The sequence below is a fragment of the Chrysochloris asiatica genome, unplaced genomic scaffold (genome assembly GCF_000296735.1).
Source record: "Chrysochloris asiatica unplaced genomic scaffold, ChrAsi1.0 scaffold00374, whole genome shotgun sequence".
Taxonomy (NCBI): domain Eukaryota; kingdom Metazoa; phylum Chordata; class Mammalia; order Afrosoricida; family Chrysochloridae; genus Chrysochloris; species Chrysochloris asiatica.
In genome coordinates this window covers 1,154,203-1,212,199 of record NW_006408892.1, presented here as the reverse complement: position 1 = coordinate 1,212,199, position 57,997 = coordinate 1,154,203, and the positions used below count along the sequence as shown (strand labels likewise).

General features: G+C 50.0%; 2 protein-coding genes and 1 pseudogene across 2 annotated transcripts; all 3 read left to right on the top strand.

Moving 5' to 3' along the window:
- Positions 1-6,655: 6,655 nt before the first annotated feature.
- LOC102810710 lies at positions 6,656-7,142 on the top strand (annotated as a pseudogene).
- A 13,812-nt stretch (positions 7,143-20,954) lies between these two features.
- Positions 20,955-29,696, top strand: LSM4 (LSM4 homolog, U6 small nuclear RNA associated (S. cerevisiae)). The gene is made up of 5 exons (XM_006876300.1): positions 20,955-20,999; positions 26,127-26,168; positions 27,332-27,430; positions 28,765-28,948; positions 29,603-29,696. Exons 1-5 carry the CDS (start codon positions 20,997-20,999, stop codon positions 29,692-29,694), a joined length of 420 nt encoding a protein of 139 aa, XP_006876362.1. The 5' UTR covers positions 20,955-20,996; the 3' UTR covers positions 29,695-29,696.
- Positions 29,697-49,680: 19,984 nt separating this feature from the next.
- On the top strand, positions 49,681-50,727 carry JUND (jun D proto-oncogene). The gene has a single exon (XM_006876299.1). The coding sequence runs from the start codon at positions 49,681-49,683 to the stop codon at positions 50,725-50,727; it is 1,047 nt and encodes a 348-aa protein (XP_006876361.1).
- The last annotated feature ends 7,270 nt before the right edge of the window (positions 50,728-57,997 follow it).

The following is a 57,997-nucleotide window of genomic DNA, read 5'->3' as shown; positions in this document are numbered from 1 at the left end:
GAGGGTGTAAATCTTTACGGGAGTAGAAAGCCTCATCTTTCTCCCGCGGAGCGGCTGGTAGTTTCGAACCGCTGACCTTAAGGTTCACAGCCCGATTTGTAACCACTATGCTACCAGAGCTCCTTACAGAAGCACTAGTAAGGAAATAAAATGGTGTATTGCATGAGGCAAATCTGCAGAAGACCTCCTTAAAGTGTTAAACACCAATGATGCAAGTTTGAGGACTAAGGTGCGCCTGACCCAAGCCATGGTATTTTCAATAACCTCATATGCATGCAAAAGTAAGGAAGACCATAGAAGAATTGATGTGTTTGAGTTATGGTGTTGGAGGAGAATATTAAAAATACAATGGACTGCCAAAAGAACAAACCAAACTATGTTAGAAGAAGTACAGCCAGGATGGCCAGACTCTGTCTCTCATACTTTGGACGTATTATCAGGAGAGACAAGTCCCTGGAGAAGGACGTCATGCTTGGCAAAGTGGAGAGTCACCCCCACCCCTCCGCCAAGGAGATGGATTGGCACAGTGGCAGCAGCAATGGATTCAAGCATAACAATTGTGAGGATGGCTCAGGTTTGGGCAGTGTTTCGTTTTGTTGTGCATATGGTCACTATGAGTCGGTATGACTCAATGGCACCTAACAACAACAACTTGTTCAAGGTCATAATTTGGCTCTTGTGGACTTGTTTCCATTTTCTTCAGCTTCAGCCTGAACTTGCATATGAGCAATTGATGGTCTGTTTCACAGCTTGCCCCTGGTCTTTTTTTGACTGATGATATGGTTAGAGCTTTTCCACCGTCTCTTTCCACAGATGTAGTCAATTTGATTTCTGTGTTCCTTCTGGTGAGGTCCATGTTTATAAGTCACCTTTTATGGTGTTTTAAAAAGGTATTTGCAATGAAGAAGTCATTGGTCTTGCAAAATTCTATCATGTGATCTCCTGCATCATTTCTGTCACCAAGGCCATATTTTCCAGTTACTGATCCTTCGTCTTGGTTCCCAGCCTTTGCATTGCAATAGTCAGTAATTATCAAAACATCTTGATTGCATGTTTGATCAATTTCAAACTGAAGAAATTGGTAGAATTCTTCAATTTTATCATTACTGGCTTTAGTGGTTAATACGCACATTTGAATAATAGTGGTGTTGACTGGTCTTCCTTATAGGCACATGGCACATGGATATCATCCTATCACAGCCTACTTTGTACTTCAGGACAGATCTTGAAATGTTCTTCATGATGATGAATGAGACGCCACTCCTCTTCAATTTGTCATTCCCGGCATAATAAACCATGTGATTGTCAGATTCAAAATGGCCAATATCAGTCCATTTCAGTTCACTAATGCCTAGAATATTGATGTTTATGAATTCCATTTATTTTTTGACAATTTCCAGTTTTCCTAGATTCATTCTTCATACATTCCTGGTACATTCGTACAGTCCTGGTGTGCCGCTGTGGGTTAATGCACCAGACCGCAAAGCCATTTGAACTGCAAGGTCCGTGGTTCAAGCTCACCAACTGCTCCTTGGAAACCCTATACAGGGTCACTATGGGTCGGAACCAACTCAACGGCACTTCACAACAACAAACATTCCTTGTTACAATTATTAATGGATGTCTACCTCTGTTTCTCTTCATTTTGAGTTGTACCCCATCAGCAAATGAAGGTCCTCCATTTGCATCATCACGGTAAACTCTATTTTGAGGAGGCAGCTCTTCCCTATTCATATTTTGAGTGCCTTCCAACCTGAGGGACTCATCTTCCGGCACTACATCTGACAATATTCTGGTGCTTTTCATCATATTTCAATATTCAGTATTCTGGTGCTGACAGTGTTCCACTGCTATTCATACGTTTTCAGTGACTAAGTATTCAGAAGTAGTCCAACTCTCCTTCTTCCTAGTCTGTCTTAGTCTGGAAGCTCATTTGAAACCTGTCCACCATGGGTGACCCTGCTGGTATTTAAAATACCGGTGGCATAGCTTCCAGAATCACAGCAACTCACAAGCTACCACAGTACAACAAAACCCCACAGACGAGGGGTGGGTTTTCCTTGCAGATGTATAAATATTATTCTGTCACGCATTATATCAAGATAGATCTTGAAATGTTCTTTTTGATGATGAAATGTGACACCATTTCTCTTCAATTTGTCATTCCCAGCATAGTAAACCACATGATTGTCAGATTCAAAAAGGCCAATACCAGTCCATTTCAGCTCATTCCAAGGAGAGGTGACTCAATGGAATGCAGAAATAGTCTGACAATATCATTAATGTCACATGCAATCAAAATTTTGCAGAAGATGATTCAAAACCTGCAACAATGCGTTGCCAGAGGTTCAAGCTGGATTCAGACAAGGACACGGAATGAGGGATATCACTGATGCCATCAAACAGGTCTTGGTTGAAAGAAGAGGATACCAGAAAGATGTTTACCTGTGCTTTATTGACTATGCTCTTTCGACTGTGCAGATCATGAAAAGCTATGGGCAACATTGCAGAGGATGGGTGATTCCAGAACTCTTAATTGTGCCCATGAGGAACCTGTACATAGACCAAGAGGCAATTGTTGGAAAAGAACAAGGGAACACCAAATCGTTTAAAATCAAGAAAGATGTGCCCCAGGGTTGTATTCTTTCACCATGTTTATTCAATTTGCATGTTGAGCAAATAATTCGAGTTGTCCTTAGGTGCCATCTGGTTGGTACCAACTCATAGCGACTCTATGCACAATGGAATGAAACACTCCCCCATCCTGGGCTAACCTCACAATTGTTGCCACGCTTGAGCCCATTGATGCTGCCACTTTGCCAATCCATCTTACTGGGGGTCTTCCTGTTTTTCTCTGACCCTCCACCTTACCAAACATGGTATCTCTCTCCAGTGACTGGTCCCTCCGGACAATACGTCTGAAGTAGGAGAGATGAAGTCTGGCCATCCTGGCCTCCAAGGAGCACTCTGGCTGCACTTCTTCCAACACAGATCTGTTGGTTCTTTTGGCAGCCCATGGTACTTTCAATATTCTTTTCCAACACCACAACTCAAATGCATCAATTCTTCTATGATCTTCTTTAAAAAGATAGGAAAGAAAAAAAAGACCAAAATGGGTTGCTATGGGCCGGAACTGACTCGATGGCACCTAACAACAACAACAAGAAATTTTCATAACTTTGCCCCTGTATTCTTCATCACATTCATAGATATATTTGCAGCAAAGATAAATACTCATAGACAAATATCCTCTGCCAAACCTATAATATACATTTGTGGGTACTCCTAATCTCCCTGCCACACCTGTTCAGCCTCCGTGTCTATTCAATTGTATGTTGCCTTCCCCTTCACCCAAGTAACATATGTATTAATTTCTTCCCAATTTCAAAACAGTCTGTTCTGTTTTGAAATCTACTTGGCTTGCTCTCTATCTAGAAGTTCTGTAACTACATTACTCCTTCTTTTTACTTTGTACTTGTCACTACAAATTAATATCTCTGGTTCCCTATTTTCAGTCTTGTAGGTTTGTTTTGGAGTCTTGGTATGGCACTTGACCATAAGGTCCGTTTGAATCATAAGATCAGAAGTTCAGACTCACAAGCCAGTGCTCAGAAACCCTATACAGGGTCGCTATGAGTTAGAATTGACTCGACGACACTTAACGGCAACAGCAACAAGGTTTGTTTTACTATGGATACTTCTATAGCTGGGTGGACTTCTGGGTGTTGACATGTATGGTAATCTCATGTTGTTGTCTACTGTTGTTAGTTCCCTGTCCGAAAAACTCCCTTTAGTATTTTTTTGTGAGGTTGTTCTAGTTTTTACAAATTCTTTTCATTTTTGTTTATTTGGAAATGTCCTAATCTCACAGTCATATTTAATGGACATTTTTGCTAGGTATATTATTTTTGGAGTCTTGCTGTAGTGCTGTAGGATAAACACTGGACTACTAACCAGAAGGTCAGCAGTTCAAACCCACCATTCCTTAGAAGCCCTACACAGGCTCACTATGAATCAGAACCTAACTCAATGACATTTAACAGCAGCAGCACATGATTCTTGGTTGGCAGTACTTTTCTTTCAGAGCAATATAATATAATATAATATAATATAATATAATATAATATAATATAATATATCATCCCATTGCCTTCTTGCTTGCATGATTTCTGCTGATAAATCAGAGCTTAGTCCTATTGGGTCTCTTTTTGGTGTTCCCAAGTTGCATTCAGTATTCTTTCCTTGCCTTTGGTTTTGGCAAGTTTGATTATAATATGTCTTGGTGATTTTCTTTTGGGTTTTGTCATGTTTGGGGTTTATTCGGCTACGTGGATGCATATCTTCTCATCTTGCATGATGTTAGGGAAGTTTTCTTCCAGCAACTCTGACAATTTTCTGTTTTCATTTGTCTCTTTCTATCCTGGAATTCTGATCACATGTAAGTTATTCCTCTTGATGGTGTCCCACATAATTCTTACACTTTCTTGCTCTTATTTCTGATTGTTCCTCTAGAAGGTTAGTATTGAGAGATTTGTCTTTAAGCTTACTAATTCGGCCTTCTATCGATTCAATGCAACTCTTTGGCCCTTTTAGAGTATTTCCTATTTCTGAGATCTTAGTAGTGTTAATCTGCTGGATTTCTTCTTTTGTCTGCATTTTCCTTGATTTTTGTCTTCAACTTTTTTTATTATTTCTCTTAATCCACTGAAGGTAACTACATAGCATTCTTTTGAATTTTGAATCAGGCAATTCCAATGTCATTTCTTCCTCAGAAAGATCTTCTGGATCTGTATTTTTGGTCACTCATTTGAGCCAAATACGTGTCTTGTGTAGTTACTCTGTCTTATTTCTTTGTGCGAACAGAATTTTTTTTTCTTGAGACATTGTGCTGGTGTTGTATTTCTATTTGTATTTAATTGATGATTGTATGTTGGCATGTTTTTAGGCACTCACTCCCAGCCTCCTGGTGGGTGTAATAAAGAATGTGAGTGTGTACACATTGCCTGCTATTCCTGTATCAAGTTGAGGTGGGTTTGGCTGGTGTTTGCTCCTGTCTATTGATGATTGGGTATTTAGGAGTGGGTAGTGGCCCTCACCAATAGTTAGGGCTACATGAGGTAGGGATGTGACTGGGCAATGTAGCCATGGATGCTATCTCCAGTCAGGTGAGATAAGGAAAAAAATTTTAAAGCAACAAAACATAAAATATTGATGAAAAATACTAGTGTGTGTAAGGGAAGCAGGCAAACAACAGCAAGAAAAACTAATTTAATAATTAAAAATAAAAAAGGAATGGAATGGAAAATAAAAAATAAGGGAAAAGAAAAGATTTTTAAAAGGAAGAAAACTTCAATAAGCAAAACTGGGGAGAGGAAAAATGAAAAAAGAAAGAGAATAATAAAGAAAAAAGAGAAAAGATATAAAAAAGAGGGGAAGAAGGAATGAGAAAACAGAAAAGGGAATAATAAAGAAAAAAACAAGAGAAAAGATATAAAAAAAGAGTGAGAAAGACGGGATGGGGAAAAGAAAAGAAGAAAAGCAGAGGAAAGGATGAAGGATTGTTGTTGTTGTTAGGTGCCATCGAGTTGACCTTATGCACAACAGAATGAAACACTGCCGGATCCTGGGCCAACCTCACTATTGTTGCCACGCTTGAGTCCATCGATGCTGCCACTTGGCCAATCCATCTCATTGGGGGTCTTCCTCTTTTTCTCTGACCCTCCACCTTACCAAACATGATATCCTTCTCCAGCAACTGGTCCCTCCTGACAATATGTCCGAAGTATGAGAGACGAAGTCTGGCCATCTTGGCCTCCAAGGAGCACTCTGGCTGCACTTCTTCCTAAATGGATCTATTGGTTCTTTTGGCAGCCCATTGCACTTTCAACATTCTCCTCCAACACCGTAACTCAAACGCGTCCATTCTTCTACGATCTTCCTTATTCACTGTCCAGCTTTCGCATCCATATGAGGTTACTGAAAATACCATGGCTTGGGTGGATAAAAAGAATAACAGAAAGGATAAAAAATCAAAGAAGGGGAAAAAAGACAGGAAAAAATGGAGCGGTGGCAGGATCCAGAGAGGAAAAACCCGGGGGAGGCAAGGTCAACCAAGGAGCTCACAAGGTGGGTGGGGAGTGGGACACCTGGTCCTGCAGGTGTAGATGTTGTAAGGGGCATGGCATTTGATTTGGAAGTAGTTCTGCAGGCTCAGAAGGTAGCTGAGGTCAGGGTGCTAGCTCCCGGGAGGAACTCCAGGTACAGAGGGCAGTTGGGGGCAGGGCAGCTGGTTATGGAAGAAGTTCTTGGTCTACCAGGAGTGGCTGCTGGCACTGCTGGTCTGATGAGGTGGAATTCACGTGTTTCTAGACTCAGGGGAAGTCCACTCAGGCAGGTCAGGGACTGTGCAGAACAAGGGCATCACCTGCCAATGGGTGGGTGAAGGCTGGGACTGGCCATGATTCTGTTCACCAGGAGAGTGTGGGAACCATCTTTCTCATCGCCAGCCACCGAAGTATGTTTGTGTTGTTAGGCTCTGTTGCAACCCAATGTTACTTGCAAAAGTTCAAGATGGCAGTTGGATCCCGGCAGCAGCTGCAGCGGCTCTCTTCTTCTCTGGCTCTCTTTGCCTTCTTTCACTTCCGGAAACCTGGCCTCTGGTGTGGCTGCCTCTGATGGTGTCATCAGGGTGTTCAATGACATGAAGGTGTGCAAATTCTCGATGCTAGAGGAGGTGAAGAAGCGCAAGAAGGCATTGCTTTTCTGCTTGAGCAAAGATAAGAAGAAAACCATCCTAGATGAGGGCAAGGAGATCCTGCTTGGTGATGTGGGCCAGACTGTCGATGACCCCTATGCCACCTTTGTCAAGATGCTGCCAGACAAGGACTGCCGCTATGCCCTCTATGATGCAACTTATGAGACCAAGGAGAGTAAGAAGGAGGATCTGGTTTTTCTCTTCTGGGTCCCCTGAGTCTGCACCCCTTAAGAGCAAAATGATAAATCCAAGAATGCCATCAAGAAGAAGCTGACAGGGATCAAGCATGAATTACAAGCAAGCTGCTGAGGAGGTCAAGGATTGCTGCACCCTGGCAGAGAAACTGGGGGGCAGCGCTGTTATCTCCATGGAGGGCAAACCCTTGTGAGCCCCTTCCAGCCCCCTTCCTGCTAGACCAGAGAGGTTGGGGGGATCCCAGCAGGGGAAGGGCAATCCCTTCACCCCAGTTGCCAAACAGCCCCCACTCCCTGGACGTTCCTCCTCCCTCCAGTCCTGACAGTTCTGGCCTTCCCAAACTGCTTTTGATCTTCTGATTCCTTTTGGGTTGAAACAGACCAAGTCTCCCTCAGGCACCTCAGTTTTGGAGGGGCCTGTATTTTTTTTAATGACACTTCCACTCCTCACCTGTTCCTCCCTTTCCAGACTGCCAACTTCTAACCACACAGTGACGCTGTGCTTACCTGGTTAGGTCTGTGTAGAAATGGAATGTTGTGAAGATGACCCTTCCCCATGTCGGCTGGTCCCCCTCCCCTTTTCCCTGGTCCAGCCACTTGTTTGGAGGTAGGGCCAGTAAGTAAGGAACCTTCGATTTAAAAAAAAAAGATAACAATAAAAAATTTTTAAAGTTCAAGATGTCTGTGCCACGTCAGGACAGCTGACAGTTTGCTGTGTCTCCCCCTCAATGCTTTTCTTCTATTTCTTCTCCTAGTCAGTATTCATATGGATGCGAAAGCTGGACAGTGAATAAAGAGGATTGTAGAAGAATTGATGCCTTTGAGTTGTGGTGTTGGAGGAGAATACTGAAAGTGCCATGGATTGCCAAAAAACTAATAGATCTGTTTTGGGAGAGGTGCAGCCAGAGTGCTCCTTGGAGGCCAGGATGGCTAAGCTTCGTCTCTCCTACTTTGGACATGTAGTCCGGAGGAAACAATCGTTGGAGAAGGATGTCATGCTGGGTAGGGTGGAGGGTCAGAGAAAAAGAGGAAGACCTCCAACGAGATGGATCGGCCAGGTGGCATCATTGATGGACTCGGGGGTGGCAGCGGTGGTGAGGTTGGCCCAGGATCGAACATTGTTTCGTTCTGCTGTGCATGGAGTCGCTATGAGTCGGTTCCGACTCGATGGCACCTGACAACAACAACAACAAGTCAGTATTCAAACCATTTCTCTGCCTTTTCCTCTAAAGCTTAGAGTTCCAGGATTATTGTTTGTATCTGTTTCATTTGGTTTCTCATGTCTTTGTTAGAAACCTTGTCGGGTTTTTTAATGAAATGAGCCTATGTACTTGAATATGGAAAGATGTCCATGATAACGTGACTAAGTCAATCAACAAATTAATTCTTGATTAATCTGTCCCTGCCACCCCAGGTCACCTCCTTCCCATACTCACGATGTGATCATGTAGAAGCTGTCTGTCTTTCCCCCTGGATTGTGAGTCCAGCAAGGGCAGAGGGACAGATCACCCCCCCACCCCCGACACTGTCAGAAGGGCAACACCAAAATGACTCTAGGGTCCATACCAGCAGCACTGGTGGGGCATGGTAATAGGTGGGCAAGTTGGCTATTCAGGAGGAGGGTCTGCCAAACGAGTAGTATTTCTAGGGTCGGTGTCACCCACCACCCAGTGCAATAATCTGTCACCATACCTCCATCCCATAACCCACAAGTACCAGCGGGCAGGCTATGGCACCTACCATGTCTTGGCCAAGGGGAGAGAGGAGGGATGCCAGCTATGATGCATTGGGGCTGGGTCAGGCGTCTCCACCCTCAGAGGGGAAGTCACTGACATTCAGTAGCATGTGTGTGGTGGGGAGGTATGGTGACACCATGAGTTAATGCACTGGGTAACATTGGTGATGGGACTATGTGTTGCCTATTTGATTCTGGTAGCTCTGGTAGAGTAGTGGTTACGACTCGGGCTGTGAACCTTAAGGTCAGCGGTTCGAAACTACCAGCTGCTCCGCAGGAGAAAGATGAGGCTTTCTACTCCCGTAAAGATTTACACCCTCGGAAACCTTGTTCAGGGTTGCTATGGGTTGGAACCGACTCGATAGCACTTAACAACAACAACAATTTGATTCTGGCTCGTAACGTCCCTGTATAGGGTTTTTGAAGCTGTAAATATTTCCTGGAGGAGAGCTGCACATCCAGCCCATGAGAGAAGTCACAAGTGCGGTGGGAAGGATGCGTGTCAGAATTGGTAAAAGTTGCAGGGTGGAGTTGTGTCTATCCTCTGCCTCACAGGAATCAGTCGTGGCTGATGCTGATGGTGATTCTCTCACCTGAAGTTAAATGAAATCTGATGATGCTTTTTCTTTACACCTTCCCTTTCACCTGCCAGTGATGCCACTGGTCTTGGTCAGTACATGACTCAATAAATGTAGTAAGTCAAGCAAAAGTCGCCACACCAAAGGCTAACTGGGGAAAGAAGCTGAGTATTTTCCTGACTTTCCTCTCTCCACAACACTGGGGTGTCTTCAGGGGCGCTGGCCTGGACTCAGACCCCTACCCTTGGGGTCTCAAAGTCTCCCTAGGTTTTTTCCAGTGGCTACTGGGCAAGGTGGGAGAGAATGTGTATTTTTTTTAAAAATAACAATGTCTCCACTTCTCTGCTGGGCCCAATAATGCACTGCAGTGGTCACACAGAACTCACAGACAATACTCACAATTATGAGGTTTATTAGGGAAGTTCCGGGTCATAATTCAGGATCAGGAACAGCCTACAACTTGGGATCAGGAAGCATGGAGGCAGTGGCCTTTCTGCAGTGCTGGACAGCTCCTCTCTGCCAGGCAGGGCTTCTCTCAACCCCCTAAGGACAAGCCCCTCTGTCCTTAGCCTGGCTCAGTCAAGTATTATAAAGCTTTTTTCTCTCTGCCCAGAGGCATCCTAATCATCCAGCAAGCCTCCTGTCCATCAGTTCTCAGCTCTCATGCTTTGGAGGTCAGCGCGTCCACATTCCCTGTACTGGGAAGTCTATCACCATCTCATGCTGGTCTCCTGGTTCTGTTGTTACTGTTTCTTTGCTGGACTTGCCCCTGCTTCTTGCCATCTTGTGCCTTCTTTGGTATTACAACTCACTATCTCTCAGGTCTAGGAGGTTCTCAGCACAGAGACCCTGGGTTCAGAGGATCTGTTCTACTCTTGGCGCTTCTTCTTGGTAGTGAGGTACTTTATCCCTATGTTGTTGGTGGTGTTAGATGCCATCCAGTTGGTACTGACTCATAGTGACCCTATGCACAATAGAACGAAACACTGCCTGGTCCTATGCCTTCCTCACAATTGTTGTTATCCTTGAGCCCATTGCTGCTGCCACTGTACCAATCCATGCTGTTGGGGTACTTCCTCGTTTTTGCTGACCCTTCACTTTACCAAACATGATATCCTTCTCCACGGTCTGGTCCTTCTTGATAACATATCTGAAGCATGAGAGACAACGTCTCACAATCCTCACTTCTAAGGAACATTGTGGCCATACTTCTTCCAACAAAAATTGTTTTGTTCTTCTGGCAGTCCACGCTACTTTTAATATTCTTATTCAACATCATAACTGCAATGCATCCATCATTCTTTAGTCTTCCTTATTCACTGTCCAGCTTTCACATGCATGTAAGTTGATCAAAAATACCATGGCTTGGGTCAGGAGCACCTTAGTCCTCAAACTGACATCTTTGCTCTTCAACACTTCAAAGAGGTCTTGTACAACAGATTTACCCAATGCAATGCATTGTTTGGTTTCTTGTCTGCTGCTTCCATGAGTGTTGATAGTAGATCTAAGCAAAGTGAAGTCTTTGGCAACTTCAATCTTTTCTCCATTGATCATAATGTTATTTATTGGTCTAGTTGTGAGGATTTTTGTTTTCTTTACATTTAGGTGCAAGGCATACTGAAGGCTCTGGTCTTTGATCTTCATCAAGTATTTAAAGTCCTCTTCACTGAAAGCAAGCAAGGTTGTATCATCTGCATATTTCAGGTTGTCAATGACTCGTTCTCCAATGGTAATGCTAAAGTCTTCTTTATGTAATCCAGCTTCTTGGATTATTTAAACAGAATACAAATTGAATATGTATGGTGAAAGAATACAACCCTGACACACATCTTTCCTGATTTAAAACCATTCAGTATTCTATTGTTCTGGGTCTGTGCACAGGTTCTTCCTGAGCACAATTAAGTGTTCTGGAATACCCATTCTTCACAATGTTATCCATATCTTATCATGATCCACACAGTCAAAAACCATTGCATAAACAATAAGGCACAAGTAAACAACGTTCTGGTATTCTCTGCTTTCAGCCAAGATCCATCTGACATGAGCAATAATATCCCTAGTTTCACATGCTCTTATGAATCCAGCTACAACCACTGGCAATTCCCTACCAATGTATTGTTGCAGCTGTTTTTCAATTATCTTCAGCAAAATTTTACTTCCATGTGATATTAATAATATTACTCAAATGAGTTTCACATTCAGTTGGATCACCTCTCTTTGTAGGGCACAAATATCGATTTCTTCCAATCTGTTGGCCAGGTAAATTTGTCTACCAAATTTCTTGGCTTAGATGAGTGAGTGCCTACAGTACTGCATCAGATTGTTGAAAGATTTCAGTTGGTATTCCATCAATTCCTGGAGCCTTGTTCTTTGCCAATGCCTTCAGTGCAGCTTAGACATCTTCCTTCAGGACCATTGGTTCTTGATCATATGCTACCTCCTGAAATGGTTGAACATTGACCATTTCATTTTGGTACAGTGACTCTGTGTATTCCTTCCCTCTTCTTTTGATCCTTTCTGCATCATTCAATATTTTGCCCATTGAATCCTTCAATATTGCAATACAAAGCTTGAATTGTTTCTTCACTTCTTTCAGCTTGAGAAATACTGAGCATGCTCTTCCCTTTAGGTTTTTTTAACTCCAGGTCTTTGCACATTGCACTAAAATACTTGATTTTGTCTTCTCGAGCTGCCCTGTGAAATTATCTGTTCAGTTCTTTTATTTTCTCATTTCTTCCATTCACTTTAGCATCTCTCTGATGGAGAGTAAGTTTCAGAGTCTCTTCTGACATCCAATTTGATCCCGATAAGGGAAAAACAGCAATGAAGCTGCAAGCTAAGCCCTACAATGTTCAATAGACTCCTGTGAACCCCGGGTGGAGACCTGGCTGGCCAGCAGTGTGGCAAGACCTGGGGACTCTTGGGCCTAGAGTCAGTAACATAGCCACAGAGAGTGAAGCGTCCAGCTGATAAGAAGAGAGGGCATATGCACAAGAACACCCACACTTGCACTTAACCTGGCTTCAATGACTGGATGATCAGAGCTCAACTAGAAGAAGAAAGAAGAGGGAAAAAGAGTAATCTGATACAATATGATGAACTTGACCTACACCTATGGATGTAGTAGCTTTAAAGAGGGAACAAACCTTTACAGCAAGGATCATTCCTACCCCTTCCATACACAGAGTAGACAGGGATGGGCACCTTGGACATTGGCTACCCAAAATGGGGGGGCTACAAAGACAAGAAGTGAGTGGCTTACAAGCTTTCAAGAGGGAACCTAGATCCAGAGGGAGTGGAAGAAGGTGGAATCTCCACTGAGTAGTATCCAATCTGTCTAGGTGGGGCTGATGAAAGGAAATGCGGATGGGTCTCTTGTGATACAATAGTGAATAATTGTTATCAGGACTGCTTGTGAGGGTTGGAAATGTAAAGGGAGATGTTTTGTAGCAAGGGGGGGGGAGTGATTAACTTTTCAGTTAGGAGCAGAGGTCCCTGGGACCATGAAGGGTGAAGAGCGGAGAGCGGGAACCTACCCAGAGAAGCAGTGATGCCTGAGATGGAGGCAGAGACGATGACGGAGAGATGGAGCTGTTGGGGACTTTAGACCCAGAGAGAGAGAGGGGCTGTGTGCGGACGACCGACGGGGGGCAGGGGGGTACAAGCTTTTAGTGTATACCCTTTGAGTGGTTGATGATGCATGCAGGGGATTGTAACCATGGCAATGAAACTATATACTAAAAAAATATTTTAAAAGAATGCCAAATAATGAGTACCTTATTTGTATTATTAAGGAGCTCTGGTAGTATAATGGTTACGAGTCGGGCTGCTAACCTCAAATTCAGCAGTTCAAAATGATCAGCTTTTCCACAGGAGAGAAATGAGGCTTTCTGTTCTGGGAAAGATTTACAGCCTCGGGAACCCTATGCAGGGTTGCTATGAGTTGGAACTAGCTCCATGGCACATCACCACCAAAACCATTTGTATTATTAGCTATCCAATCCCTTTGGCAACAAGCACCATATCTGCACAGTTCCATCCAGTCTTTCTGTGGGAATTACAAGACCATGCATGGATTGTTGTTGTTAGGAGCCTTCGAGTCAGCACCAACTGATAGTGACTCTTATGCACAACAGAACGAAACACTGCCTGGTTCTGCACCACATTAAGTAATTCACTTCACCACAGAAGGCCCCTTGGGCCCCATGACTCCCTACTGGGGTTCCCTTCCTTTGGACTCCATGGAGGTAAATGGAGGCCAAGAGGGAGCTGGCGAGGTCTCTGAAAATGCCCTGCAGATATGTGGCTTTTAAAGACTATTTATGGGTTGACTGTGTCTTCCAAAAATATGTGTTGTAATCCTACCCAGGAGTCCTGGCATGATGCTGTGGGTTAATACGCTGGACTGCAAAGTCGTTTGAGCCGCAAGGTCAGCGGTTCAAGCTCACCAGCTGCTCCTTGGAAACCCTATATGGGGTCGCTCTTGATGGCACTTAACAACAACAATCCTAACCACGCCACCTTTTGGGAACAGGGGTTTCTTTATTATATTAATGAGCCCATATCAGCATAGGGTGTGTTATAAGCCAATCCCTTTTAAGATATAAAAGGAGCAGACAGTGACCAGAACCAAGGAAACACAGTGGGCAGAGAGGGCTGTGCATGGAGATGGCCAAGATCGAGGGACAGAAACAGAAGAGACTTCAGCGCCAACGGAGAGAGGCTTCCTCTAAGTTGGGGGCCTGGATTGGGTTTTCTAGCCTTCTGAACTTTGAGAAAATAACTTTCTGTTCTTCAAAAAACCCCACTTGTGATATTTTTGTTACAACTGCATGATGGAGCATCTTTTATGTCTTTTGTCTCCAAATGAGTTACTGAGAGATCTCCACAAGCCTTTTGGGGAGCTCAGGCCAGAAGCCAAAGCAATTGGCTCTTGTGCCCACACCTTCCCTTCATCTACCCTGCCCTACTAGCCCTTCAGAGGGTCTTCGTACCACTGATCTCCCCCAGCTCCCATCCTGTCCCCACACCTTGCCTTAGGTCTGAGAACTTTGAGGCTGGGTCTTGCTTTTCTCCAGGTGCTCAGTTAATATGCAAGAGCTGAGCACAGGCTGGAGGCCCACTCTCCACTTAAAGAATTCCAGCACGCTGGATTCCTACGGAATCACTTTGTTTCTCCCAACTCTGGAATATGGAATCAGACAAGATCAGAACCCATGTCCCCTGTTGTGGGCTGAATTGTGTCCTCTAAGAGATAAACTGAAGTCCTAACCCTCAGTACCTTATAAATGTGACCGTGTTTGCTGTTGTTAGCTGTCCTGATTCATAGGGACCCCTTGCACAATGGAACAAACTGCTGCCCGACGCCATGCCATCCCCACGATTGGTTGTGGCTCAGACCATTGTGGATTCAGTGGTAGAATTTTTAACCTCTATGCAAAGACCCAGCGTCAACTCCTGGCCAATGGTCCTCATTTGAAACCACTACTCATCAGTGGAAACTTGCTCGTTGATCTGATACTGAACAGTTTTTGGCGGAGCTTCCAGACTAAGACAGACTAGGCAGAGGGAAAAGCAGTCCATGAGAACTCTATGGGTCACTGTGGGCTGTCCACAGCTGATCACGAAGCTGGTGCACAAACAGGTGGCACTTCATTCCATGAATGCGGAGTCGTCATGAGTTGGGGCTGTCTTGACAGCAGTAAACAACCACCACCCAATGTTTAAAGGACTGAAAAGGATGAGCGTTGACAAGTCAGGTACAACTGGAGCCAGGGTTAAACAGGGCATGACTAAAATGAACACATAGCCACGTCTGTACCCAATCACCTCATTCCAGCTCTGCCATCCCAGAAATGTCTCCCAGGAAAGCTTTGGTGAGTCTGCATCCCTCATCCATGCGGGGAAGGAAGCAGGATCTGGGCTGAACTGTCCCATGTGGTGGCCCCTACAAACCCTCCCATCTTGGTTCCTATGAGTCAGAGTTGAGAGGGTTTAGATATAAAAGGGCAATGTGGCACAAACCATGTGATGATTAAAATCAGCCCAAGGTACAGAAGTTCAAAGTATAAGAAAGGGAATGATCAGCTTCTTTGGGAGAGGGTCAGAGAGGAGTTCACCGAACAGGTATGTATTAGTACAGGTTCTTCCAGTCACTAGGAACAGAATCCAAACTCCAAGTGAATTGAACAATAAAGGAAAATTGCTTGGACTTCCATACGCAGAAAGTCAGGACTATGGCTTCAGGTATAGCTAGATCCAGGAGCTCAAACTATGGAACTGTCCTTTCCACTGAGCTGCTCTACTGTCCTGTGTGTGTTGGATCTGCTCTGCAGAAATCTTCTTCCAGAAGATAGATTCTGGTGGCACTGGACTTTTATGGAATTTTAACAATCCAGTAAAAATGGGCTCTTTCCCCTCCCAATTCCCAGGATTCTTCCCAGAGGAGATTCTAATTGGACTTGGCAAAATCATGTAACTCTCCTTGAACCAGTCACTATGGCAAAGGAGATTTAGAACTCTGATTAACCACTACTATGTTGAGGGTGTGGCATTGTAGGATAAGCAATGGACTTCTAACCACAAGTCAGCAGTTCAAACCCATCCACACCCAGCTGCTCCTTGGAAACTCTATACAGGGTTACTATGAGTTGGAATTTAACAATAATAATACTGATATTATCAATATTATAACAATAATAATATGTCAATAAAGATTGAAATTGTCAAGGACTTCATTCTTCTTGGATCAACTATCAACACTCATGGAAGCAGCAGTCAAGAAATCAAACGACATATTGCATTAGGCAAATCTGCTGCACAAGACCTTTTTAAAGTGTTGAAGAGCAAAGATGTCAGCTTGAGGACTAAGGTGCATCTGACCCAAGCCATGGTATTTTCAATAATCTAATATGCATGTGAAAGCTGGACAGTGAATAAGCAAGACCATAGAAGAATTGATGCTTTTGAGTTATGGAGTTGGAGGAGAATATTGAAAATGCCATGGGCTGCCAAAAGAACCAATCGATCCATTTTAAAGAAGTGCAGCCAGAGCGTTTCTTGGAGGGCAGGATGGCCAAACTTCGTCTCTCATACTTTGGACATATTGTCAGGAGGGACCAGTCCCTGGAGAAGGATATCGTGTTTGGTAAGGTAGAGGGTCAGAGGAAAAGAGGAAGACCCCCAATGAGATGGATTGGCCAAGTAGCAGCATCGATGGACTCAAGCGTGGCAACAGTAGTGAGGTTGGTCCAGGATCAGGCAGTGTTTCGTTCTGCTGTACATAAGGTCACTATGAGTCGGTACCGACTTGATGGCACCTAACAAGAACAGCAACAATATTGAGGGACCAGTACTCACAGAAGGACATTATGCTTAGTAAAGTTGAGAGTCCGTGAAAAAGAAGAAGACCCTTAATGAAATGGATTGATTCAATGACAACAATGGCGCCAACACACTAACAATTGTGAATATTGCTCAGGACCAGGTGGGGTCGATATGAGTCTAACCAACTTGAAGGCACCCAGCCACAAAGGGTGTGGCACTGTAGGATCAGCACTGGACTGCCAACCACAAGGTCAACAGGTGAAACCCACCAGCTGCTCCTTGGAAATCCTGTACAGGGTTGTCATGAGTCCAACGACGCCACAGCACTTCTCTACAAAGGGCAGACAAACTGCAGTTACCAGAGTACACCACACGGGGTCACCCAAGCAGAGTTTTTAAGGATGAATAGGAGTTTCCCAGTAGCATACAGAGAAAGATCCTGGACATAGAAAAATCAGGAAAAAAACTCAATTAAAAAATAGACAAAAGACTTGAATAGATATTAATCCAAAGAAGACATACAAACGACCAGTGTTATTTTATTGTCATTAAGTGCCATTTAAAGTATTGAAGAGCAAAGATGTCAGCTTGAGGACCAAGGTGCGCCTGACCCACGCCATGGTGTTTTCAATAGCCTCATATGGATGCGAAAGCTGGACAGTGAATAAGGAAGATCGTAGAAGAATTGATGCCTTTGAGTTGTGGTGCTGGAGGAGAATACTGAAAGTGCCATGGACTGCCAAAAGAACCAATAGATCTGTTTTGGAAGAAGTGCAGCCAGAGTGCTCCTTGGAGGCCAGGATGGCTAAGCTTCATCTCTCATACTTTGGACATATTGTCCAGAGGAAACAGTCGCTGGAGAAGGATGTCATGCTGGGTAAGGTGGAGGGTCAGCGAAAAAGAGGAAGACCCCTAACGAGATGGATTGGCCAGGTGGCATCATTGATGGACTCAAGTGTGGCAGCGGCAGTGAGGTTGGCCCAGGATCGGACATTGTTTCGTTCTGCTGTGCGTGGGGTCGCTATGAGTCGGTTCTGACTCGATGGCACCTGACAACAGCAAGTGCCATCTAGTCGGTTCTGATTCATAGAGACCCTGTATAAGGTTCCCGAGGTGTGGCTGGTGGGATTGAACTGCTAATCTTATGGTCAGCAGTCCAGTGCTTATCCTACAGGACCTCCAAATGACCAATAATCTCATGAAAAGATGTTCACTGTCATTATTCAATGTTATTGTTAGTTGGTCTGTCTCTTGGGGACCCCCCCGTACAACAGAACAAAACACTGTCCAGTCTTGCACCATCTTGACAATTGTTGGTACATGCAAGTTCACTGTTAAAGACCTTGTGCATTCTTAGTGCCTTCCAACCTGGAGAGCTCATCTTCCAACACCATAGAGGTGTTGTTAAGTCGAGTTGGTTCCAACTTATAGCAACCCTATATAGGGTTTCCAAGAAGCGGCTGGTAAGTTCGAACTGCAGACCTTGTGGTTCAAACTGACCTTGCGGTTGAGTGCTTATCCTACATCGCTACACCAGGACTCCAGCACCATATTAGACAAGATTATGTTGTGGCCCATTTGGTTTCGTTGTCTGATTTTTGGAAGTTGATCTCCAGGACTTTCTTCCTAGTCTCTCTTAGTCTGGAAGTTCTGCTAAAATCTGTCCACCGTGGGTGACGCTGTTGGTATCTGAAATACCAGTGGCAGTAGCGTGCCATCAAATCAGCCCTGACTCATAAAGACTGCAGTGTGCAACAGAACAAAACATTCTCCAGTCCTGTGGCATCCTCACAATTGTTGCTATGTTTGAGTCCATTGTTGAAGCATCATAGCAACACCTAAGTCATCATAGTAAGACAGACAGACAGACAACGGATGGTGGCATTAATCATTGTTGTTGCTACTGTATGCTGTTGAGTTGTTTCTGACTCATAGCAACCCTATGCTGTTGTTTATGATTGTCGTCGAGTCGTTTCCAACTCATAACAACCCTGTATAGGGTTTCCGTAGAACAGCTGGTGAGCTTGAACTTTCAGTTCAAAGGGTTTTGTAGTCTGGCGCACTTGCCCACAGTGCCACATCAGGACTCAGTAAAGATTACAGCCTATGGGGCAGTAAACCCTATGGGGCAGTTCTACTCTGTCATCGGGATTCACTATAAATTGGAATCAACTCAATGGCATACAACAACAACAACAACAACAACAACAGGGATCTTCTTATTGGGTGTCATCGGGTCAATTCTCCACTCATAATGACCTGATGAATAACAGAACCAAACCTTACCAGCTCCTGCACCATCCTTACAATTGGTGAAATGTTTCGTCCCATTATTGCAACAACTTCCTCAATCCAGCTCATTAAGGGTGTCCCTCTTTTGTGCTGACTAGTAAAAAGATGTCCAAGTCTTAACCACAAGCACCTGTGAATGAGACCATGCTCAAAAATAGGATCTTTGCAGATGTAATGAAATGATCTCCAAATGAGATTCATCCTGAATTTGGAACTCACTCTAAATTCAAAGATTAATACCTAGATAGAGACCTGCCATCTAGATGACTCTAATTCACTGATGGACATTACATACAACAGAATGAAATGTTACCTGGTCCCGTGACAGCCTCATGATCACTGGCATGGTTGAATCCATTGTTGTGACTACTGGGTTAATCCACTTCAATGAGGCTCTCCCTCACCCTTGCCGGCCCTCTCAATCAAACATGATGTCCCCTCCAGTGATTGATCCCTCCTGATGACATCTCCAAAGTAAAGGCATTGGTTAATGTTCTTTTGTGGTCTATAGAATTTTCATTGGCTGGATTTCTAAAGGAGATCACCAGGTGATTTTGAGTTGTGCCCTGAAAGCTTTACTCTAAAGGTAAAGGTCCTGAAAGCTTTACTCTATCCATGTCAGTAAGGTCACCTCTCCTTTGAGGAGGTAACTCTTTCCCAGTGGTATTTTGAGTGCCTTTCAACCTGAAGAGCTCATCTTTCAGCACTGTATCAGATAACACTGCACTACTTACTCTTCACAAGGTTCTCAGTGGCTAACCATTTAGAAGTAGCCCACCTTTCTTTCTGGAAAGCTCTACCAAAACCTATCTACTATGGGTTCTGGTATTGAAAATTCCTAACTTTCAGGATCACAGCAGCACACTGACTGATAGGTGGTGGAAATCCAATGGCAAGTGTGCTTATAAAAGAAGGGAGATGGAAAGCCTTCAGAAGGCCCCAGAACTGGGAGAGAATCAATTACTGGTGTCTTAAAGCTACTAAGTTTGTGGCATTTTGTTATGGCAGCCCCAGGAAAGTAAAATATGTGCCTGTTTATCATTGTATTGACTGGCTCCTAAGGCCACTGGAGAAAGATGAGGCTTTCTACTCCCGTAAAGATTTACACCCTCGGAAACCCTGTACAGGGTCGCTATGGGTCGGAACCGACTCGACGGCACTTAACAACAACAACAACAAGGCCACTGGAAAGCCGGGTGTTTTGCCTCCTTTGATTTGTGCTCAAGAAATATTTGCTGCATACACCTATATTAATTGCCAGATAGTAAGTGTATTTGCTACATACTCTTACTATTGTCAGATTTTGTTCTAAGTGCTTTTTCATGGCTTAACTCGTTTCATCCGCACTGCCACTTCGCGCTGTAGGATCAGCACTGGACTGCGAACCACAAAGACAGCAGTTCAAACCCTATACAGGTCACTATGAGTGTAAACCAACTCCACGGCACTTAGGCACTTAATAACAGTCACCTTCTAGAGCAGATCCTATTATGATACCTATTTCATAGTGGAGTAAATTCGGTCTCTGAAAGGTGAGAATGGGTTCTAAGCTACCAAAACACGTGCTCTGAATAAGTATCAACTTCGATCATGAGAAGACTATGGACCCCCAAAGAGCAACATTGGACCCACCTCCTGGTGTGGGGCTGTAGGATAAACACTGGACTGCTAACCACAAGAAGTTCTTGGTAAACCCGAAACCGGAAGGACTAGATGGCACTTAACAACAACCACTTAAATTTCTCATCTACAAACAGAAAGCAATGTTGATTTTGCCCACAGCGTGGCGCCCAGGAGACTGGCGAGGGCGTCACGTTGCGCATGCGTCATTACCCACAATGCCCCCTGCACTGGCGCTCCTTGTTTCACGCCTTTTCCCAGCACTTATAGTAGCACTTGACGGCTTCTCCAATGGGGAACACGGCTTCGCCCCGCCCTCCGTGGCCACTAGGTTCCGTCCCTCTCCGCAAGGATTGGGTAGTTGCTCCCAAGATCCACGGTGATTGGTTCATGTCTCTGCCAATCCTTTTTAGCCTAGTGGCGCGTAGCTAGGCTGCTAACGGCACGAGCAGCGGCAGCGGCGGAAGTGGCCGGCGAACCCGGTCCCCGCCGGTACCATGGTGAGGGGGAGGCGATGGTTTCGTTGCGATGGCGGGGGTTCGCCGGGAGGCATGGGCGCGGCTGCTGGGGACCCTCGGGGCGGCGTGGGGCGAGCATGCACTCTGTGCTTGGAGCCCCGCCCTTCGGTCCGAGGCGGGAAACAGGCCGGGAGGGCAGGTGGCTCTCCCAGGTCCCCAACACGTCTTTCTAGAGCACTTTAGAGCAAAAAGACATGGAATCATTGCATAGCGGCTTAACTACAGCCTTTCCATTTCGCAGAGAGGGAAACTGAGGCTTCAGCGGGCGTGAATCCGCCCAGTACACCTTGAATGCTGCAGAATGGGTTTTCAGGCTGGGAAGGAACTCTGAGCGTATAGAATGGAAAATAGGATGTAGGAAAGCAGGGGACCGCTGTGAGCTTTCCAATTAAATGGGTTCCGGGGATTTCCGGGCTGGAAGGTGCTCAGTGTATTAACAGCATCCCATCCTGTGCCTCACGTTTTCAGAGGAGGAAAAGGTCCAGAAAAGTTATTGCCTCTCCCTGGGTCACACAGCATGTCATTCCCGGGTGGATTAAAGCTCAGAGTTGACCAAATGCATCCTCCGGGTTCACAGAACTATTGAAGTCAAGCGGAGGGAAACGTGCCCTCCCCTCAAAGGCAGGGAAATGCACGGGGATGTCAGCACTGAGAGCTTCCTGGGAGATAACCTGACTGCCTGCCTAGTATTGGGGGAGAGAAATCGAGGCCCGCTGTGAAGAAGTGATTTCTGTCCACTCTGGAATAAGTTGGGAATTTTGGACGCAGGTGGCCCTCAAGGTGTCCCTTTGTGCTTCTCAAGAGTTGTTGTTGTTAAGTACCATCAAGTTGGTTCTGACCCATAGCGACCCTATATAGGGTTTCCAAGGAGTGGCTGGTGAGCTTGAACCACCGACCTTGTGGTTCAAATGACTTTGCAGTCCAGCGCATTAACCCACAGCCCCACACCAAAAATTCATACTAGCCCTAAATCCTGCTGGCTGATTTGGAGACCTAGAGAAGGGAGACAGATGGCCCAAGGGCTTGGGCAGAACTGGAAGGACCAGGTCTTTAAACTTCCCGAGGCAAGATCTTTGTTTTAATCCCAGCGCTGTGGAGTGGAGTCGGTTTGGACTCGTGAGGACACCATGTGCTTTAGAACTGTGCTCTCTAGGGTTCTCTTGGCTGAAATCTGGACAGAAGCACATCACCAGGTCTCTCACAGCACCCGTGGGTGGGTTTGAACCTCTTACCCGTAGATTAGTAGTTAAGCAAAACTTGCTTGTGCCACTGAAGGACGTGGGACCTACCACAGGGTCTCTCTGAGCGTCCTGGAGCCTCCACCCTCCTGGAGTTTCCTAGCACAGAAAGTGGACGTGTAGAAATGCATTTGCCCTGTGGTTAGAGGTGGGCTGGAGGGAAGGTCCCTCCTGAACTTCCAGTGGGCTTCCTGGATGAGGGGTCATTGGGACTCATCCTCTGTGGGTGTGGACCTGAGCTCCTGGCCCCAGAGTTCTAAAGAAGGAGGAAGTTCTCTCCTGACATTTTTGTGACTTTTCCACCTCCTGGTGGCCCTGCCTCCCTTGAACCAGCCTCTTTTTCAGACACTTTTTCATGCCTCATCTTCCCTATGGGGTTTCAAGTCCTGGAGGACCCAGCCTTTACCTTTCCAAGGCAGTGTGGTGATAGAGGCAATACGATGGGACCACTGCCCCAGCCGGGGGTCCCGCAGCCTAATTCTGGCACTTCTGCTCCCCGTCTGTGGCTGTTGTCATTTGCTGCTATTGAGTCAACCCTGACTCCTGGCACCCCTATATACAGCCTGGCCCTGTGTCGTTGACAGTCCTCTCACTGAGGGGCTCCCTCACCCTTCACCAAACATGATGTCTTTCCCTATAAATTGATCCTTCCTGATGATAAGGCCAAAAAAGCAAGCCAATTAGACTGTGTTCTCGTGTCATCATGGGGTTTTCATTGGCTACTTTTCAAAGTAGATTGCCAGGTCTTTCTTCCTAGCCTGTGTTAGTCTGGACGCTCCACTGAAACCTGTTCGCTCTGGGTGACCGGACTGGTATTTGAAATGTCTGTGGTATAGCTTCCAGCATCACAGCAACATGCAAGCCCCCAGAGTACCTACCACAATCAACAGATGGGTGGTAGTCTCCCATCTAAGTCCTTTTTGCTTCTCTGTGAAGGGACCATACAGCCACCCGCCCTACCTGCTTCCTTGGGGAGTGGGTATTTCCCTCCCATGGCTTTATTCAGTGAATGTTTACCTGGTTCCTTTCCTGTGCCGGGCACGCAATTCAGCACAGCCCCGCCCTTGGAGTTTTCCAGTCTAGCAGGGAGCTGGCGTTTCCAGTCCAGCCAGGGAGACAGGTGATAAACAAACAAGATAATTAGAGACTCGAAGATGGTGACAAACAGCAGCAATACTTGGAGAGTGGAAAGCTCAGCTCCTGGATGGGGTTATTAGAGTGTGTGGGAGACAACCATTAGTTGGGCTGGGAGGGGCAGGGCAGGTGACCTGGACTAGTGTGGGCGCAGGAGGCATTGTGGCGGGCGCTGGGCGGGCCTGGGTGGAGAAGCCTGTAGGAGGGCAGAGAGCAGGGCTCAGCTGACGCCATTTAGCTCCCTGACATTCCCTCCACCTGGGAGGAAGGGGACTGTCCTCCCTGACTGTTGGGACAGGTGGTGGCCTGAGGGTGACCATCACAGGTGTGAGTATTGTGTGACCAGCACAAGAAGCCGCCCTCAGCATTCCCAGAGCCTGGCCAGGCCCCTTCTGGTGAAGTGAGGGGGTTGTGGCTGTCTTCCAGAGCCAGCCTGACCGGCTCCCCACTGTGACAGTCTTGGTCCCATCCCACGGAGTCCACATACACAGGAAAGCAGCCCCTTGCTGCTGTCGAGGGGGGTGTGGACACGGTTCCCACACTCACTTGGAGCTGATGCAGCAGAAGTGGGGAGTTCCTTGGTGGTGCATAGTTATGCGCTTGGCTGCCAGTGGAGAGGTTGGTGCTTCCAGTCTACTCAGACACACTCAAAATAAAGGCCTGGTGATCTGCTTCCCAAAACTCAGGCACTGAAAACCCTATGGGGCGCAGTTCTACTCTAATACACGTGAGGTCACTCTGAGTTAGCGTCAACTTCACAGCAGCTGGTTTTGGGGAAACACAGCTGGGCCGACTGCCCTCCTTTAGCTTCACATGAGGCAGCCACCCCTGCTTCCTCCTTATCTGGCCTTCCAGGAAGCCAGCTGAGGAAGTGGACTGGGGCCTGGCTTCCTGCTGGTGCGGTCTGCCTCCTCCCACATGCAGCTCTTAAGAAAGGCCTCAGGGTCCCCTCCAGCCCCTCCACTCAGCATGCTAGTAGGAGCAGAAGCCCACTCACAGGGCTGCCCCAGAGAAGCCACTGCCAAAGGGCCTGTGGACCCAGTGGCAGGCTAGGAACCCCAAAGTGTTGGCTAGGCCAGATGTACGTGGTCTAAATCGCAGTCATCAGAATGGATGGTGTGTAGAAGGCCTTTTGTATTTGCCAAATGAGGGGTCGATTCCCCCCACACCCCAGTTAATCTATAAAAGAACTACATGTTCATCATAAAATAGGAATTCCGGGGAGCCCCTGGGTGGTGCAAACAGTGAAGCACTCAGCCACTAGCCAAAAGGTTAGCAGTTTGAACCCACCTAGAGGGATGTCGGGAGACAGGCTGATCCAGTCTGCTTCCAAAAGAAAAACCCTATGGAGCAGTTCCGCTCTGGGGTACACATGGGGTTGCCATGAGCCAGAATCAACTGCATGGCAACAAGACAGATTGAAAAGGAAATTCCGTGATGGAGAAAGAAAGCATTTGGATGTTTTCCTTACCAGGTAGGGAACTGCCACCGAGTCCACTCTGACTCATGGGGACCCTGTGTATAACAGAGTCTCCCTCTCCTGCATCCTCCTGGTCACAGCCATTGTTGAAACTTCTGTGCCAGTCCATCTTGCCCTTGACCTTGCTGGCCTTGTTCACACATGGCACCCTCCGATGATGTACCCGAAGTCAGTGTCCTCTTGTCACCTATGGAGTTCGCATTGGCTGATTGGCAGCAGTAGGCTTTTCCCTCTAGGCTGCTGTAGTCTGGAAGCGCCTCTGAAACTTGTCCAGCACAGACGGCCCTGCTAGTATTTGAGATACAAATGGCATAGCTTCCACCGTCACCAAAACCAAACAAACGCACTGCCCTCAAGTCAGTTCTGAGTCCTGGCAGCCCCACAGGACACACCAGAACGACCCCATCAGGTTTCTGAGGCTTTCATCTGCAGCTGCTGGCATTTAGATTATCAGCCCAGTCCTTAACCCACTGCACCAAGTACCACAAAATGGTAGCTGGGGTAGAGAGGCACAATATCTGGGTGAATCATACATAACACAGTCTCATCCTATTCAGCCTTCAGCTGGAATAACCATAGGCTTTTTCTGAAATGTCCCTCATCTCTCACTTGGGTTTCTGGCAATGAAAGCCCAGCTCTCGGGTTGCCTCCTGAGAGCAGACTTCACCAGGTATTCCTGGCAGTTACTCACCATCTGGTTGGGGAGGTGGTTTCAGATAGGATGAGCGTAGCTTTGACCTACGCTCACCCTCCATTGGTTCTTCAACCCCAGGCAAGTTCCTGAATCTCAGTTTTCTCATCTGTAAAGTGGGTATGACACAACACTGACCATGAAGGGCCCAGACCTTTGTCAGCATAGATACTTCTCAGAGATTGTTGGACCCTGTGGCATGTTTACAACCTTCTTGTAGTTAAGTGCCAACTAGTCAGTTCCAACACACAGTGATCCTGTATAGAGTTTGTGAGAAGCAGCTGGTGAGTTTGAACTTCCGACCTTCCAGTCCAGTGCATTATCCTGCAGCACCATACCAGGACTCCACTTACCACCTTAGAGGGGAGTTACTAAAAGCTGAGGTGGGCAGCCCGAGGACTAGATGGCTGCCCTTCTGAAAGTGGGGAAGGGGCGGTCGGGGTGCTGCGTGAGGAGCTGAGGATTCTGTGGTTTGAGTGGTGGACAGCCAAGGGCCAGGGAACTGACATCGGACCCCAATCCCAGGGTCAGAGCCATTAGTCTCATGCCTTTTGTTTGCCTTTCAGCTCCCCTTGTCACTGCTGAAGACGGCTCAGAATCACCCCATGGTGAGTGTGCTGCCTCTGGGGAGAGCCTTGGGAGAGGGGAGGAGACACAACAGGCTGTGGGCTGCCTGTTGGCTCCACAAAGCAGCTCCTCCCCACATTGTCCTGGCTGCTGTGCTGCCTGTGTGATTTTCTGGTGTTTGCTGAAGGGACACATTGCTTAAAGCAGCTCCTGGGGGCTGTGGAAGCTCCCCATCATTCCTATCCCAGCCAATTAACCAGTTCCTGGGCCATACATGTCCCACCACCAATGTCAAGGGAGTGTGAGTAGTTACCTTTCAGGTTTTTAAATTAAGGTCCCCATACCAGGAGACCCAGCCTTTCTTTGATGCATAGCTCAGTGGCAGTTAGTGTGTTTGTGGGTTGTGCCACCATCATCCACATCTAACTCTAGAACCTTTCGTCTCCCTAAAAGGAAACCCCAGATCCCTGCGCAGCTGCTCCCCTGCCCCTGCCCCTAATCTACTCTCTGTCTCCATGGAGTTACCCGGATTTGACTGTTCTGGACATTCCCCATCAATGGAATCTGACTTTGAGTGTTTACTGGTTGCACCCGGGCCTCCCCGGAGTTTCTTATCATACAGTATGTGGCCTTTTGTCTGCCTTTTGCTGCACGTCTTTCCGAGGCTCACCCACGTTGCAGCAGGCATCAAGGCTTCATTCCTGTTTACGGTTGAGTAACACTCCATGAAGTGGGTAGATCTTGTGGGCGTTTATCCATCCGTTCATCAGTGGGCACTGGGATTGTTCCTACCTTTCAGCTATTATGAATAATGTTACAGTGGGCAGTCTTAAACATATTTAGTCTTCATCTTTCTTGGGTGTGCACTTGTTAGTTGCTCTGTACTTCGTTCTGACTTACAGCGCCCCCATGTGTGCAGAGTACAAGTGTGCTCCGTAGGCTTTTGCAAGGCTGTGACCTTTAGGAAGCAGTTTGCCAGGCCTGACTTGTGAAGCATCTCTGGATATGTTCAAACCACTAACTTTTCGGCTAGTAGTTGAGAGCTTAACTGTTGGTGTCCCCAGGGACCACCTGAACCACCCCCCACCCCCGAGAAGTACAGGAGGAAACAGTACCTGGTGATCTGAGCTTGGGCTTTGGGGCCTCGGGGCCTGCATGAGGAGCCCAGGCCAGCAGGTGCACTGAGCAGCCAGGTCTCTTCCAGCTGGTGGAGCTGAAGAACGGGGAGACCTACAATGGGCACCTGGTGAGCTGTGACAACTGGATGAACATCAACCTGCGGGAGGTCATCTGCACGTCCCGGGTGAGCACCAGCCCTAACCGGGGCCAGTAGGGGAGGACTTGGAGGACTAGTGTGGCTGGAGGTGAACACTTGGCCCGAAACGCTTGCTAGTCGATGTGTGGGGCCCTTGAGACCTGTAGACAGAGCTGGGGTACTGTTCACACACACCTAGCACTTGTAATCCTCTGGGTTATAGAGTTAGGACCTGGGGGTACCAGAATAGGGGAATATGAAGGGAGGGGCTGGCCTTTCAAGGCCCTCAGAGAACCTGGACTCTGCACTTGTAGGGGTGCTGAGCAGGGCCGTGGTCCACTACCGCTCTACCTCACCGGTGTCCGTCAGCATCCACTCTGACCTCCAAGGGTGTGGCTTTGCCTCCCCACCCTCGGGTGAGGCTGGCATTGCTCCAGCGCAGGTCTATCCCCCACCAGCCTCTGCTGCTATCTGTCCAGACAAGGTCTGGCTTCCATAGAGGGCTGGGGTGGGTGTGAGACAGGTGTCCAGGCCACAAGCGGCCGAGACTCAAAGTGTGGGGTGGGGGGCAGTTCCCAAGAGTTTCAGGCCACCATCCTGGCAGTGACCCACAAATTAACCAGTGGTGAGGATAGCAGTTCTGGGGAGTCACCTGCTTCTGGCCAGTCAGGGCTATCCGCTGCCCCTGGGGCAGTCCATGCTCACACATCAGGCTTCTGCCTGAACTGCCTGCCTCGCCAAGGCCTCCCCCTCCCACTCTGGCAGGACAATATGGGGACCTCAGTGCCCCTGGATGTTCCTTTGTGCTCCACTTTCTGTTCATAGTCTATCTCGGGGTACTCCGAGGGCACCCAGACCATTTCTAGTCCAGCTATGACAGATGAGATAGGGCCACAAATAGAGTTGCAAGTATACCCGTATCCACTCCTAATGTGGGATCACTGAGTCAGAAGCCACGGCAGCTGGGATTTTCTAGAAGTCTCCAGACCATAGGCAAGTTGTCAGTGATTGCCTGTTCAACTGGTATGGCTTCCACCACCCTCACCTGTAAATGACTGTGGGCTGCAGAGTGGGTGCCTACCTAGCATCTAGGAGGGGGCAGCCTCCCTGGTCCTGGTATAGAGAGCAGGGTGAGAATGCAGCTGGGACCAGCGCTGGCACTGGGAATTATCCTGTGTCTGTCTGAACTCTACTTGCAGGAGGGTGGCAGGGAGGGGGCACAGCCTACATTCCATCTGTCCCTCCTCACCCCCGCCCATTGGATTGGGTCCCTGGAACCAAGAACTCAAAGTTTCCAGGGCGGGCGGCAGGAGCCAGGCATTGGTCCTGTAAGGGTGGCAGCTACCCAATGTCCCCTGTGACCAGCACCCACCCTTCTACAGGATGGGGACAAGTTCTGGAGGATGCCTGAGTGCTACATTCGCGGCAGCACCATCAAGTACCTACGCATCCCAGACGAGATCATCGACATGGTCAAGGATGAGGTGGTGGCCAAGGGCCGTGGGCGTGGTGGCCTGCAGCAGCAGAAGCAACAGAAGGGCCGTGGCATGGGGGGTGCTGGGCGAGGTGGGTCCCTCTTCCCTCCCTTATCTCCTGCTCCAGGTCCAAGCCTGGTATTGACATTCCTGGCCGATGCTGTCACCGTGCTCATGGCAGCAACCTTCACACACCCAGCCCACTTACCTAAAGCTTTAAGGGTGCTGCTCATGGACTGGTTAAGATCATCACCACTCCTAACCCACTGCCCTCTTCCTGCCCCGGTCATGTTGAGGTCAGAAAGCACCAACAAGAACTGAGAGGGTCTCAAGATCTAGACCGGATGGGGATTCCCCTCTGCCCCCTTTTCTTTTCTGGCAAGCAAATGTGAGCAGCTAGTGAAATTGGGGGCCTCGGTCCCTCTGTCTGCCCCTCCCTCCTCCTAGAGGCCCTCGGGCTTTGTCTTTTCCAGTGACACCCCCATCTGGGCTTCTGGGGAGGATCTTTCCCAGGAGCCAAGCCCCAAGGTCTCCCCTACCCTCCCCCAGACACTCAAGGCTCCTAAGGACAGGAAGAACCTTCTGGAAGAGTCACTGTACCTGCCTGGGCAGACACTCCATCCCACCCCATGCCCTCACCTTGCAGACAAGAGTATAGGTGCAGAAGGATCAGATAGCCAGGCTCCAAGTCTTAGAGCACCAAAATCCAGCCCTGGGTTCATGCAACCCCTCTCTCTGCCCACAGGTGTGTTTGGTGGTCGTGGCCGTGGTGGGATCCCAGGCACCGGCAGGGGTCAGCAGGAGAAGAAGCCAGGCCGACAGGCTGGCAAGCAGTGAGCTTCGCCTGTCGCATCCAGAGACTTGGGGGGGAGCTCAGCTCAACCTAGCCCACCCCGTGGCAGCACCTTCTGCCCAGGTCACACACCTGTTCAGGAACAAAGTGGTGACAGGTGTCCAGAGAGTCCCATCAGCATTGTCTTTCAGACCCTCTTCCTTAAGGAAAGCCTATCTTTGGGTTTTTTTTGTTTTGTTTTTTAAAGCAACAGTTCAAGTTGCACTATTATCTCCTTGTTTTTGGTTTTGCGGAGTAGCTATGGGACCGCCTCCTGAGTTTTGGGAGGCCCCGAGTGTGATGTGGCCTAGAATCCTGGTCTGTTTCTTGGCCCCGCATTTGGAACAATTCTCAAGGCCTCCTTCAGTTCTAGGCATAGGTCCCTGTACAGTGGCAAGGGGACCTGGTTTCTTTTCATTTGGGCGGCCCCAGATGGACTTTTCCAAACTCATGGGAGACCAACAGGTGCCCTAGGACAGGGTCTACGGATCCCACATTGTGTTTTTCCTCAGAATAAAGTCGGAGACAGCACATCTAGCTCCCTCCGAGCCCTTGAACCCAGCTTGAGTCTCAAGATCACTTCTCGCGAGAGCTGACCTTGCAAGGCTGAGGGAGCGGGGTGCGCCTGAATGTATCTTGTTTCTTTTCCTGGTTGCCCCGACCCCTCTACCTTCCACCATATAATGGAACAAACAGGTGATTTTATGAGTACCCCCATCCAGTTCACTAACAATGTTCCCTTATTTGTGCACATGCCTTTAGCTGATCCGTTTCACACCAAGATTCCGCTCCAGAGGGTCTGGTCTGTTCCCGGAGGAGCCCAAGTGCCCTCAGAATTTGCCTCCTTTGAGTTGGGATCATACCTTGGTCTCTCTGAGAAGCTTTGGGAAAAGGTTCTAGGCGTCAGGGCTCGGGACCCTGACGTCGTTGGAGAATGTGCACACTGCTTCCCCTGTGGCCTGTGGGAGCCGTCCTGGTCATTCCTGGGAGAAAAAAGCAGTGTATGGCGCTCCATGTGTGACCCCGAGAGCTGTCATCCTGCTCTGCCTACTTGCTGCCTCCTCAATCGTTAGACCATGCTCTGCTCCCATGTTGGCATCTCAGGCACACCAGCAGGGTGGTCAGTTAACCGTACTGTAGACTTGGGCAGTGGGGGGTACCCCATGGGCTAGAATGTCTAGTGGTTTTCATCCCCCAGTAGGTATGGGATACAGGAGGCCAGGACCCTGCTTCATCCTGGATGAGAGGTTGCCAGTTGGGATGAAGGGGTTGTGACCCATGTGGCCAGGTTTGGGCGTGGAGTCTACCTGTCCTAGGGTCAGGAGCTCTGTTGAGGTTACTCATGTTCTGGAGGCCTCTCCCCTCCTGTTTTCCTGGTTTGGGGGCTTGGCGCAGCCCTAATTCAAGCCAGTTGCACCTGCGTCACCGGCCCCTGGTGCCTGATGGGTGCGCCGCCCTGACCTTTCCAGCCCTCAGCCTGGCTCCCCGCCCATGACGCCAGCGCCCAGGCCGCCCCAGCTGAGATGCGGGGGCTTCCGGAAGTCTATCCTCCCACTTCACGGTGGGTTGTGTGGGAGGCCACCGCGGGTTCAGTCTCCTCCCTGGCGGGTTCTCAGAATCCTCATCCAAAGCTCCTCCCAGAGAAGAGAAACCAAAAGCGCTGGCCTGGCACTCGACCCAGGACTTCCCGTCTGATGATAGTATGTTGGGCGCGCCCTCACCACCTGACGCGCTGCGCCGGGCCACCTGAACTACTGTCTCGCTTTATCTCTGAATGTGTGTTTGGAGGGAGAGGGGGTCCTATGCGAAGCCTCTAATCTTCCTTGAGATCTACTTGGAAAGGAGGGTAACCCAAACCCAAGATGTGACTTGGCCTGGAGTCCCCTGTTGCAGTCAGCCCACCCTCCCCTCCCTAAAGGACTAGAGTCACTTTGGAACACAGATCCTGGAGGTCACAGAAAATACAGAGGCCTTGTCCCTTTCATTCCTCATCCCCGCCCACACTTGCGCCCGCCTCCTTGGCTGTGATTTGCAGAGAAGACCCCTTCCCCCTCCTAGGTTCAGCTACTATAACCCAGGACCCAAAAGCAGGCCAGGCTTGTGGGGGGGGGTGGGGAATTAAGTCCTTTGCTAGGCCCTGGGGACACAGCCTTGAACACATAGAAAGTCAGATAGTGGTAAGTGCCCCCAAGAAGAGAAAAACGGCCTGGAGGGCATGTCACAGTGTGAAAGGTGGTCAGGAAAGTCTATAGATGACACTTAGGGAAGCATTTGAGGGACAAGGGAACCAGCATTCTTGGGAAACTTCCAAATTGAAGGAGCAGTTGTATGATGAAAGGAGGGCCATTCATGGGGCAGAAAATGATGGGGGGGGGCGCTACAGAGAAGTCTGCACAAGACAAAGCAGTCTACCTACGTATGGGGGTGGGGGTGGAGTACCAAGAGAGCCAGGAGGAAGTGGGTGGAATTCTACACAGGGTGAAGACTTTGAAGGTCAGGTAGAAACACACAGGGGTAGGAGGCCCCTTGAGATACACTAGAGGGGAAGCCTCTTAAGGGGAGCAGGTCCAACCACAAAGTCCTGGCGTCTAGAGTAAAGGAAGGGTGGACAGGGGAAGCAGCAGTGCAGGCCCTTGGTCTGGAGGGAGCATGGCTTGCTCAGAGACAGTCAGGAACCAGAACTGGGGGCCAGCCAGTGGCCCCTGCAAAAAAAAAAAAAAAAATCCCAGACCATCGGCCCTAGTTCCTGCACCTGTATCTCACCTGACATTCCAGCAACTTGAACTTGTGATCATTACTGATCATTACTCGGCTTCAGGGGTGAGAGGCCAAGGGTTGAAGTTCCCTGTGCTCTGTCCCCCTGGCTCAGCCCTTGGGTTTCCAGAGCCACTTCCAACAGAGGCCAGGTGGTGATCAGCAACCCATTTCACAGATGGGGAAAACAAAAGCACAGAGCGCATTAGAATGTTGTTTAGTGCTGTTGAAGATTCTAACTCAGCAAATCTGTACAAGGTTTGCGAGGAGCAGCTGGTGAACTTGAACCGCTGACCTTGCCGTTCAAACTGACTTTGCAGTCCAGCACATTAACGCACAGCACCCCACATTGGAATGTTTTTGTTGTTAAGTGCCAATGAGTTAGTTCCTACCCATTGAGTTAGTTCCTGTATGTTTCCGAAGAACAGCTGGTGAGCTTGAACCACCAACCTTGTGGATCAAACTGACTTTGCAGTCCAGCGCATTAACACACAGCACCATATTTATTTCTCTTCCAGTGTGTACATGGCAGCTCCCAACCTTGGGGGAGGTAGAGGGCCACTGACAGTCCCCAGCAATGGAAACTGCCTCCTTGAATTGAAAGGTCCACCCTTTACCAGCTCACATGGGTCACTGGATCAGTTTGAAGACTAGTTAGCAGGGGCTCTGGTAATGTTGTTGTTGTTATGTGCCGTCGAGTCGGTTGCAAATTGGGCTGGAAACCTCAAGGTCAGCAGTTCGAAACTACCAGCTGTTCTGCGGGAAAAAGATGAGGCTTTCTATTCCCGTAAAGATTTGCAGCCTTGGAAACCCTGTGTAAGGTCACTATGCGTTGGAACCGACTCCACGGTACTTAATAACAACAACTGTTATGGAGCTGTAGGACAAGCGCTGGACCAAAAGGTCCTTTGAAATACAAGGTCAACAGTTCAATGTCACCAGCTGCTCTTCATAAACACCAAACAGGTTCGCTATGAGTCAGAACCAACTCAATGGCACTTAACAACAGTCAGAAAGGGTAGGGACAGGCAAGATCCTCGCCTGTTTTCAAATTCATCCCAATTGTAGCATCAACCAAGGCACACTGAAGCATGTGAGTGGTCAGTGCACCTAGGAAGTGTCTTAACCTGATGTGTCTGATTTTCCCAAGTGGTCAAATACAGAGATCATAGTGACATCAGGTAGGCGTCTTGGAATGGAGCCTAGTATGCAGCAAGTGTTCAATGAATACTGGAAATCATCTATGAGCAGAACCTGGGTGCAAAGCCTTACCAGGGACCCACTTCACCCCACGAAGCAGTGGAGGTAATATTCTGGAGGGGGCAGGTGACCAGGTTGTTGTCGCTGTGTTCCATTCCCCTGGCTCAGCCCTTGCGGCTGCCCACCGGGCCAAGCAATGACTCACCGCCCCGCCTCTGCTGGAACTGGGCACCAAAATAGTTGCCCAGCCCGCTCTGGGGAGTGGCCGTGGAAATAGTTCAGAGCTGTGTTCAGTGCCTAAAAATACCCCATGTGCCCCCCCCCGGTTACCTTCAACCCCCCTTCACTGTCAGCACCCCTGGGGCCTGCTCCTCTACACTGTACCCTACAGCAGGTGGAACCTCAGGACAGGTTGGACCTGGGCCTGTGGATTTGGGCGTCCTGGCCTCCTGTCCTGGCCTCCTGTTACCACGGAGACTCAATGCCAGGGGGGGTTTTTTGGTTTTTTGTTTTTCCTCAGAACCCTCCAGAAGGGCAGCCTCTCCTATAGCCCCAGAAGTCTCAGAGCCTGGGGCTGGCAGGTGGGGGCTGCCCTGTTCAGCAGTTTACTTTAAACATTGAATTTACTGTATGTATTTAAGTACCTGCCCATGCTCCCAACAACCCCACCCCCCCCCCCCCCCGCCGCCCCAGCTTTCTCTGCCCTTTTGCTGTGTGGGATCTCAGTGGAGTGGACTGTCCCCACCTAGTCCCCTAAACACCCTCAACATTGTCCCATCAGCCTCTCCTAGCCACAGACAACAGCACTCTAACTACTGCCAAGCAGCCAGAAGGAGAGGGTGGGTGGCAAGGGGAATTTGCCGCCAGGTGGGGGGAGGAGAGGGGGGAACAGTAGGTGGGAAATCCCTTGGGCAGGTGTGTGCTAGGCGGGCATTGGGGATAGGAGTGGGGAGAACTGAGCAGAGTCTGGCAGCCTGCAGCTGCCTCCTAAGAAGCCCAGCCTCCCTCATTCCCATTCCCCTCATCCTCCCTAGGGGGATGAGTCAACCCAGACATGTTCAGAGGGCTGGGCCATCCTGACCTCTGATACTTCATTGTTGTTAAGTGTCTTCAAGTCCATTGTGACTCATAGCCACCCTGCGTGTGTAAGGTTTCCGAGGAGCACCTGGTGGGTTTGAACTGCCAACCAACCTTGCATTTAGTAGTCCAGTGCTTATCCTACAGCTCCACACCAGAACTCCTTGATACTTCATGTTGTTGTTAGGTGCCTTGGAATCAATTCCCACTCAGAGACCCTGAATAGGGTTTCTGAGCCACTGGTGGGTTTGAACTGCTGACCTTGTGGTTTGCAGTCTACTGCACCATAGGAGGAGTTCTAATACTTCATAAGAAGCATTTATTTTATTTTTTAGTAACTGAGCACCATTCTTTATTCAGATTTCCTTAGTCTTTACTTTGTGTCCTTTATTTTGGGGAGTAGGGTAGGAGTTAGGGTTAGGATTATGGCTAGATCTAGGCTAGTCTTGGTGTGGCACTGTAGGATAAAGCACTGAACTACAAGGTTGGTTTGAACCATAAGGTCGGCAGTTCAAACTCACCAGCCACTCCTTGGAAACCCTATCCAAGGTCACCATGGCACTTAACAACAAAGGCTAGGCCTAGAGCTTCTTGAAGAGTTAGGGTTGTGAGCAAGGCTAGGGTTAGTGTTGGGGTTAGGGGCTAGTGGGTTTGGTCTAGTTTTAGGGTTACATTTAGATTTGATTTTTATTTATTTTCTTGAAATCGTAATTTCCTCTTCATTTGGAAGTTCTGTAAGGAATTACACTATTCTGTCTTTTTACTTCGTGGGTTTTTTTTGGTTGTTGTTATTGCCAACTCTGATTCCCTATTTTCAGTCTTAAGAGATTTGTTTTACTTTGGATACTTCTATATCTGGGTGGTAGAGTCCTGGTGTGGCGCTGTGGGTTAATGCGCTGGACTGCAAAGCCGGTTTGAACAGCAAGTTGGTGGTTCACGCTCACCAGCTGCTCCTTGGAAACCCTACGGTCACTATGGGTTGGAACCAACTTGACAGCTCTGAACAGCAACAATATCTGGGTGTGGCACCATAGGATAAGCACTAGAACCACAAGGTTCAAAATCACTAGCCGCTCCTCAGGAACCCTATACAGGTTTGCCATGAGTTGGAACCAACTCAAAGGCATTTAACAACAACAAAACAATATATGTGGGTTGAGTTCTGAGAGACATTGTCATATATGTAAATATCAGGTTGGTGTCTGCTATTGTTCAGTCTCTGTCCTTTTTCTATTAAGTAAAAGGCATGAAACATAATGTTACTATTATTAAAATGAACAATTCAGTGGCATTAATTGCATTCATAAGGAACCCTGGTGGCAGTTAAATTCATAGTTGCTATCAGTTGCATTCATGGATGATGCAAACAGTTTGCTTGCTTTAACTACTAACCTTAAGGTTGGCAGATCAAACCCAGCCAGCAGTGTAGTGAAAAGAAAGGCCTGGTGATTTGTGTCTACAAAGATTATAGTCAAGAAAACTTTACAGAGCATGGTTCTACTCTGACACACATGAGATCGCTAAAAGTTGGAATCAACTTGACTGGCAATGGGTTTGATTTGAGTTGTTACTTTCACAATATTGCACAACCACCACCTCTGTCTAGAACATTCTCATCACACCAAAAGGAAATCCTGGACCTCTCAGTAGTCACTCCCGATTCCCTTTCCCCTGAGCCCCTGGTAACCACTAATCCATTTTCTGTCTGTGAATTTGTCTGTTGTGGACATTCCACATATTGTATTTTTGCAAACAATATGCTCAAATCAATAATGTGCATACTCATATAACCAACGTGGCATAGGAAATTAATGCGCAAAGTGGTTGCAGTTTGCAAAAACTGCATAACGTGTGCATCCTTTACATCAAAATACGCTAGATGGAGTCATACACTATGTGGCCTCTTTTGTCTGACTTCTTTTACTCAGTATATTCATACTTGTTGAAACAAAACACCAGGACACAGTTTTCTTTATATTGTTGTTGTTAAGTACTGTCGAGTCAGTTCCAACTCATAGTGACCCTGTAAAGGAGTTTCTGAGAAGAAGCGGGTGGGTTTGAATGACTTTGTGGTTCGCAGTCTAGTGCTGATTCTGGTGTGATAGCACCACACCAGAAATCCTGAGATGATAGTAGAGACAGATAAAGAAGAAAGTAAGAATTAAATAAAGCAAATGCCATGGGAAAATCCAAAGGAAGACTTCCAGACAGGGAGAAGAGCACATGCAAAAACCCTGAAGTAGGAACCAGTCCTGATGTTTTGGCAGGGCAACAAGGAGGCTGGGGAGAGGAGGACAGAAGGGGAGGTGGGCAGAGGCCAAGCAGAACCTGTGGAGTGTGGGTTAGTGTCTGGAGCTTACTCTGAGATGGAAAGAAGGAGGGAGAGCTGGGTCCTCAGTCCCACAAGGCAGGACATAGGTCCAGCAGAACCTGGGATTCTAAAGGCATCTCGTGGCCCTAGCCCAAGTGGTCACCAAGGCCTTGTCCTCATCCATATCCTTCACACCTTTTCTGGCACCCCAACTTTACTGACAGAGGCAACTGCCCTTCACTAAAAACAGTGCCAGAGTGGTAAAAAAAACCCCATTGACGTCAAGTCCATTCTGACTCATGGTGATCTCAAATGGGTTAGAATAGAACTGTGCTCCATAAGGTTTTCTTGGCTGTAATTTTTACAGAAACAGATTGCAGGCCTTTCTTCTGCAGTGCCCTGGGTGGGTTCAACCAGTAACATTTAGATTAGTAGTCAACCTCAAGTCTTTTTCATCACCCAGGGATACAGTTGTTGTTAAGTGTTGTCAAGTCTATTCCAACTCATAGTTACCCCGGTACAGGGTTTCTGAGGCACATCTGGTGAGTTTGAACTATCAGTTTTTCAGTTCAAACTGACCTTGTGATCTAGTGCATTATCCTACAGCGCCATACCAGGACTCCGGGGACATAGTAGATACCCCACAAATATGGAATGAATCAATACGTGTGAACGGAGGACTGAGGGAGGGAGGCAGGGATGATTGGATGGGTGGGGGTGGGGTGGGGTGGATGGATGGACATAGAGATGGACAGCTGAATGTCAAAAGGGACACAGCCTGACTCAGAACCTAGGTCAGTAGATGAGAAATAGCATCTGCCACATCTGCCATCATCTCATGTGACGAGGAGATGTGGGTGCTGGAGAGTGTGACCAGCTACCCCTTGGTGTTCCCCACCTCTCTTCAGCCACAAGAGTTACCCCCAGGGAGGAGGCTCAAAATCCTACGACCACCCCACCTCACCCCCACTATGAGAGCTCAGAGGCGGCAGGGTAGGAGATGTCTCTACCTTTGGAGGCTGCTGAGTCAGTGTCACCATGGCAACGAGAACTCTGCCGGATGCTCCTCAAGGCACATCCCTGTCACCACAGTCACTTTCAAGGTTGTCTCTTTGTGGAGGGTTGGGCTGGGGGGATGGCTATTTTTACCAGGGCTGTGGGCAGCACTCAAGGACCACAATGCCTGCCTTTTCTCCACTGGCGTCAGCCCCTCCATCCCCACCTTGGTGGTGGCAGCTCTGGGTCCATCACATCAGTTGTGCGCTTAGGGCCAGGCCTGAGCTCTGGGAATTGGTTTGCTAATCTGTAAAATGGATCTGAGTGGACTGAATTGCTGTTCCTGGGGTGTTTTGACTCCATGTATAAGGAGCTCTGGTAGCGTAGTGGTTACGAATCGGGCTGCAAACCGCAAGGTCAGCAGTTCGAATACTACTAGCTGTTCTGCGGGAGAAAGATGAGGCTCTCTGCTCCCGTAAAGATTTACAGCCTCAGAAACCCTGTACAGGGTCACTGTGAGTCGGAACTGACTCCACGGTACATAACAACAACAACAACAATGTAAGAGTAGAACTATGTTCCAGAGAGTTTTCAAAGCTGTGACCTTTTACAAGCAGATTACCACGCCTTATGCCTTATTTCCAAGGTGCTTCAGGGTGGGTTCAAACTGTCAACCTTTGGACTAGTAATTGAGTGCTTAACTGATTGTTCCACCCAAGGAAGTTCAGAGAGTACTAGTTCATTAACAATGGGCCCACCCACCCTGACAACAGAGATAATGATCAAACCCAGTCCAGCCTTAGGGAGCAGACTAGTTCATTAACAATGGGCCCACCCACCCTGACAACAGAGATAATGATCAAACCGAGTCCAGCCTTAGGGAGCAGACTAGATATCTCAGAAGTTTCCATCATTTTCCATGCACAATATTTCTGGACCTTTGAGGGGCCTGATAGGGCCTGATAGGGGAGGAGTGGGGAAGGGACCTAGGAGGGCCTGGTGACAGGGTCTTGAGGAGGGCACTTCAGGTGAAGGCTGGGTGACAAGAGAAGGAGCAGCAGAGAGCCCAGGAAGGTGTGGGGAGGCCAAGATGGCACTCACAAGGAATAGAGGGTGCCATTCCCTTTACTCCTGAGCAACTCTCTACTCCCCTGGAAAATGAAAACTGGTGGGGGAAACTGAGGGACAGAGCTCTGCCTAGGCTGGCAAGGACACAAATCCCTACCAATTACTACAGCTGAGGATCTGGGTATCCCCCATTGCTGTTCCCCCCACCCCATTCACACCAGCCACTTCTGTGCCACAATCCCAAGTCAGGGCATTTGCCCATGCCTTGTTGCTTTCAAGCACACCCGGCCTTCTTCATAGCTCTTATCACCTCTGGGTGGGCCTCAGCACCTTGCCCAGCACCTGGCCCATGCCCCATCTCTCCCCTCCCCCAACCTCAGTTTTATCACCTCCACCTTGGCAATGTGTGGAAAAGAAGGAGCCAGCCAGGTGGTAACATGTGGGTGAGTACTTGAGTCTCCTGGCCCAACTCAGCTGCAGGGAGAGCGTGGGACTTGGAGTGACTGACCACTCCCCAGGCAGGGTGGTTCTGGGCTCAGGTCAGCAGCCAGTAAGCCAACCAGGCTGGGACAGGCAGGTGGCCAAGGTCAGGGTCAGGAGAGGCCTGGGGGCAGTTAGCTGCCTCCTCTAGGAAGTCTGCTCAGGACTGCAGGACTGGTTGGGGCTCCTCATTTGCCCTGGTCATATGAACTTTGTCACTGCTGATGGCTGCTAGTCCTAACAGGCCTGCCTCAGGCCAGTGAATCTGAACCCCAAGAAACCAGACGCCCCATAGGCAACAGGAAATATCCCTGGGCTGCCCAGTCCTCAGATCCTCAGTAGCTCTGGAAGCCGGTCACTTTATCTTCAGAGCACACAAGTATTTATAGGATCGCCTTCTATCTATGCAATAGTACTGCTTCCCATTCCATTGAGAGCCACAGCCCCTGTGACAAATATGGGTTTGATTAAAACCCATCGTGTCTCCCCCATGTCTCTATTTCTCATGTGTTCCTGCTTCCCTATCTCTTCCTGTTCCTATCTGTACGTTTCCTCTTTCATTCCATGTCTCCAATTCTGTCTCTTTCCTTTTTCTGTCTTTCCATGTGTCTCTGCTTCTCCTTATCTCTCTGTCCCTATCTCTCTCTCCCTCCTTCTGCCATATCTTTGTCTTTCCGCTGGGTATGTCCATCCCCACATCTCCATGGAGTCCTCGCTTCTTTTCCAGTCCTCTTTTTTCCCACCGTTCCTTTCAAGTCTCCATTTCCTCTTGTTCCCGCCCCCCATCCCGCTCTCTCTCCCTCCATCTTCTACTTCTCTCTAATCATCTCTGCCTCTCTCTTGGGTTAGCTCACGTCACTCTCACGTGGGGAAATAAACCGACTTTGGACTGCTTTAAAAAATGTCTTGGGGTCGGTTCTTGGTCCCATTCTACCCATTCATAAACGGACTGGTCCCGGGACCCAAAACTCTAAAGGCAAACCTGCCTCTCCCCTCCACTGCCAGGGAAAGTCCCCCAGGGCTCGGGTGGGAAGGGGTTAACCATGTTCTACCCCCTCCCCCAGCCCTGCATTTAATTAGCGGTCTCGCGGGGCCGCCAGGCTGGGCGGAGGGGAGAGGGGGAGGGATTGGAGGAAAGGGGGAAACAGTAGGGGGAGAGGTTGTGGAAGGCTGGGGAAAAGAGGGTTATAGAACGGGGAGGAGGAGGGGGCTCCTCTGATGGACCCGGATTTGAATCCCAACTCGTTTGTGACACCCTCCACCCCCGTTCTCTAGGCTTTCGTCTCCCCCGGGCCCTGCGCCTGCAGGCCGGGAGCACTCCGCCAGTATCTGCCCTCTTCCCACTGCCGGACCGGGTAAACTGAGGCCCACTCGGATGCAGCAACTAGGCAGAAAAGGCGAGAGGCTCGGGGCTGCCTGATGTTTTGAGGTGTTGCAGGGCGTTTACGCTTACGCTCCTCCCAGCCCACATTAATAGAGATCCGGGCAGGCTGGGTCAGGGAAACTCTACGACTCGAGTTCAATCCCACCTAAACCATGAGCCTCTGTGGCTGTCTCCCTTTTTCGCAAATGAGGCTGCTGGGCGCCCGGGAAAGACAGATTGGAGGGTGGACCCCTACTCAGGGCCTCCAGCCAGGCGTGGGGCGCGGGCCCCTCGGTCCCAACGTCCGCGTCTACGCGGCCCCGCCTAGCCCGGACGTCGGTGCCTGACGCCACCGCCTCCCTTGCTTCCTAGCTAGTTTAACTCCTCAGCTACCGCCACCGGTGCATGCGGGGGCAGTGCTGAGATCCGAACCACAGCCCTTTGGCCCCCAAAGGCTGGGTCAGGCTCAGTAATCGATGTCCAAGCTCTTGGTTGCCCCCACCTCCGCCGACCGCTCCGGCCACGCCTCCAACCCTTTACTCGTGCCGGTCCCTCCACCGGGAATGCAGCGCCCGTCCCAGTCCCCACCCCGTGTTTACTGCGCCATCCATCCTTCACTCCGGCCCAGCCCTGACCCCTCCGGGCTGGGCGGGACCTTGGTCGGTTTCGAGGGACGGAAGAAGGGGAACGGCTGGCTCCTCGGGCCTGGAGCCGAGTCCCCTCCAACCCTGCAACTCATGGTCCCTTCCGCCTCCCACCCCACCCCCCCTTTTCAAATGCGAACAATCGAAGCCTGGAGAATTTAGGACTCTCACTGAGGTCGGCCAACTTTAGAGACCTCCCCACTGCCCTATCTCTGTGGGGCGCCAACCCCCTTTCTCCCACTATTTGTATGGAAGGGTGAGGAGACCCCGCAGGCTCCGCCCTTCCCCTGGGGAAGTGAGAGTCGGGGGCCCTCCCCTGCATCCTCACCACTTCCTCCAAGGGAAAGGCAGGCTAGGGGCCTCCGGTAGGGGGTCTCCCCGCCTCCACGTCCGCCAGAGATGCTGGCATTTAGGTGCAGTATATGCTGTGGGGGCCCGAATCTGTTCCTTCTCTGAGAGGTGCCCGAGACTTCCAGTCCTAGGCCTCCTCTTGGCCCCTCTCTATTCCCCCGACCGGGGCAGCTTCTCCATCTCTTGACTGCTTAAGTCTTCCCAGGCCCTGGCCTCTGCTCCTACACCCCTCACCACCACCCCCAAAAAAGCCCCTGCCTAGGCTCACAGACAGAGCAGGCCAGGGATCCAGCTCCATTTCCCCAGCTCTGCCCCAGTTCGGATCCCTCTTTGCCCACTCCAGAGAGGCAGCCCAGGGTGGGCAGGTCCAGTCGACCAGGTTCCATTCTTCCCTCCTAATTGGTGCCATATTTGCTCTAAAATGCAGTTTGTCGTGAATGGTTGAATGTGAAACTGATGATGTGCCCTGTAAACTTTCAATCCACAATAAAAACCTTAAAAAAAAAAAATGCAGTTTGTCTATCTTAAGAAAACACACACACACACACACACACACACACACACAAACCAGCTCAGACGTCTTGCTGCCTTACTGTTGTGGGAAGTGTCTGGAGAGTGGGGTTTCTCATTCTTAGTAGCATGGTTGCATCTATTATTCATTAACTAGCTCATTCATTTATTTATTCACTCATGCCTTGATTCCCCTACCCTACCCCCAGACAGCCTGGGAAGGATGTCAGGGGCGCAGCCCGTGGGTGGGGACAGCCCCAAGGCCTCTGAGTGGAGGTGGCAGCTTCCGCTTCTCTGAAATAACCTGAGCCTTTCCAAAGAGGCCCCAGGGGTCTGCCGCCTCAGTCTGTCACCCAGAAATGGGTCACAACCCAGGCTATGGGGAGAAGTGGGCTAATGAATGCCAAGTTGGTACATAGTACTCTGTGATTCAGTGTTCAGTCAACATTTATTGAGCACCTACTGCATGCTGGACCCCAATAGGACAGGGAAGGTCTTGACTTGGGGCTGCCTTGCCTTTGACACCACTGGGTCCAGGTCTAGCTGTATGTATCCCTGAGGATGTCATATGTAGGCTCTACTTGCATCTGCTAGCTTTTTGGGTTTCCTGCTGTTTATGGTCAAGAAGCTCTGGTAGCGTTCTGGGTTAGGCATTGGGCTGCTAACTGCAAGGTGGTCAATTCAAACTCATTGAGACTCATCTCAGTGTCTGGGTGTGTCTGCTCCTGTAAAGATTCTGTCTCAGAAACCCCATTAGGATCACTATGATTTGGAATTGACTTGAGGGCAGTGGATTGGGTTTGGTTTTCTATTTATGGCTGAGAACCTGGTTTTCCATTCTTGGTGGTGACAGGAGGTTCCCTTTTGAAAAATAGTTATTGAAGTAAAAGAAAAATGGAGGTGACTTAAGGAAAAACAGTGACATTTAATGTGCTCCACTGTTGTTCTCCGTCCCTTGTGAGGAAATCAGCTCCAAATCCCAGGGATGGTGAACAACTCTCATCCCAGGACGTAGGGTCCAGCACGTAGTATGTATTTCACAGAGGGCTGCTGAATGTCTGAAGAAGCACAAGACTGGCAAAAACAAAACTTTCTGAAATTAGTTTTCTTATTGTGTGTCATCTTGTATGTTCCAACTCACAGGGACCCTGTGTCAGGTTTCTGAGAGTGGCTGGTGGGTTTGAACTGCTGACCTTACAGTATTTATCTTTTAGCACCACACTAGGGTTCCAAGTTAATCTAGTGAAATGGATTTCACTGCTTGTGACCTCCCAAACTTTGGCGTTTCCCTGGCTGGGAGGGGAGAGGGTTGCTGGGTATATAGCAGGTGCACATTAATTGTATGCAGAATGAAAGCAAGGGTCTTGCCTGTTCTTAGGGGACCTGGGTTGTAGTTTTCTCCTTATTTTGGAGACCCTCAGGACTGACGCTAAAAGGCCAGTCAACTGATAAATGTTAAACTAAGAGTCTCCTTTGAACCTGTAGGAGGTTGTGACATCAAAGACGTCCTTGAAGTCACGGGTCACAGAGCAAGTTCTGCCAGTGTGCGTAATGGGGAGCAGACTACGCCTCAGTTTCCCCATTTATACAATAGTCTGTGAGGGTGGGACCAGCCAGTGCCAGCCCAAGCGCAGAGCCTCGGTCCATTCTGTGCCTGGAGACCTACGCTGGACAAACACCTGCAGCCGGACAGGGACATGACTACGATTCCAGCTCCCAGCGAGGGCGGAAGTGGGGCGGGAGGGGAGGGGCCACAGCCTTCTCGAGTAACCTGATCCTCAGGAATGCTCGGGCGCCAGACTCGCGCTGCCCCCGCGCGCCCCCCACCCCCAGTCCGGCGTCCCTTCCTCGGAAACCCTGAGGGGGCCTGCCACTAGGGGAACCGTCCCCTGTATGTCCCACCCCAACCTGGTTCCCCGTTCCTAACAAGCCTCACCCGCCTCGCCCTTGTCTTGCCGCGGGTATTGAGCGCCAGGGACCGTCTTTGGAAAGGTCTCCATTCACCCAGTCCATTGGTCCTGCCACCGGGGGATCATCTCTAGACCTCATCCTTGGCAAGCCCGCCCTTCACACTGTGGTCCAGAGCTCCTGGGGACGGACTCCAGCAAGCCCGTTCCTATCCAGGACACCGTACTCGACATTAACCACCCAAGCCCGGCAGGTCCTGAGTCGGGAGTGGGGAGAACCATCCCCAACAAGCCCCAGTCTCTGAAATCCCCCCTACCCTCTTTCCAGCTCCCTCTTCTCCCCTACCCCTTTCTTTCCCTTTGCTTCTTTCTTTCTTTCTCTTTGGGGTTTCTGTTTTATCAAGTCGATTTTAGGTTTCTGGGTCTTCAAGTCAAGACTCAAAACTAAACAGAGCTTAAGGTTGCTTTAAAATAGAAAGTAAATCTTCTGGCTGGGGGGTAGGGAGTACGAAGAGCCTAGGGGTCAACAGCAGAGGTGGGGAGGACAGTGGAGGGGACCGGGTTCCCTTCCTGCCAGTGAAACATCCTCTCTGGGCGCCACTGTGGGGCTTGGAAAAAGCCTCTTCTTCCACCCAAATGAATTTGAAAATGTAGAAGCTGCGGTTGGAACCCCACTCTGCCTGTGACTCCATTGCCTAGAGACAAGTCTTTATGTAGGCAGGGGTTTATTTGTCGTCTCCCCCTGACTCAATCAACCAACCACATCTGCCTCCCAGCCCTGGCTCAATGTGTTCAACTGTTTCTGCCTCAGGGCCTTTGCATTTACTGCTCTTGTTGCCTGGGTCATTGCCCTGGGATTAGCCTTTCATCTAGCATCACTTTATGGGAGGCCCCTCCCAGGTTATGGTTGTTGCATAGCCATTGTTGTTGTTGTTAAGTGCTGTCGAGTCGGTTCCGACCCATAGCGACCCTGTACAGGGTTTCCGAGGGTGTAAATCTTTACGGGAGTAGAAAGCCTCATCTTTCTCCCGCGGAGCGGCTGGTAGTTTCGAACCGCTGACCTTTCAGTTCACAGTCCAATGCGTAACCACTACTCTACCAGAGCTCCATTAGTCAGCTCCAATCTACAGCACAAATTACTGCTTGATTCTGCACCATCTTCCTAACTGTTGGCATGCTCTAGACCACTGTTGCAGCCACTGTGTATTTGGAATGCCTCCAACCTAGAAGGCTCACTTCCAGCACTAATACAATTGGGGTCTTTAGGATTTTCACTGACTGTACATCACTCTTTCTTCATCTGTCTTGGTCTGGAAGTCTTGCTGAAATCCCTCCACCAGGGGCACCCTGTTGGTATTTGAAATACTGGTGGCTTAGTTGACTCTGTAGGATAAGCACTGGACTCGAACCACAATGAAGGCAGTTTGAGTCCACCAGCCGCTCTCAGGAGAAAGAGGCGGCTTTCTGCTCCCATAAACACTGATAGTCTTGGAAACCCTATCCAGGGTCACTATCATGTCAGAACAAAATTGACACTTAACAACACACACTTCCAGAAAAGGTGCTCTGGTGTTGCAACAGTTAAGCACTCAGCTGTTATCTGAAATGTTGGTGCTTCAAACCCACCCAAAAGCTCCATGGGAGAAAGAGTAATCTGCTCCAGAAAAGATGACGGTTTAGAAAGCCCTATGAGAACAGTTCTAATCTACTACAAGGCGTTGTAATGGAATTCAATAGCACCTACCAACCATTTAACAGCCTCACCGCAACACAAAAGCCACCACCATAGGCAACTGAGAGATGGGAGGTGGCTTCCCAGATTGTTAAGTGCCCTGGTAGAGTCGGTTCCGACCCACAGCGATCCTGTATAGGGTTTCCCAGGAGCAGCTGGTGAGCTTGAACCACTGACCTTGCAGTTCAAAATGCTTTGCAGTCTGGCACATTAACCCACAGTGCCACACCAGGACTTCCCAAATTACCGACTCAAAATCTCCCTCTTTATCTCCATAGGGTGGGAGGACACTATTCGTTCCCTTTGAAGCCAGGCTTGTCTGGCTTCCTCTTCAAACTGGGTCCTAAAGGTGGGGGATGTCCAGTGTACCCCAGCTTTCAAATCACAGTATATGCTCAAAGTATGGTAAGGGAATAAATGAGAATGATCATGAGTTCATTGCATGGGATTTAGGCACCCACCCCTTGCCCCAACCTGGGGATCTCCCATCTAGGGGGACAGAACTGGACAAAGCTGCTCCCAACTCTGTGGGGTCAGGGCTGGGCCAGATGGAGGGGCGGGGCTGAGTGGCTGGGAGGGCTCCCTGGCTGGGAGGAAGAATTTTCCACTTCAGAAGGAGGGGGTGGGGAAGAACATCAGGGGCAGAGGGTACAGCATGTGCACAGACAAAGGACCTTGGGGGGTAGGGGGAGGCAAAGGCTGCCAAGAGCAGGTCCCCTGTACTTCGTGGCCAGAATAGGTCCTCCCCACCCAGCCCTGAGGATCCCCCACACCCTGGTCTGGAGGAAAATGAGCCAAACACAAGCAGGGAGAGGTGATAGAGGCTTTAGAGTGAATCTAGGAGCCCTGGAAGGCTGTGGTTAGGGACAGCTTTTTGAAGGAAGGGACAGTGGAAGTGGGTGTGAAGGGATGAATCGTTTTCCAGAAGGAAGGCTACTCCAGGTGGCAGAAACTCCAGACCAAAAACTGCACTTACATCAAATAAAAACAAAGAAAACAATAATAGAAAACGTTTATTGAGCCCTTACAACTTTTTTCAAATTCCCCAAACAATAATCACAGTACTTCATTTTCAGAATTAAAAGGAGGCCCAGAGAGCATGAAATGACTGGCTCCTAGTCATACAGCCAGGCAATGGCAGAGCCTTCTGACTAGGTGGTCTTAGGCATCTATCTGGGCCTCAGAGTGCCTCAGTTTCCAGGGTCTGCTGGCCCTTCAACCATTCAGCTCAAGCTGGTTCCTTCCAAGTCTGCCTCCATCTGTCAAAGCTTAGGTCAAAAGTCAGGGCAGGGCCTTTGGGAACTCAGCCTTAGTCTTGGCCTGCCTGCCTGCTCACCCTCCCATCTCTGTGTTAGGGAGAAACTTGACCTAATGCCACCAATCCAATTCACAGCATGTGGGTATGCTGAGGTCCACAGACAGTCCCAGGGTAGGGCTGGCTGTAGAATGGGAGCCAAATCTCCCCCCACCGAGGTCCCTTTGCCCAGGTTGGGACTCAACTCCAAGAGCACTCAGACCTAGACACACAACAGCACAAAAATCTACAGATATTTCTCATCTTGACAAGCATATGGTCCCCCATGGCATACAAACCCAACACATGGACAGACACATACAAACATACCACCCACACAGCATCAAGAACTAGACACCCCTCATGTGGACATGCACAAGGACCCACAGGGTACGCAGATCCCACACACTGATATACACTCCCAGACACATGCGCACACAGACATCCCTCAAATGCGCACACAGGTACGGAAACCACACATGGACATATACAGGCACACAAGAGTTACACACACACACTCAGACACACAAACAAGGCCCCTGATTGGAGACAAACCAACCCACATCTCCAGCCCTTGTGAGAGACATCCCAGGTTTTCAGGCCTCCTTGCCAATGATGCCTGCTTGTCCTTGGCCTGATCTTGCTTCAGAGCTGAAGTGGGGGTAGGGTGGATTGGGCAGAGGAGCATGAGGAGGGGTCACCCAAGGGCCAAATAACCTGAGGCCAGAGATAGTGCTCCAACCTAGTGGGGCTGTGTTTCAGCTCCACATGTTTACTGAGCACTTTGCTGTGTGCCAGGGACCCCACAGGTCCAAGGTAGATGAGGTCCCTGTCCTCTGGGGGCTTTTGATGCACCCCTTAATTTCTGCTGTTATTCAGGAGTAATGTCTACAGGAATAATGTCAGGGATTTCCCTGATATGAGGACACACACATATATACACACACTCTCTCCTTTGTACTGGATGAGAGCTCAGCAAGTGCAAAGGCCCTGAGGCAGGAATGAGTTGGGAGGCTCAACTGAGGTGTTAATGATCTGAGAGGTCAGATTGGGGTCAGAGGAAGATCTAGGAGGGGGAGTGAGCTGGGACAGCCCGCAGACCCAGAAGTCTTAGAATCCCTTGGGAGTCTAGGGGAGGCAGGATGATCCCCTCCCCAGTCAACCTCTATGTCTGCCCATTGAACTTTAACAGCAACGATAATAGTAATAAGCAGGTAATAATTACCAGCTGCAATTCCTGCCTCATAGATCCAGGCCTGGGACTGCGGGGGAACTTTAGGGGCTGAGAGGGAAACCGGACCATGGAACCCTCAGCAGTCTTTGGCAGAACCCATGTTAGACTGTGGGTGGCTGAGGAAAGCGGCTGCCCAGGCACCTGGGCGTCTAGGTTCTCCGGAGCGGACCCTGTCAGGGGTTCTGTTGACTCCTAGTGTGCCCTCAGGCAGCTCAGAACGCTCGTTGAGCCTCAGTTTCCAAGTCAGTAAAGGCAGGAAGTCGGCTTCTGCGCTCCAAACCCCACCCAGTGAAAAGGATCAGGATCGAAGCGCTTCCAGGAACTTCTACAGACTCTCTCTTGTCTCATTTTCTTGGGACAAACACACCAGTAAAGGCAGCTTGTCCCCGACGAGCCTCTCGCATAGCCTGCACGCAAAGTCAGACCGGAACGCACGCAAATGGAGGCATCGTCGACGTAGTGTCGCGGGAGGCGCCCGCGAGTTATTTATCCACCCGGGGCCCCATTTCCCACCCCCCCTAAAGTCCCCCAGGGTTGAGTACCACCCCCGCCTTCGCCCCCGCCGGCCGGGGCCCAACGCGCAAAGGGGGCGGGGCCTCCCAGCATGAGGGCCGGGCCGGACACATCACACCACCCCGGACGTCCCTTGGCGAGAGGCGGTGCTGGGGGCCTCGGCCGTAAATAGCGCTCCGGGGGCTGGCTAACCGGGCCTGGGGCGCGGCCCGCCCCCATGACGTCAACCCAGAAGGCAACGCGTTGTTGTGCAGTTTACCGCGCGTCTCCGGGGCAACAGCGACGGGGTCGGTAGCGGTGGCCATGCCCCGCCCCCATGCAAATGAGCGACGTCACCCGTGCCCAATGGCGAGCGGGGGCGGTGAGCTCATCGCGCCAGGCCGAGGCTATAAGAAGGTGACGCGGGCGGAGCGGCGGCAATAGCCGCCGCTAGCGGAGTGCCGGGCGTAGCGGTACGGCCGGGGCGGGCAGAGGCGCCTTAGGACGGGGGGGGGCGCAGGCCCCCCAGCGGCCGCGGCCACTCCCCTCCCCCGGGGCCGGCGCGGGGGAGGCGGAGGATGGAAACACCCTTCTATAGCGATGAGGCGCTGAGCGGCCTGGGCGGCGGCGCCAGCGGCACCGGCGGCGGTGGCTTCGCGTCCCCGGGCCGCCTATTTCCCGGGGCGCCCCCGACGACGGCGGCAGCGGCCGGCAGCATGCTGAAGAAGGACGCGCTGACACTAAGCCTGAGCGAGCAGGTGGCGGCAGCGCTCAAGCCCGCGGCTGCGCCGCCCCCAGCCCCCCTACGCGCCGACGGCGCCCCGGGCGCGGCGCCCCCCGAAGGCCTATTGGCCTCGCCGGACCTGGGGCTACTCAAGCTGGCCTCGCCCGAGCTCGAGCGCCTCATTATCCAGTCCAACGGGTTGGTTACCACCACGCCAACTAGCACGCAGTTCCTCTACCCCAAGGTGGCGGCCAGCGAGGAGCAGGAGTTCGCCGAAGGCTTCGTCAAGGCGTTGGAGGACCTGCACAAGCAGAACCAGCTGGGCGCCGGCGCCGCGGTGGCTGCTGCCGCCGCCGGGGGGCCCTCGGGGGCGGCCGCGGCCTCTGCACCCCCAGGCGAGCTAGCTCCAGCGGCGCCCGCGCCTGAGGCGCCCGTCTACGCGAACCTGAGCAGCTACGCGGGCGGTGCGGGTGCGGCTGGGGGCGCCGCCACGGTGGCCTTCGCCGCCGAGCCCGTGCCCTTCCCACCACCGCCTCCGGGCGCGTTGGGTCCGCCACCGCGCCTTGCCGCACTCAAGGACGAGCCGCAGACGGTGCCCGACGTGCCAAGTTTTGGCGAGAGCCCGCCGCTGTCGCCCATCGACATGGACACGCAGGAGCGCATCAAGGCGGAACGCAAGCGGCTGCGCAACCGCATTGCCGCCTCCAAGTGCCGTAAGCGCAAGCTGGAGCGCATCTCGCGCCTCGAGGAGAAGGTGAAGACCCTCAAGAGCCAGAACACGGAGCTGGCGTCTACGGCCAACCTTTTGCGCGAGCAGGTGGCGCAGCTCAAGCAGAAGGTCCTCAGCCACGTCAACAGCGGCTGCCAGCTGCTGTCCCAGCACCAGGTGCCCGCGTACTGAGCCCGCGCGGGGCGCATGCGCGGCCCTCACCCCGAGGGGCGGGCTCGGGTGGGGGGGCGTGGGCGCCCCGAACTCAGAGTGGGCGCGGCCCTTACGAGCCCCCGAAGGTGCACGGGACTTGGAGGGGGCACCCAGGACTTGGGGAGGGTACAATCCCCGGGACTTCCCGAAAGTGCCCAGGACTTGGAGAGGGCGCCCCGGACTCGACAAGCTGGACCCCCTGCTCCCGGGGGGGCGAGCGCATGAACCCTTGTCCTCGTGCTGCCTCTGTTCCTCGCGAGTGGCCGACCCGTGTTGCACAAATCCACGTGTTCTGGCTGCCTCTTTGTATACCGCCGCGGACGGGGACTTCACCGGGGCGCAGCCCTCAGCCTACCTTTCCTTTTCTTTTTCTTTTTTGCCTTTGGAAGAGAGAAAAACAGAGTGTTCGATTCTGCCCTATTTATGTTTCTACTTGGGAACAAACGTTGGTTGTGTGCGTGTGTGTTTTCTTGTGTTGGTTTTTTAAAGAAATGGGAAAAAAAAAAAACAAGTCCCCACCCTCTCTTCTCGCTCCTTTCATCCTCTCCACACCCTCCCCTGTTTTCTTTTCTTTTTTTTTTTTTTTTGCTACGAGTCCACATTCCTGTATGTAATCCTTGGTTCGCCCGGTTTTCTGTTTTCAGTAAAGTCTCCTTACGCCAGCTCTGCTCTCCGCCTCCTTCTTTCCCCGCTGGGGCCTGACAGGCGGGGCCTGGCCCGCACCCTTGGCCTCCCCTCCCCCGGCCTGCCTTACCCCTCTCCCGGTCTCTGCGCCTCCCTTTTGGGGGTGGGGAGAGAGCACATCTGGCGTGCTTCGAGCGCCATCTATGTGCTCCTCGGAATGGGCCTGGTTGATGTCAGTCGCATGGGTAGGGGGTTCCTTGGGGGTTTTTAGTATTTGAAACTAGAGAGCACCCAGGTCTCCCCTTTTCCTTTTGGGAATTAGGAACTAAGTCATGAGAGGGGACTGTGACAGTTTGAGGCATAAAGTTTTGCAACTTCAGGTCTATTCCTCTATCTCATAAATGGGTGCAAGGATAGGAAACTGAGGGAGTTCATATTTACAAAAAGGAACCCTGGGGTTGGGGTTACAGTGGCTAATTACTTGTTTGCTAACCAAAAGGTTAGTGGTTTGAAACCACCAGCAGCTCCACTGGGAGGATGAGGTAGTCCGTTTCTGTGAAGAAGGGCCATTCTGCTCTGTCCTCCGGAGTTCCTATGAGTTGAAATTGACTTGAGAATGGGTTGTCTATAGAATTGGACTTTGCATACAATGGGTGCTCAGTAAATGTTAGTTTATTGTTTTGGGAGTGGGGAACCGACTCAAGTGGATTGTCCAGAATGAGGAGGGAGGTGGCCCAGGCAGTCAGGCACGAAGTAGGAGCCCCGGATTTTATTTACAAGTATCCCCGGAGCCCCACACCTCCCTGCCCCATTTTGAGGAAGCTAAGGTTCAGAGAGGTTAAGCAACTAGTGTGAGGTCACACAGTTTTCAGTGGATTGTGCAAGGCCATTTGATCCCTGGGCTTCTCACTTCCAAAAGCCTTGACTGCTAAGTTCCCTGCTCTTCCTTACCTATTTTAGCTTTTGCTGGTTTGGGAGTGAAGGACCCCAAGCCTTAGCTCTGACTCAACCTGGATCCCAGAAAAATTTGGCCCATCTTACAGAAAGGCAAACTGTGCCTAGCTCTGCTTGAGAAGGCAGGTAAATTCCGCAGATGAGGAAGCTTAACCTGATATGCCCATAGTGTTTTCAGCCCCCTCTGGTTGCTCTTCCTGGCTGCTCAGTCCTGGAGGTTTCAAGAGCTGTTGTGGGGTTTGCTTTTAATCCCTGGACCATGATGGATGCCAGGACGGGCTGAGACCAGTGAAGTGTGTGTTGACACAGAGAAAAATGAGAACCAAGTTTCGGGGTAGAATTTTGTGTCCAGAGACTTGAGTGCTAACTTGAGTGCCAGTTTGCTGCCTTGGGACTTCAGCCAAGTCGTCATCCCCTTCTGACTTACCTCCTGGGGTGTAGTAAACAGGGTGTAGCAAATGCTTGGGGACGAACCACAACAGTACTAGTAAAGGCCAGCAATGATCCCTGGGCAGCATCTATGGGTGATGTTGCTACCCCTCCTTACAGAGAGGGGGAGCCGAGAAAGCTAGCCAGATTCCCCTCCAGGGATTCTGACCCAGACCTCAAAGGCCTTGGACCACTCAGCACTTCTCACCAACATTTGTTGTCACAATTTGATTCAAGGGGCAGTCTTGCAGGAGATCTAATGGGAGGGACACTTCTGAAACCACAGATCTGACCTCTTTTGAAGCCAAGGAAAAAGTCCTTGATTTCCTCCCTGACTGGCTGAGGTCTTGTCTACTTTCAGGCCATAAACTTTTGCCAGAGACAAACCATTCTCTATCTTGGAGCTCCACCCCTAAGCCTCAGCTAAGCTTGACCTCCACTAAGGCCCCTCCCTGACTGCCCTGGGCTTTGAGGGGGACAGTATTTTTTGAGGACCCCCACAGAGCCCTGTGCCCTCTGTATTTCCCAGAACTGAGGTTTGGGTCTGTCTCCCTGAGCATATGAACAAGGTCTATCTGGCCAGTGCTGAGACAGAACCAAGGACGAAGTCCTGTCCAACTTCCAAGTCCTTAGATGGGAAATCTAGGAGGGACAGGATTGACCCCAGGCCACACCCCTGTGGGTGGGGAGCTGGAGCCCCTTGGGAGTATAGAAGATTGGGGGTGGTCTATGCAGATTGGGGCCTCCCCTGCTGGCTTCCTACTCTAAATTGAGTCTTGTCCTACCCCAACCCCCACCTTTAGTGACACACCGCCCCCCTCCCCCCCCAGGAAGCTTTTGGCCAGACCTTGCTGAGTTGAGGCCAAGGTGTGTGTCAGCCCCAGTCCAGCCAGCAGTGACTCACTCCAGGCCCAGGCCCAGCCCTGGGAGGTGACCTAGGACAAGTGGCCTGGCTTTCCCTCCAGGACTGGGGCTCAGGGTCCTGCCTACTTGCTCTGGCAAGCCCCTATTCTCAGGGCTGGGCACAGACACCCAACCCCGCTTTTTAGGACGTAAATCAGAACTCATTCCTCCCTTGCTCTAAACCCTCCCCCTGACTTTCCAGAACCCTCTCAGTAAAACACAAATTCCTCAAGTCCTTCCCTAGACCAAAGGCCCTCCCTGCCCTCCTCTTCCTTGCTCCAGCCACACCTCCTCCTGTTGGTTCTGTAATCATGCTCAACTGTCTTCAGGGCCTTAACCTGGGCTGTGCCCTCCACCCCAATGCCCTCCCCCAGCCATGTAGGATCCCAGCGCCAACGTCCTTCTGCCCTTCTTCAGGGAGGGATCCCAGGAATTACCTCAGTGGTTTGTGCTCCCAGACCTAGACCTTAGCAAATACCTGAGAGATGAAAGACTAAAGCCACCCAAGTCCCCTCTGTAAACAGAACCCTCATTTATTGCTTAGGATGTGCAGACCATAGGTACCACCACCCCACCCCCACCATCCTCAGCCCTGCCCCCTACCCCAGTCCCTCATTCTAGAACCCCTCCCCCACAGGAGCCAATCAAGTAGGCGGGGGATTGGCTGGAATTTGGATGTGAGTCACAAAGCCATAGTGACACAAGGGCTCCAAGGCCGGTCATTCGGGCTGGTGGGTTCAGCGTTGGGGGCCGGTGAGTGGGGTACATGGGGAACCAGGGCAAGGGTCCTGGGTGGGTCTATCTTATCCCTCTGGTCCCCAGAGTCCTCTTGAGCTCTCCTGGCCTCTCTGAGCAGTGGGTCGGCTCCCTGCCCCTCAGAGCCTGGGAGCTGGGGTCCCCCACCTAGGGGTGGGGGGCGTTTGCAAGATTATGTGGCATCTTCTTGGCAGCCTGGGGACAGTGATCTTAGTTCATTTGATGATGAGGAAATTGAGGCTCGGAGGGCCTTGAAACCATGGTATCAGTCGTGTGTCCAGGGGACCCCTCTTCCTCCTTCCCCTCCCCTGCGAACCCTTTCCACTTGATCTCATTCTAGTCAACTGTGTCAACAGGGTCTCACTGTGTGGTTGCTGAAAACCCCAGACGCTGTGGACTGAGATCAAATCCTGAAGCTTCTCTTTCCAGGTTATATGAGGGGCCTTCAAAAAGTTCATGGAAAAATGGAATCAAAAGATAATGAAATTTTCCACCAACGTTTTGAAGCCCCCTCTAATAGCTTGGACTACATTCCTACATCAACATTTATTGAGCGTCTACTGCTGTTGTTCGTTGCCAACCCGTGGGCCATGTATGCAGAGTAAAACTTTCACAGGGTTTTCAAGGTGGTCACCTTTGGGAAGCAGATCCTCAGGTCTTTCTTCCAAGGCATCTCTGGGTGAATTCGAGAGGACAGGCTTTTGGCTAATAGTCAAGTACTTAAGGGGGCTACCCAGGGACTCATACAAGTACATTGTTCTAGGAGCTGATGATTTAAGTTTCCCCTTTTAGGCTGCTCATAATCTAATGGGGGAGGCAAAGAAAAAACCACATGAAGAGAGAAGACACACAGTTTGCTGGCTTCTCTGGACCTCTGTTTTTTTCATCTGTGAGATGGGCACAATGACAGTTCCCATCTTCAGGGTATGGGAAGGAGTTGAACAATATCAGTGTGGAGTGGTTCAGTCCTTAGGATTCAAACTGCATTGATTTGTGTTCTGGGTGGACCCAGACTGCCTTGGAGCTGGGATGAAGAGCAGCCATGGACAGAACATACAGAGCTTCTCCTGGAAGAAGAGAGGTTACTCACTATGAAAAGGGAGTCTGGGAATGTACTGTTTAGTTTGGGGTCCTCTCAAGGTGAGGCCTAAAGGCAATGTAGGTTTCTAGGTTTGCCCTGGGGAAGGCAGGGAAGTGAAGCTGGCAGTCAAATTTGCATTTAGGAAGGACTTGAGGTAGAACCAGGCACCTCCTGTGGAGGTTAGAAAGGAGACTGGGTGGCAGGAGCCATATGAGGAGGAATATGGTCCCACTACATCCCTACACAGAGGAGTCCTGGTGTGGCGCTGTGGGTTAATGCAGTGGAGACTACAAAGTTGGTTTAAACTGCAAGGTCGGAGGTTCAAGGTCACCAGCTGTTCCTTGGAAACCCTATACAGGGTCATTATGGGTCAGAACCAACTCAAGGGCACTTAACAACATCAAACACCCCTCATGGAGTCCTGGTGTGTAGATGTAGGATAAGCACTGGACTGCAAGGTTGGGTTGAATCATAAGGTCAGCTCTTCAAACCCACCATGTGCTCCTCAGAAATCCTATACAGGCACTCGTTGACACTTAATAACAGCAACAACACCCCCTCATGGAGTCCTGGTGTGGCCCTATAGGATAAGCACTAGACTAGTAACCATGAGGTCAGCAGTTCAAACCCACCAGCCAGCCACTCCTTGGAAATCCTATGTAGGATTGCTGTGAGACAGAACCAACCCGATGGAACTTAGTAACAACAATATACCTCAGGATCACAGCACAATCACTGCACAGACTGCTTTCGATATTTATCACCTGCCTGCCCACCTGGCACCCAGGTGGCACACACAGTAGGTGCTCAGCAAGAGTTTGTTGAATGAATTCAAAAGCTGCAGCCCACACCCCACTCCTCACTGTTCTGTCATCATGCCTGGCTCAAGCCTACCACAGGGACGATACCCTCTGCCTGGGATCCCCTTCCCCAGCTCTCCATGGTTGGCTCCTTCCCATCATTCATCTCAGCTCCAATATCCCTTCCTGGGGACAGCCTCCCCAGAATGATTCCAGTGATTTGTATCCTCAGATCCAGGGCAGACCCCAATATCTTTGCAGGAGCAGAAAGCCTCATCTTTCTCCCGCAGAGCAGCTGGTGGGGTTGAACCATCAACAGTGTGGTTCACAGTCCATTGTTTATCCTGCAGAGCTACTGTGTTCCCTAGTACACAGTGTTGTTAAGTGCCGTCAGGTTGATTCGAACCCATAGTGACCCTGTATAGGATTTACAATAGCGGCTGGTGAGCTTGAATTGCCCACCTTGTGGTTCAAAGTATACAGTGTTGTTAAGTGTCGTCAAGTCGGTTCCAGCCCATAGTGACCCTGTATAGGATTTCCGAGGAATGACTGGTGACCTTGAGGTTCAAACAAACTTTGCAGTCCAGCACATTAACCCACAGCACCACATCAGGAAGTGCTAAATAAATGCCCAATGGATACAAGTCTTAAGGTGAGTTCCTATAGTAAGAAACTGGCAGAGGGGGCATCAACTCAGGACCCACAAGCAGCAGCTAACCCTGGCTCATATGGTGCTGTGGATGAGTGAGCTCACTCTTAGCATTCCAACTCCATTTCTCCAGGTGGAGAAACTGGTTCCCAGACAGGTGTGAACTTGTAACTGATCAAGACAGAGAAGGGGACTGTATGAGCTTCCTGGGACCGCTGTAACAGTACCACAAACTGGGCAGCTTCAAACAACAAGAATGTATTTTCTGTCAGTTCTGGAGGTCAGAGGTCAAATTCAAGGTATAGGCAAGGGCCACAGTCCCTCCAGAGGCTCCAGTGAGTTCCGGTCACTCCAATCTCTGCTTCAGTTGTCACATGGCTGTCTTCCCTTTGTCCCTCTCTCTGCATTTCCTTTACCTACACTAGTATGTTGTTGCCAGCCTTCGAGTCAGCCTCAACTTAGGACATCCCCATGCAGAATGGAACAAACCACTGTCCTGTCCTGCACCATCCCCGTGAATACCTGGGGATTAGATCCTTGTAACTGATATGATTTTCTTTGGCTGATTTTCAGAAGCGGATTGCCAGGCCTTTCTTCTTAGTCTGTTTTAGTGTGGAAAACCAAACCCACCATTGTCAAGACGATTCCAACTCATACTGACTCTACAGTACAGAGTAGGGCTGCTCCTTAGGGATTCTGAGGCTGTAAATTTTGAGGCTACACAGATGAGCAGATAGCCTCATCTTTCTCCCTCCAAGTGGTTGGTGAAGTTGAACTGCCAGCCTTGCGTTTAGCAGCCCATCTTAACCCACTGTACCACCAAGGCTCCTTTTTCAGTCTGGAAACTTCTCCTAAATCTGTCCAGCATCATAATAACACACCAGCCTCCACTAACAGGTGAATGATGGCTGCCTTTGAGGTGCATTGCTGGGAATCAAATCTGGATCTCCTGCATGTTGTTGTTGTCAGGTGCCATCGAGTCGGAACCGACTCATAGCGACTCCATGCACAGCAGAACGAAACAATGTTCGATCCTGGGCCAACCTCACCACC

Bases quoted from the DNA above. Each gene is read 5' to 3' on its own strand.
- LSM4 (XM_006876300.1), top strand. The intron at 26,169-27,331 runs GTGAGTGTGCTG...GGTCTCTTCCAG, and splicing joins CGGCTCAGAATCACCCCATG to CTGGTGGAGCTGAAGAACGG. The intron at 27,431-28,764 runs GTGAGCACCAGC...ACCCTTCTACAG, and splicing joins AGGTCATCTGCACGTCCCGG to GATGGGGACAAGTTCTGGAG.
- JUND (XM_006876299.1), top strand. From the start codon at position 49,681: ATGGAAACACCCTTCTATAGCGATGAGGCGCTGAGCGGCCTGGGCGGC.